Source organism: Peromyscus eremicus, chromosome 22 (genome assembly GCF_949786415.1).
Source record: "Peromyscus eremicus chromosome 22, PerEre_H2_v1, whole genome shotgun sequence".
In the NCBI taxonomy this organism is placed as follows: Eukaryota; Metazoa; Chordata; class Mammalia; order Rodentia; family Cricetidae; genus Peromyscus; species Peromyscus eremicus.
The window spans coordinates 23,899,210-23,965,221 of record NC_081437.1 but is presented as its reverse complement, the minus strand read 5'-3'; the positions used below and the strand labels follow the sequence as shown (position 1 = coordinate 23,965,221).

General features: G+C 43.4%; 1 protein-coding gene across 1 annotated transcript; it reads left to right on the top strand.

Moving 5' to 3' along the window:
* Positions 1-6,174: 6,174 nt before the first annotated feature.
* On the top strand, positions 6,175-64,493 carry Rab10 (RAB10, member RAS oncogene family). Its single transcript, XM_059248387.1, has 6 exons — positions 6,175-6,487; positions 46,032-46,092; positions 54,497-54,635; positions 57,775-57,864; positions 58,440-58,541; positions 62,056-64,493. The coding sequence occupies exons 1-6, from the start codon at positions 6,361-6,363 to the stop codon at positions 62,137-62,139; spliced, it is 603 nt and encodes a 200-aa protein (XP_059104370.1). The 5' UTR covers positions 6,175-6,360; the 3' UTR covers positions 62,140-64,493.
* Positions 64,494-66,012: the final 1,519 nt, after the last annotated feature.

The window sequence follows — 66,012 nt, the reverse complement described above, 5'->3', positions numbered from 1 at the left end:
CATGTTTGAAGTATCTTGGTGCTTTGTCTTGTCTCAGCGACAGAGATAGAGCAGTGACTACTTAGTAAAAAAATCTTTTGAATTCTATTTATTCATGTGTACGCGTGTGTGTATGGTCAAAGTGGACAGCTTTCGGGGGATCGAACTTAGGTCATCAGACGCGATGGCAAGTGCCTGATGCGCCATCTCGCCAGCTCAATATTTATTTTAATAATTCGCTGGCTAGGCATGATGGGGTAGGCTTGTCATCTCTGTACTCAGGAGGTGAGTGTAGGAGGGTCTGAAGGCCTAGGCTAGCCTCAGCTACATAATGAGTTGAGATCACTCTTAGATGCATGAATGAGATTGTGTCTCAAAAACAGTGATGGTGATGATCACAGCAAAAAAAACCCCAAATAGCAGTGCCCTTCTAGATTACATTTTTTTTAAGTCAACAATGCTAAAATAGAACTTTTTTTTTGAGGGCTGGGATGTAGCTCAGTGGTAGACCTCTTGCCTAACGTTATTGTGGCCTGGGGTTGAATCCTCCGCATGAAACAAAGAAAACAAACCCCAAACAAGAACAGTAACAACATAAAAACATTTCTGAGCTAAACACTGCCTCTCATTTAATCCTCACACAATCCTGTGATTGTTTCACTCACAGATGGAGAAAAAGGATTAGAGGTTGGGAACTTACTCAAGGTCTCCTTTCAACAGAATAATCTAAAAATAGAACCCTAGGTCTAGAAAACTCAGGGTCATGTTGTGTGTGTGTGTCTGTGTTTGTGTGTGTGTGTGTGTGTTCGTATGTGCGCTAGAGCCTGCCGGTGTATATGTGTGACCACGACACACATGGAAGTCAGAAGACAACTTTGTGGACTAAGTTTACACGGGTTCTGAGGACTCAGGTCATCAGGTTTGTGTATCAAACTCTGTTACCCACTGAGCCGCCCGAAGCAAGGAGCGCTGCTGAGGTCTGTAGTGTGGGTACTTCTCCTGGGGGTTCGGAAGTTGCTGCCCTCAGCCGCTGACTTTCTTTCCTCTGGTCTCATCGATACTCTCACTATTAGAAAATCTTTGCAAATCAAGTCAGTTAAGTTTCTCTCTTCCCCCTCTCCTCCTAACCTTTCATTTCTTCCTCTTCTGACCATTTCAAAACCCTGTCTCAAAAAACCAAAACCAAAACCAACCAAACAAAGAAAACCAAAACAAAACCAAATTTTTTTTTTTATTATTTATGTGTGTGTGCCTGGAAAAGCTATGTCCACCATGGGCATGCAGGGGCCCATAGAGGTCAGAGAGCATCAGATTGTCCGTAACTGGAGTTACAGGCAGTTGTGAAGTACCTGATACAGGTGCTAAGAACCAAACCTTGGTCTTCTGCAAGAGCAGAGATACTCTTAACTGCTGAGTCTTCTCTCCTCTCCCCTCCCCCAGCCCACATTTCTATTTTTAGTTCAAGTTCCTGTGACTATTTTTCCTCCTAGATGGCTTGTTGCTCTGATAATTTTTTTCTTTTCTTTTCTTTCCTTTCCTCTTTCTTTCCTTCCTTCTCTCTCCTCTCTCTCTCTCTCTCTCTCTCTCTCTCTCTCTCTCTCTCTCTCTCCCTCCTTCACTCCCTACCTTCCTTCCTCCCTCCCTCCCTCCCTCCCTCCCTCCCTCCCTCCCTTCCTTCCTTCCTTTCTTCCAAGACAGGGTTTCTCTGTGTAGCCCTGGCTGTTCTGGAACTCACTCTGTAGACCAGGCTGACCTCGAACTCACAGAAATATGACTGCCTCTGCCTCTGGAGTGCTGGGATTAAAAGCGTGAGCCAACTCTGCCAGCCCCATTGGTCAATAATTTATGTTTTCTAACAGTGTAATGTTTTTGCTCCTTTTTATAACTCATTGCTTCTTAATGTGACAGAAAGAACTTACCTTTGTGTGCTTTTCTGCCCATACTAAGCATATTAACAGGCAGTATCTTATTTAATTTTGAAACAATCTTGTGAGTAAAATGCCCTTTGGTACATGAGTAGAATAGGTTGAACGAGGTTAAAGGAGTCCTCCCTTATTACAGAGTCAGTCGCTGCAAGCTAGTTCTGGAAGATATATTGTCTGGCTGCAAGTTCAGTGCATTCTGCCGAATCACAGTTGCCTGATTAGCCTTAACATTGATCTTGTTTACAGGATAAATAAACCTTTCAGTGGAGTTGAGTTCTTCATGGAGGTCCTAAAATTAATATTTTAAAGCATGAAAAAAATTATTCAAAATGTGTTATTTTTTCCACTTTTAAGTCCTTTTTTTTAAACAAGCTTTATTATAAAAAAAAATCGGAAAATACTCTGGGCTGTGATGGTGCATGTTTTTTAATCCCAGCATTCAGGAGGTAGAGGTAGGCAGATCTCTGTGAGTTTAAGGCCAGCCTGGTCTACAAAGCGAGTTCCAGGACAGCCAAGGCTACACAGAGAAACCCTGTCTTGAAAAACCAAAAAACTTTTTGTGACTTTTTTTTTGGTGGAGGGCAGGGTCTCATTATGTAGCCCTGGCTGACCTAGAACTGGCAGAGATCGGCCATCTTTAACCTCTTGAGTGAGCGTTACAGGCATGAGCCACCATGGCATTTCTAAACTAAATATTTATGAATTGTGAAATTAATACATTAAAAAAATATAATTTATTTCTTGTTCTTTGAAATAGAGTATCCCTATGCAGCCCTGGCTGGTCTCCATCTTGAACTTGAACTTACCCTGACCCTCCTGCCTGTGCCTCTGAAGCGCTGGTATTAGAAAGGCTATACCACCGCACCCCACAATACAACTGATTTTGAGAAGCACTAAAGGAGTTCAGAGGGGCCACAAACTACTTACAGCAGGAGTTGCTATGGTGAGAACAGTTAAGCTCAAGGCTGAAGGGCTAGCAAGTGATTTGAGGTACCTTTTACAAGGAGAAAACTACATCACACTAGCCTTGAAATCCGGAAGATAAAATAATAACTGGGGAGAGAGAACTCTTCCTGCTTTCTAGAGGGATGGAGGGGCGAGGGTAGTTAGTTCACTGGACCTGCAGTCTCTTCAATGCCAGCTGCCAACGGGGAGGCAGGTAACAATAAAAGTGGTGACCTCCTGGCAATCAGGTCAGTCTAATGAAAACCTTCCTCAGGGAAGTCCCTGCAGAAGATTGTGGGTGTGAACACAGGAAATGGGCAGTAGTAAATAGGCAAAGTCCTAAAGACTGGAAGAAGCAGGTTTTACAGTCAGGTGATAACGCAGCCAGGCTGACCCACCTTTCAAGCAAAGATGCCACTCTTATGAAGAACAAAGTGACTAGAGATTAGACAAAAAAAAAAAAAAAGCAAGAAATCAGGTAGAGAGGTTGGTGAATCTCCTGCCTACTATGTAGAGAAGGGTTCAATTCCCAACAGGTAAAGAGTCAATTCCTTTTTTAGTTTTGTGAGGATGGGGTGGGATAGGGTGAGTGAGACAGGGTCTACAGCTCAGTAATTGCCAGAGTTTGGCTTTGAGCAGCTGACCCTTGTGCCTCCGCCTCCTACACATTAGGGTTACAGACATGTGTACCACATGCAAACAAAATTATGATCTCGAATCCATGATCTTGATTTAAGAATAAAAACAGAGCCGTGCGGTGGTGGCGCACGCCTTTAATCCCAGCACTCAGGAGGCAGAGCCAGGCAGATCTCTGTGAGTTCGAGGCCGGTCTGGGCTACCAAGTGAGTTCCAGGAAAGGCGCAAAGCTACACAGAGAAACCCTGTCTCGGAAAAAAAAAAAAAAAAAAAAAAGAATAAAAACAGAGCCGGGCGGTGGTAGCACATGCCTTTAATCCCAGCACTTGGGAGGCAGAGGCAAGTAGATCTCTGTGAGTTCGAGGCCAGCCTGGGCTACGGAGCTAGTTCCAGGAAAGGCACAAAGCTACACAGAGAAACCCTGTCTTGAAAAACAAAAAACAAAAAATAATTATTTTTAGCAGTGTATTACTTCCCAAATTTATGTGATGGCATTGCTTTCTAAATTCAGCTACCATAAAAACAAAGCCAGTAACATTCAAGCAGGTGTGGCAGCATACACGTGCAAACTCAGGATCTGGGAGGGGGAAAACAGGAGATTGTTGAACTTGGAGCTTCATTTATACTAAGCAGTCTCTCTACACAGTGAGTTATATCCCCAGCTCCTTGAGGGTTTTTCTGGGGTGCTCAGAATTATGACTGAATGACAAATCCCCAAGGCCAGTGCTTACCTGCAATTTACATAGAATTGTTGACTTAAGCTATCGTAAGACATTCCCAACTGGAGGAAGAATGATTCACAGGATATAGTTTAATGATAAAACTAAGACCAATCAGCGAATCAACTGGAGGGAGATGATTTAGAGAACGCAAACACGTTCAAAGCTTTAGGGGTGTTTAGAAGGAAAACAAATCTTTTTTGTTTTGTTTTGTTTTTCGAGACAGGGTTTCTCTGTGTAGTTTTGGTGCCTGACCTGGATCTCACGCTGTAGACCAGGCTGGCCTCAAACTCAGAGATCCACCTGGCTCTACTTCCCAAGTGCTGGAATTTAAAGGCGTGTGCCACCGCTGCTGCCCGGCGACAAATCTTTTAAGAACATGATCACAACTGAGATGGTCACAAAAGAACATGATCAAAGGCTTATTTAGGTTACACATGAAATGCACATTTTGGTGATGGTGAGATGTGCGTTAACATGTAGCTTTTACTTCTCTTTAAGAAAATCTCTTTATTGGTTTGTAGATGTCCCAGGTTGAACCAGCTCACCAGGTTTGACCATTCTACCATCACATCCTGCATGTACTGGAGTGATGGAACATACTGAGAAAGATAGGTTAGAACCATGGCTATTTCGACTACAGAAAGGAAGACTAGAAAAGGGAAGTGTAAATAAGACAGACAAGGAGAGAGGGAAGAAGGGGGTAAGGCAGATGAAAAAACACAGCACGGGTTTAGTGGTGCAAGCCCACCAGAGAAGTACTCTGGAGGCTGAGACTGGAGAATCATGAATTGGAGGTCAGCATGGGGTTTACAGCCAGACTTTGCAACAAAAGAACCAATCCTACAAACAAGTGAAAAGTAAGAAACCGATGGTTGGGATGGGGCAGGCTTTTGGATTTTCGACTTAGTGGTACAACTTTAGCAACCGGGCCCCCGCCTTCTCTTGTCTAGAGCGCTCCGGTTCCTGGGGATTCCAAGGGCTGTTTAGGCCTGGAGCAGCGAAGCTTCCATTCGCAGGGAGGTTCTCCCCGCACCGGGGGTTCCTCAGGCCGATGACATCATTCCGATCCCAGGAGCGCGGCGATTTTTCAATTTGGAATTCCGGCTCCTTCGAACTCTAGCTCCTTAAGGAGGTCGCGATGTCACGACGGGCCCTTCTGGAGACGTCTGGTTTTAGTAAGGAGGTTCTTGAATGGCCCAGGACACTCCTTTCTCTCATCTACGAACTACACACACACAGGGACGCGTGGCCACCCACGCCCGTCGCTGAGCCAACATCCTTAGCTCCACAAGAGGAGGATGAAGGGGAGCAGAGGATCCCAGCGACCAGCAGGGCGCCCCGGAAAAGGCAAGGTGTGGGGCGGAGAGGAGGGGCAGGGGCTACACGGCCCGTAGTGCGCCTGCGCAGTTCCCAGGCCGCGCCCCCCCCCCGCGGGGCGTGTCCGTCTGCTGCCGACCCAATCAGAAGGCGGCAGGGAGCGCGCCCGCGGCCTCGCCCTCTCTGGTCCCACCTCCGCGCGCCCTCCATGCCCTCCCGCGCGCGTGCGCAGAAGCGGGCCGCAGGGGCGAGGGCGCGAGGAGAGAAGGGCGGGTGTACGTCCTTGCGTGCGTCTCAGGCAGCGCGCACGCCGGCGTGAGAGGGCACGGGGAAAAAGGTGGCTCTGGCCGGGGCGGCTCGGCTTCCTGGGGTTATGTAGCAGGGCTCGTCGGCTCGCGAGACCTCCTTCGCTGCCCTCGCCCGGGTCCTAGCGCGGAGTCGGTGCTCCGGGCGGAGGCCGTGTTCAAGCCCGCCGCGCTCCCTCGACGTCGAGCTCGCTCGCTCGCCCGCCCGTGGGAGCGTCCCGGCCGAGCCGCGCTGAGGGGGGAGGGGAGGCCATTTTGTCCCGACCGACTCCCCGGAACCGGGCGGAGCGGCTGGGAGAGGCTGCGGAGCCGCGGGCGCCGCCCCTCGGAGGCACGGGCGCCGCCACCGTCGGGGCTTCCTCGACGAGGCCGTTCGGAAGGTCTCCCGCTCCGCCGCGAGAGCAGCTTTCTCCCGGGCATACGCTTCCCCGCTGCTGCGGCCCCAGAACGCCCCGGTGAGGAGTTGGCCGTAGTGAGCAGCGCCGATCCCTTGGGGCTACCGGCGGCGAGCGCCCGAGCCGCTCCTCCCAAATGGCGAAGAAGACGTACGACCTGCTTTTCAAGCTGCTCCTGATCGGGGACTCGGGAGTGGGCAAGACCTGCGTCCTTTTTCGTTTTTCGGATGATGCCTTCAATACCACCTTTATTTCCACCATAGGTAAGACCCGTGGGAGGGTGGTGTGGGGGCTCTGCAGCCGCGAGCCTTTTTCTTTTATTCGAGACATCTTGCTTCCCGGAATTTACGCCTTTGTTCCAGTGATTCCGATTCCAGGCGACAGACCTAAGTTACTGTTGGAATCGGAATAGCGCTTACTGGGGCGGGGTCTTCCCATGCTTTCCATCCGGTCTTGGCTTTTCAAGTCGTCTCCTTCTCTGTTCGCTGCCTGCTGGCACAAAATATGCAGCATTTAGCAGCGTTCCAGAATCCTGTTTCTTTAAGTAACTTGACTGGCCTTTCCATCATCGAGTGAAGTTAGTGGATGTGATATTTGTAATAGGCAAATTTTAGTGGTTGAGACCGAAGCATTAACTTGGCTGTGTGGTAAAGGCCCGGATTTATATGTGGGGTCGCGGAGAATATTCCATCTGGCTGTAACTTGGAGTAAACTTGAGAGTTGCAGAATCATTAAGGAAAATGAGAGGGGGGGGGGAAGTGAGTTGGCTCTCTTGACTAAACCATTGATGTGTCAAACAATTGGAGGCTCTTCGTGCTTGGGGTGGGAATCTGGCATGATTGGCTCACAGTGCTTTTTCAAGACCTCAACAGAAGCAGGAGTCTGAGGGAGATAGATGGTCGGTTTCTGTCTTCCATCCGATGGAATCAAGTCGAGTTCTTGTGTTTGACTTGACGCTAGAATTTACAGGAAAATGTTTCGCCGGTCATGGCCCTAAGGACTCCTGATGTACTTTTACCACATATTTAGGAATTACTTGGTGTGGAAGTAAAAGCTGAGAGGGGGAGGTTGACCTTTTAATGGGTTTCCTGTTTCGGAAATGAAAAGGGAAGGTTCCAAGAAAGTCGTTTTGACTCTGGCACCAATATTAATTTTCTCAAAATAACTGTACATGAAACACCCCCCCCACTGCCGCCCCCAGTTTTTTTGAAGTATCCTGTGTCTGTCATTTTTGGACCTCAGCTCCAGTATTAGGGCAGTGCAGGAAAACTTGTGATAAATGTAACTCATTTCATGATGAGATTATTTAGAGAAGCAGCTGTAGTGGTTTTTCAACTCTTAAGAATTGTGAAAATCAAACTGATTTGAACCAATTTATACTATTACTGAAGTCGGCTTGGATTTCCTTGTGACAGGTGTTTATCAGTAACGTAAACTTCTTCGTATAAATACCAACACTAAAGTGAACACGTTTTTATTTAAAATAGGTTGTTTTGCCTTACTGGTGGGAGGGACTGTCAAAATGTTAGGAAGCTTAAACTTGCCCTCTGCTTTGTGGGTTAGCACTTAGGGCCCTGAGTTTGCTTTGAGGTGTACCTGGGTGAGTCAGGTGGTTAGATCAGCAAATATTTATTGAACACCCAACGCTAGGCACTGTTAAAGGTATTGGGAATTTAAGTGGTGGATACAATAGACCCCTTGACTATTCTGATGAAGATAGTCACAGTAGTGTGCAAATGTGCAAAGCTCTCCAGTGAGGAGAGGAAGGAAAGGGACTAGTCTGAATTATGGGGAATCTGAGTAGCTTTGCATGGATAGTTTAAAACCAAGCCTGAAAGACAAGTATGAATTGGGTCAGAGGGGGGTCAGCCTTTCTAAGAGAGAGAATTTAATGTGTGGTCAGGTTTTGAAAACCTGCCATCGGGAAGGGTGAGGTAGAAAGTAGGAAGCCAAGTTTTTAGGTGAAAGGTGATCCTCAGCTCTCCAGCTCTCTGTCCCCAGGTACTGGAGATTGAAGAAGCCTCCTGCTTGGCAAGCTGCTGAGCTACATCTCCAGTCCTGATCCATCCGTCTTTGTTGTTTCAAATGTAACCTGTTGTGTCGGAATCCTGGCGCCACAGGTTACTAACTGCAACTTTGGTTACAATGTCTTAAAATAGTATTAAACTGTGTCAAAGTATCTACCATGGTGCGTGTGAGGATTTTATAGGTCGTGGGAAGCAAAGCACTTAGCAACGGGGCCAGGTATTTTGTAGGAGCACAGTACAGATTTGTGCAGAATTTATGGCCTTTGTGCTACTGGTGTGTGGCAGAATGTGTTGCTTTATGGATTGAATGTGTCCTGTACATAACGGCACTTAAATATTTGTTGGTGCTCTGCTAAATAACTTTACTGTAACCTCTGACTTTTACACATCTTGATATAAAAACATTTGATGTTTTGATATGAGATGTTGAATAAAGGTAGCCTGAGAAAATGAACACAATTCTGGCAATTCAAGAGTCCAGCTCAAACACATTCATGTGTGCAGAGATTTCTAATTCTTTTTTTTTTAATTTATTTATTATGTATACAATGCTCTGCCTGCAGGTATGTCTACAGGCCAGAAGAGAGCACCATAGATGGCTGTGAGCCACCATGTGGGTGCTGGGATTGAACTCAGGACCTCTGGAAGAGCAGTCACTGCTCTTAACCTCTGAGCCACCTCTCCAGTCCGAGATTTCTAATTCTTCTACTGTCTTAAAAGAGTGCTGTCTGAAAGAAATGTGAGCTACCCATGTAATTAAGCTTTGGTAGTCACAAGGGAAAAATTTAATAATATACTTTAACTCATCAAAGATGTACTTTTATGCAGCCTGTTTCAAACAGATATTTTACATTGTTTTTCTCTAGTGTGGGAGAATGGGCTGTATGGGCCACTCATCTCAATTTATATTAGCATATTTCAGTTGTTTGGTTGCTAGATGTGACTACTGGCCACTATAGTGACAGTGTATGTCTAAACAACAGAAAAGTAGCCAATTGATATACAGATAGCTAGAGATACTTTGAATATTTATCACTTTTAGGACATTTAAACTATTAAGTATTATCATGGGCCAGAGTCCTGTCTCCTCCTCTGGGTGGGCATTCACCACTGTGATATAAGCTGAGCCTCCACACCTGCAACTGTGAAGTAGTCACCTTACAAGCGTTCTGAAGGACCAGGCGACAAGTAAGGCAGCCCCTCATGTTCCAAGCAGGGTCATTAGCTTCTTTTTTTGTTTGTTTGTTTGTTTTTTTTCGAGACAGGGTTTCTCTGTGTAGCTTTGTGCCTTTCCTGGCACTCACTCTGTAGCCCAGGTTGGCCTCGAACTCACAGAGATCCGCCTGCCTCTGCCTCCGGAGTGCTGGGATTAAAGGTGTGCACCACCACCACTGCTCGGCTGGTCATTAGCTTCTTACTGGCTGACTCTGAAGGAAGTCATTTTATAGGTCAATGGTTGTTAGAGTGCTCACCAGGACTATTGTTCTTGCTTTTCTGTATACTTTCAATTCTTACATGTTCATATTAGAGATCATGTATGTTTTTATGATTAGATTTATTGAAACTTGAAAAAAAATTACTAGTATGTTTCACATTTAACCAACTGCAAAGTGAATCTCAAGTCACAGCTGGGTGTGATGTGGTGGCTCATGCCTCTAATTCAACTTGAGAGGCTGAGGCAGGAGGATCACAGGTTCAAATAGCAAGGCCATTCACAAACAACAGCAAAAAAGTGAATCTAAGATCATTTGAATAATAAGTTACATGGGGCAGGGGTCTGTGCTTTTTTGCCAGTAAGTGCTAAGCACCTAAAGGAGGTAGGTGATCAATAATGAACACAGGTAGGGGGTAGATACAATGAGCTCTCTTTATGTAGAACACACTTCTCATTTGCTTTCTGAGTATTACAAAGTAAATTGGGATCAGATTTTACTTAAAAATAAATATTAGCTGTTTGGATAATTGAGTAGTGTGTGTGTGTGTGTGTGTGTGTGTGTGTGTGTGTGTGTGTGTGTGTGTGTTGAAGGTGGAGGCCAGAGGATGAGGTCAGGTGTGACTCTGTTGCGCTTGCTTCACTTTTTGAAATGGGTTCTCTGATTGAACCCTGAGCTCGCCGATAGGTCAGAATGACTGGCCAGCAAGCCCCAAAGATCCTCCTGTCAGTTTTCCAGTGCTGGGGTTCCCCAGTGCCATGCTGGCTTTGTACTGGATGCTGGGAATCTGCACGCAGGTCCTTCTGCTTGTGCATCAAGCATTTTAGGCCAAAACTGGTCTTAGAAATTCAATGATTGTTTGGAAAGTAATTAAGAAAGTTACTGGTTCTGGAAGTGCAAATTTCAGAAGTTGATTTGACCATAATTTCTTGGCAGTATAAGCTCTGGAAAGCATTACTCTATGATAGTATAGTAGCATGAACTTGTTCTTAAAGCACACATTCCTTTGTTTTGTTTTGGTTTGGTTTTCAACACACGGTCTCTCTGTAGACAGGGTCTCTCTATGTAGCCCTGGTGTCCTGGAACTCACTCTGTAGACCAGGATGACTTTGAACTCAGAGATCTGCCTCTCTTTGCCTCCCAGTACTGGGATTAAAGGTGTGTGCCACCATTGCCTGGCAAAGCACACATTCTTAATGTGTTGTTTTCACTGCTTGTGCTATCACTTGGTCCTTAATCCTCCCTCCACCCCCCACCCCCCAAGGACAGTATCTTCACTGAATAATGTAGTCCCTGGCCCCCATGTAAGAATTTAAATTGATACAGACTTGCCTCTGAGAGAGGTGTAGTGTCTTTATTATCTGAGTGCATTAGCTAAGCTTTGGAAGAGTAAATTGATTCCACTAACCTGATTAAAGACTTGTTGATTGGGCCAGCAAGGGGGCTCAGCAGGTAGGGTACTTGAACCAAGCCTGGTGACCTGAGTTTGATCCCTGGGACCCACTTGGTAGAAGGAGAGTTCAGATCTCAGGTCTTCCTCTGACCTCTGCATGTGTGCTTTGACTCTTAAGTATGTGCCTGAACACACACACACACACACACACACACACACACACACACACACACAGAGTCAAGTCAATAAATAGAAATTATTAACCCCTAAGAATCAGTTGATTTAACTGATGTGGTGGCATATGCCTGTAATCCCAGTACATCCTCAGAAGGCAGAGGATGTAAGTAAGTTTGAGGTCATCCTGATCTACATGGATGATTCCAGGCTGTCCAGGGATAAATTGGACATGTTGGCACAATCCTGTATTGCTCAGGACAGAGGCAAGAGAATTACTGCTAATTGAAACCAGCTTGGTTTATGTGCATGTTCCAGGCTAGCCCGTACTACAAAATAAGACACCACCTTCCCAAACAAAAGGAAAACAACAAAAGAGTTAATGAAATTCAGCTGACCCCATTTTATATAGTGTCTGCTTTTTAGAGAAATGAGCCAAACCTTTGTCATAAAAACCATGTAAGAGCTGTGCAGTGATGATACTCAGACACATGCTGCAGGAATGCCAGAATGCCTAAGGAATTTTTCTCACTGAAGCATGTGCTTTTAGGATGGATTAAAACCATGTAAAAAATGCGCAACTGGCTTATAAGCACGTGAAAAGATGCTCAGCGTCATTAATAATTAAAGAGACACAAGTCAAAGCAACAGTGAGATGTTGTTTTACAGACATTGAATGGCTATTCTCTATTAGACCATGGTGGCACAGGCCTGTAATCCCAGCTACATGGGAGGCTGAGGCAGGAGGATTTCAGGTTCAAGGCCTGTCTAGTCTACAAAGCAAGACCATCCTGAGCAAGTTAGTGAGAACTTGTTCAAAATTTTAAAAAGGAGGGCCGGGTATGTAGGGTGCTTAGCATGTGTGAGGCTCAGGAACGTAATCCACACATGTGGGGGTATATGAGAGAATAAATGACTATTCTTACAGTACCCCACAGAAACAAAAGCAAGTATTGAAGATGTGGAGCATTTGGAACTCTGGCGTGTTGCTGGGACTTCAAATAGTATGGCCACTGTCGGAAATAGCATAGGAGTTTTTCTAAAATTGAATACGTGAGCCTGGTGTTATGGCTCATGACTGTAACCCCAGACTCATGAGGCTGCAGCAGGAGGATTGCTGTGTGTTCAGGGTCAGCCTGGGCTACATAGTGAGTTCAGTGCCAACCTGGGCTACAGTGATCCTCTGAAGAAATTACAGCAGCAAAGGGACTTGCACACCTGGCTCGGTTGGTGGAATGCTCCCCAGCTCATAGGCCCTTGGTTTAACCCTCAGCACCTCCTAAACTGAGGGTGGGGGTGAGGCACACCTCTACTCCCAGTGCTCAAAAGAAGGAAGAGGCAAAGGCATCAGAAGTTCAAGGTCATCCTTGGCTATATAGGGAGTTTGAAACTAGCCCAGATTATAGAACCTGTTTTTATTTTTTACTTTCGTTTTTTAAATTTATTTATTTTTATTTTGTGTGAATTGGTGTTTTGTCTACATGTGTGCTTGTGTGAGGGTGCTGGATCCCCTGAAATTGGAGCTACAGACAGTTGTGAGCTGCCATGTGGGTGCTGGGAATTGAACCTGGGGCCTCTGGAAGAGCAGCCAGTGCTCTTAATCTCTGAGCCATCTCTCCAGCCCCCTATTTTTATTTTTTAAAGGACAACAAGAAGAATATGATCTAGTAAATCTGCTTCTAAGTTATACACAATACAGTTCAAAGCAATTTTTAAAAATTGTGCTGGAACTCTGACCCCCAGGGCCTTGTGCGTGCTAAGCCAGTCCTATTCAAAGAGTTTAAAGTAGGGACTCACAGATGGTTGTATGCCAGTGTTTGTAGGAGCATTATCTACAGTAGCCGAAAAGCATAAGTAACTCAAAGCCCATTGATGGATGGATGATTAATAAATAAAATGTGTATGCATGCCATGGATTATTCATCCTTGAAAAATAATGAAATTCTGCTAAGTACTATACCATAGATGGGCCTCAAAAACATAAAAATAGCCAGTGTGGTGGTTCACACCTTTAATCCCAGCACTCCAGAGGCAGAGGCAGGTAGAACTCTGTGAGTGTATGGCCAGCCCGGCCTACATAGTGAGTTCCAGGACAGCCAGGGCCATGGAAGAGAGACCCTGCCTCAATAAAACAAAACAACATAAAGTAAGTCAGATGTAAGAGGACATCAGGTACTTAGAGCAGACAGACATATAGAGAAAATGGAATGGGGATTACCAGGATGTCAGTGGCAGACGTATGTAGAGTTAATGGTTAATGGCCATAGAATTTTTAGTTTGAAATGTTAAGTGTTGAAGGTGAAAGGGGCACTGTGATCCTCCAGTCTCTGCCTCCCTTTCGGCTGAGACTGCAGGATTGCAATACCAAGCCCAACCTAAGTTCAGTTTTTACAAGTGGTGAAAATGGTAAATTTTGTGACATGTGACACTCACTACCAAACAACCTACAAGACTGTTGAAACATTTGACCATGTGCTCTAAAAGAGCATTTGGTCATAGAAAGCCCCTTCTGTTCCAGATGACAGCTAATGCTAACAGTGGCTGGTGAGAAAAGAGGAACCTTCAGTAAATGCGTTTCACTATTTCAGGGCTCTGTTTGTGGCTGTGCTGCTCATTCTGAGAATTTCATTGTTACGGTGTACCCACCCCCAACTATTGGTGGGGTAGGGTACTTCCACTCATTAGTTTCAATTTGAAGAGTGAGGTTACTTAGGAGGGGCAGTGTTTCCACTTGGATTATTTGTCCTCTGTGTGATAGAGTAGTCCAGAGCTTGATAGAGCAGAGGTGATAACATTAAAGAGAGTTGTTCTTTTCAAGGATTATGGGATAGAATGCTGTGTGAAGTATTTGAATGAAACTACTGATACTTTCATGTGACTTGGAGGCGGGGGAAAGAAACGGAGGAGAAGTATTGGTGATCAACTTGAAACAGTACAAGGTTGCCCAGGCAGTGCTGTGGTAGAGGCTGCTCAGTCTTGATTTACAAAGGAAACTGTTTATTGAGCACAAAGTACAAATTGTGTTCTTAGCCATAGATGTACATGAGGGAACCACTCAGGAAGATGGTTAAGTCGTGAAGGAGGAGTTTGAAAGAGTGAGAAGGGACACTGAGGTCAGGACTGCTGTGGGATGGTCTGTATGTCACGTGTGTTGCTGATTGGTCAGTAAATAAATCACTGATTGGCCATTGGCTAGGCAGGAAGTATAGGCGGGACAAGGAAAAGAATTCTGGAAGTGGAAGGCTGAGAGGGAGACACTGCCAGCCGCCATCAGGACAAGGAAGATGTAAGGTACCAGTAAGCCATGAGCCATGTGGCAAAGTAAAGATTAATAGAAATGGGCTAAATATAAGAGTAAGAGCTAGACAATAACAGGCCTGAGCTAATGGCCAAGCAGTTTAAATAATGTAAGAGTCTGTGTGTTTATTTTATAAGTGGGCTCTGGGACTGGCGGGACTTGGTGGCGGGAGCTGGAGAGAAATTCTCCAGCCTGAGAGAGATTTGCCCTGACCGTGGGCCAGGCAGAAATTCTCCAGCTACAAATGGCGTCCAACGTGGTGGCAAGAGTTTCCACCTAAAAACTTAGAAAAAAGATTCTAAAACGGACCTAAAACAGCTTCCTAATTGTCTCTCTCAAATAAGCGGCAGCTGCCGGTTTGAGCTACTGGCGGGTTCCTAGCGTGCGCTCTCGACCTGCAGTATGGTGGGAATGAGGCCTCTGCAAGTAGCACATTAAACTGTGTGGTGAATTTAGCCTTTGCTAGTACAAAACAAAAAAAGAGGTTTCTGGGCTACACACTACTTTGGTAAAAGTGTAGACCCACTATTTCTGAGAGTTATGGCTCCCAGAGCTGGCGGAAAGCGGACCGCCGCCATGTTGGGAAGCTGAAGTGGGCGGAGCCAGCAGCCACTGCGCCGTTTCAGGCTTAGAAGGCTGAAGTTTAAAAGGAATAGGCTCAAGCTAATATAAAAAAATAAGCCACGTAAAGATGACTACCACACAGAGAATCTGGATTATGTTCTCTTTGATATTCGTAACTGCAGAAAAACATTTGATTGTAAAAGCTGTTGAGTTATGCCAAAATGTATATTTTAAAGGTACCTTGACTTCAAAATTTGGATATAAGGATATGTTGCTTTGGAAAAGAGTCTTTGCTCTTGTTTCCACAGAAAGCCAGAGACTATGGATTTGTTCCAGATTAAGATACATCAGGTTTGACCAGCCAAGACCCCCTGAAAGGTCTCCAGTGACACCATGGCCCAGATGATTCAACATCCAGAATGGTTTCAAGGCAACTGGCTCAGACGATACAGCCTCATGGACTACTCCATGATCCTAAAATTTTCTTCGTGTCCCCATAAGATACAGCGCCCCCCTCCAGCAGGAAGTAGTAAGAGAAGCTACGCCCAAATTCCCAAATATACCAAGCTGGCTTTAGAGATGGAATTGGCTCACTCCCCCTCTAAACCCAGACATATTGCTCAAAAAAAAAAAAAAAATGGTTAAGAGATTCTTATGTCCCAAATCAGAAGAGCCCTCTGGTGTGGGACAGACAAAAACCAATATTTTTATTTAAAGCAGGTTGATTATAAATACAATCTCTTTCTAAAGAAAAAAAGGGGATAGTTTAGATATGATAGGATGAAAGGGTAGATTAATGAACCTACTTTTAAAGAGTAACAACTTGTTTAAAATGTTTTACATTGCTATAGATTTTAGTTTATTGATACAAATTTAAACTTAATTTTGTTATACTGTATATATATTTCTATTCTTGTTTGAGGTATTATGTTTATGTAACTCATTTAAAATTGTAATGGATAATTAAAAAATAGATTAATAGTTAGTCATCTATGATAATATTTGTAGCCATGTTAGTTAAGTCTTCTAGGTATACATAGATATATTTCAGATAGATAGGTAGTCTTCAAACACTTCAAAGACCTACAGAATATGGCATTTAAAATGTTTTAAAAGTTTAGACTTTTTGGACAGTGAGACATGTCTGCTCCTGACAGCACCGATTTACTTCAGAGAGGAGGATGGGCATCGAAGACACTCCATATGGAGTTTATCTTCACCTTGACAAAAATAGCCATTTGGGCAAGAAACTGTTCTTGCCTGGACTGCTTGATCAACTGGACATGCAGGACCCATAGAAAGGTGACCACTGAACTTTGCTTGACAAAATGGTCCTTCAGGTTCCTGCTTTGCAGAGAAATCTGCCAGACATTCTACAAGACACAGAGAAAAGTAAATAAGAGACTCTAGGCCTGTGGGCTGAAGACAGATGCCCCAACTTTACAAGAAAACTTTGGATGACTGTCCAGGCTCAGCTGTCTCTGTCTACCCTACAAGACTCCTAAAAGTTGCTTATATCCTTCTCCATTTCTCAGGTAGTAGTATATCCTTCTGAGGTCTTTGATGTGGTTAAAGACTAGATACTTACAATTTTCCTTAGTTATAATAAAAGATAAGTTAGATATAAAACCTTAAACTTACAAATATAAGATAGATAGGATCTCTTCTTTAATATTGTAACTGTAATTCTTGCTTGATAATTGTTTTGTTATATGTAATTTTACTATGTTAAAGTTAAAACCTTCCTTTTTAAGAAAAGAAAAGGGGAAGTGCTGTGGGATGGTCTGTATGTCAAGTGTGTTGCTGATTGGTCAGTAAATAAATCACTGATTGGCCATTGGCTAGGCAGGAAGTATAGGCGGGACAAGGAAAAGAATTCTGGAAGTGGAAGGCTGAGAGGGAGACACTGCCAGCCGCCATCAGGACAAGGAAGATGTAAGGTACCAGTAAGCCATGAGCCATGTGGCAAAGTAAAGATTAATAGAAATGGGCTAAATATAAGAGTAAGAGCTAGACAATAACAGGCCTGAGCTAATGGCCAAGCAGTTTAAATAATGTAAGAGTCTGTGTGTTTATTTTATAAGTGGGCTCTGGGACTGGCGGGACTTGGTGGCGGGAGCTGGAGAGAAATTCTCCAGCCTGAGAGAGATTTGCCCTGACCGTGGGCCAGGCAGAAATTCTCCAGCTACACAGGACAGTATGTTTGAACCTGTACAACTGGTAAGAACAAGTCTTGTAAATATGGAGGAGGCTGTGCCTTTCTGTACGCCTGTAACCCCAGTACCAGGGAGGCAGAGGCAGGAGAAATGCTGGAAGTTTGAGGTCAGCTTGCTCTGTGTAATTAATAGGTTTGAGGCCAGCCAGGACTACAGGGCAAGACCTTGTTTCAAAAACCAAAGTAAGTTAAACAAAATTTCTTAAGTTGGAGTTGGTGAGGAAAGGCATTTGAAAGGAGAATAAAGGTAGAGGAGAAAAAAATGAAGTGGAGCTGGAAATGTCTGTGTTCCTTTGCTGGTTACTGTGCAGGGAACTCATAAGGGCATGGCGGTGCGTGTGTGCTCCAACACTTGGGAGGTGGAAGCAGGAGGGTCCACATGAGACCTGTTGAAAATGAAAGTAAAACCTAAAGGAAATTAAGAATGAGAAAAAAGTTTTCTTTGACGACATTGTCATATATTTTGGGTTACAAGCATGAATAACTGGTGTTTATCCTTTACAGTGATGAAAAATTACGTTTTTTAATGAAAAGAGCTATTGGTGATAGAGTGCTGTGTTTCCAGTATGATGCAGAACAGAACACCCAAGGTTACAAAACATTAGAAGATTAGAAGAGGTACAATGTATCAGACTCGGAACAGAAGATACTGTTGATTTGTTTCTTTCATATCAGTAGCAATGCTTACCCACAGTTTTCATTAAAAATTTTATTAAGACATTGTGGCTTCACATATAGTCCTTTTTTTTTTTTTTTTTTTTGGAGACAGGGTTTCTCTGTGTAACTTTGAAGCCTATCCTGGAACTCACTCTGTAGCCCAGGCTGGCCTGGAACTCCCAGAGATCCACCTGCCTCTGCCTCCCGAGTGCTGGGATTAAAGGCTACACCGGCTTAATTTTAATTAAAGAAAAAAGATTTATTTATTTCATGTGTATGTGTGAGTGCCTACATTTGTGGGTTTCACATGTGTGCCTGGTGCCTACATAAACCTGAAGAGGGTGTCAGATCCCTGAGAACTGGAGTTGTAGGTGGTTTGTGATCTACCATGTAGGTACTGGGAACTGAACCTGGGTCCTCTTCAAGGTGACAAGTGCTTTTAACTCTGAGCTAGCTGTGTTTCTAGCTCCTTTGATTGTAAGTTCTGTTATTATTGTTTTACAGGGTTTATTAATCATATAAGCATATGTATTTGAGTCACATCCATCCTCCATATTCCTCCCTTCAGTTCCTCCCCAGCCCCTTCCAGCTTTCCCCTCTCAACGTCACGTGTTACCTCTTTTTTTAATTCTCCTGAGTTCATTAAGTGCTGTCTGTACGCGCTGAGTGTAGGACCACTGGACCATCCATCCTTAAAGAAAACCGAGTTTCCTTCCCCCAGCAGCCATGACCTGCTTCTGCGTGCCCACCTCCCCCCACTCCCCTCCGTGCTGGGGGTTCTGTCTGCCTGGAGTTGGAGCAAGGTTTTGGTCTTGTACGTGTAGTCCCAGCGTGTGTGCAGCTGTCCTGTCCTGTCCATCGTGTCCGGCAGATCGTTCTCTGCAGAAGTGGGCTCCCTCGGGTTCCTACACTCTTCACAGCCTTCTTTGTCTTTCATTGTAAATTTTTTTTAAATTTATTATTTGGACACGCACAGTCTCTCTTTCTCTGTCTCTGTGTGTATGTGTGTTGTGGGTGTGTGGGGGTGTGTGTGGGTGTGTGTGTGTGGTGGCATGCATATGGAGGCCAGAGGACAGCTTTGTGGAGTCAGCTTTTTCCTCCGACTTTCAGGTGGCTTCCAGGGATTGAACTTAGGTTGTCAGGCTTGCTCAGCAAGCATGTTCATCCACTGAGCTGTCTTGTCCCTTTCTTCCTAGTTAAAAATTCTCTTTATTCGACTAATTACCTTTTCGCTGTTTCTAGGCTTCCTATATCCTCAGTAACCTCTGAGTTTCCTCACAGTCAAGCCAGCAGAGAGATAATCTTTTGATTCCTGGCTATCTCCAGTCTAGACCTCTTCTCGTCACAGGCTGTTATTAATTAGGCTGGCACCGTAGGCCTTCTCCTGTGTGACAGGCCGTCTTGTTTTTGCTGGGTGTTCTCCCGGAAGCCTGTCGTCCTCGAGCAGCTTCTTGCAGAAAGGCTGCATGTAAAGGGAAGTTCGGGAGACAGCCGTGCTAGACAGGGTTTTTAAGTGCTGCTGGCCTTGTATGATGTGCTGCACAGGGTTCTACCATGGAGACGTGCCTCTCGTTCCATGGCAGTGTTCTCACTCTTCCCTTTGGTTCACCTGAGTGTTGGGAGTCTAGGTTGAAACACTGTCTCTTTTCCGGCTTTGGATGGTGCTGTGGTTTGAGCACCTTTCTGATTCCTTCTTTGTTAGGGGTAGAGCTTGTTTTTGAAAGTCTTGGGATTTAAGAGTCCTTCAAGTTCCTAGTTAGCAGTTTCAGTTCTAGCTTGGTGGACACTGTTTCTTTTAAAATCTATTGTTCTAGGTACATGGGTGTCTTTTTGGGTTCTTCACTGGATTTCTTGTTGCATTTTTTTCTTCTCTTTATTTTCTGTTGTCTTTTTAACTGGATAGTGACTCCATGGATTGTCTTAGTTTTTATTTTCCAATATTGTTGATTTGTTCTACTGCCTGGGAAATTTCCTCAACCTTATCTTTTAGCCCTGTTTTTTTGTTTTGTTTTTTTTCTCCTCTTTCCTTAAACCTCAGCCTCCAGATTACAGACTTGTGCCATTATACTTGGCTGTCTTTAAACTTTTTTCTATTGAATAGATCTGGGTCTGGGTCTGTCATGTTGTCTCTTGCTCACTTGATTTCTCTCTCTTTCTTTCTGTAGCCCAGACTGGTCTTGAGCTGGCTATGAAGCCCAAGGATGACTTTGAACTCCCACATGGTAGTAGCATTATAGTCATGCCCTGTTATGTCCAGCTTCTGTTTTCAGCTTCAGTAACTCCTGGCCTGGTCTTTCCTTTTTGTTTCCTTCCTTCTCTCCCTCCCTTCTTCCTTCCCTTCTTTCCTTAACAGGGTCTTAGGAAGGCTAGAATGGCCTTGAACTTGCTTGGAAGCTCCCAGTGATGGGGTCACAAGTCAGTAGGTACTTGCTGCCAAGCCTGATTCCCAAGTTGATCTCTGGGACCCACATTGTGGAAGGAGAGACGTGATTCCCACAGGTGTGTGTGCATATGCACATAATAAGGTTCAAGAATTTAAAAAGAATGTATTGTTTAAAAGATAATTTGCAGCTGGTGGTGCAGGCCTGTAATCTCAGTTATTCAGGAAGTTTAAGGCCAACTCAGACAGCTTATTGGGACTCTGCCTCAAGATAAAAGTAAAAACGGTGGGCATGTCTTTGGATGATAGGAGAACTTGCTTAGCATGTTCGGCACCAGGTTCAGTTCCCAGTTAACTTCCTCCCTTCACCCCCAGCAAAAATATTTGCCGACGGGACATGGTATGGAACACCTTCTATTTCAGCGCTCAGGAGGCGGGTGAATTCAAGGCCATCCAGGGATATATAGTGAGAGGGTGTTTCAAAACAAAACGGTGGGGCAGGGAGATACTTGCAGTCCCTTTAGTCTTTAGTCTTCAGTCATGGACGCTGAGACGGTCACAGGATGAACAGTGAACGTATTCTAAAGTCTGGGAGTGCATCTAGAACTTAAATCTATAGGGCTTTCCTTTGTTTTGCTTGCTTGTTTTTTGAGACAGTCTCACCATGCAGTGCCTGTTTGTCTTGAATTGGTGTTGATCCTCCTGCCTCTTACTCCTAAGTGCTAAGATTACAGGCATGTACCTGTCACCATGCTCCAGCTTTGTGGGCCTGGTTGATGGAGCAATTGCATTTTTCCAGGGAATGACCCTCAAATCACCTGTCTGTGGCGTGGAGAGGAAGGTATAAATTGATGGAGCGTTTAAAGACAGTTGGGAAATGGGTGTAAGGTTAGCTTAAATTTCAGGATATTTAGTCTTTTTTTAAGTCAGCTGGAGAGATGGCTCAGTGGTTAAGCATGCTTATCCCACTTCTAGAGGACCCATGTTTGGTTCCCAGCACCCACGCAGGGCAGCTCACAATCTCCTGTAACTCCTGCTCAGAAGGGATCTGAAACCTCCCACTTTCTTGAGCACTCACACTCATGTGCACATACCTCTCCTCCCACACACACATAATTAAAAATAAGTAAATTTAGAGCAGAAAGAAAACTTCCCCATTTCAGTCTTATCTCCACATTGCACTGCACCTGTTGTCCTAATTGATAGTGTGTGTGTTTTTGCTGTCCTAGTGAACAGCCGCTGAGATTCCCGCTGAATCTTGAGCACTGATGGCATCTGGCTACGAGAGCGGAGGCTGCTACGATGTCTTTGTATAGACCTTTAATCAAGCCCCACTGTGCATCCGAGACCTGTTCTCCTGGTGTTAAACCTTTCTAGGGTTCTAAGGCATGAATTGGTATGTTCCTACTTGCTATCTTCAGCTGGACCTGATCCTTTTAGAGTTGCAGTATCTAGTTATTGAAATGAAGATGGAATTTATAATTCTTATTTTGTTTTAGTGTTTGGAGAGAAGGGAGTATGAAATCAGCTTTTCTGTCAATTGGAATTTGAGATAATTTTATATTAAATGATTCCTTTTATTTTTTTGAAGCAGGGTGTGTGTGTGTGTGTGTGTGTGTGTGTGTGTGTGTATACGTACCAGAGAGCAGTCTGGTGACATCCTCAGAAACACCATCTGTCTCCTTTTAGACTCCCTCATTGGCCTGGAGCTCACCAATTTGGCTAAATGGGTGGGCCCACAAGTTCAGGAATCTTGTTTCTGCACCCCAGTGCTGGGATTATAGTGCCACCATGCCTGGTAGTCTTAAGTGGTTCTAGGGACTAAACTCAGGTCCTCATGCTTTTGAGATAAACCCTTTCCAGACAGAGCCATTTCCTCAGCCCATGACTCTTCTTTTGGACTCACAGTATCTATTGTGTTAGATTTTATGTTATTTTTTTGAGACAGGTTATGTCACACGTTGGCCTTTTATTGATATCAATGAATTCCTCATATTCCTGCTTCCACTTCATATGTACCTCAATGCTCAGTTTATGCGTTATTGGAGATTGAACCCAGGGCTTCCTGCTTGTTAGGCAAGTAGTACTCTGCCTGGGCTGGAGAGATGGTGGTTAAAAGCACTGGCTGCTCTTCCAGAAGACCTGGATTCAAGTCCCAGCATCCACATGGCAGCTCACAACTGTCTGTAACTCCAGTTCCAGGAGATCTGATATCCTCACACACACACACACACACACACACACATATATATATAGGCAAAACACCAATGCACATAAGATAAAAATAAATAAATGATTTAAAAAAAGAAAAGAGGAATTATGCCACCTGAACTACACTCCCAGCCAGGGATAGTATTTCACTATTGATTTTGTTAACACCCAGTTTACTCTCAAGATAATAGTAATAATGTTTTTTAGGATAATCAGATGAATGTTGTAGGGAATCAGAAGTTTCCACTGCTGTCTATAACTGTGACATTTAAGGAAACATTCACTTAAATGCCTAGTTTTTTAACCTAGTTACTTGGTACTTGTAGGATATTTTTGCTTTTTGAACAGAGTGTGACTATAGTCTTAAATTTCAGTCTTAAGCTCTTGGTACATTTTAAAAAATTTATTTTATTTTATGTGCATTGGTGTGAAGGTGTCAGATCCCTGGGGACTAGAGTTACAGACAGCTGTGAACTGCCATTGAGTGCTGGGAATTGAACCCGGGTCCTCTGGAAGAGCAGCCAGTGCTCTTAGCCACTGAGCCATCTCTCCAGCCCCTTTAATACATTATTTTTATAAGATACCCAACAACAAATGGCTCAGTAACTTCATAATCTGTCAGGATTACAGTAGAACCTCTATATCATTTGGCTTTAAATGGTAAGACAACTAATTCTTGATTTTGGCTGATTTAAAACCTAGTAAATATTTGCTTATAAAAGGCAAGTGTTAAGTTAATTTACCTTTATGTAATCATATTATTAACAATTTTACCTCTCTTAAGTGAGACACTAGGTGTAATGTTGTTGTTTTTTGCTCTTCTTGGGGGGCTGCCACCCAGCTTTCAAGTAAATCACACATAGAGCCTTATTTTTATTTATTTAATTTTTTTTATTTTCCGAGACAGGGTTTCTCTGTAGTTTTGGTGCCTGTCCTGGATCTTGCTCTGTAGACCAGGCTGGCTTCGAACTCACAGAGATCCACCTGGCTCTGCCTCCAGAGTGCTGGGATTAAAGGCACGAGCCACCCCTGCCTGGCATGGAGTCTTATTCTTAGTTATGAATGCCTGTCCTTAGCTTGGCTTGTTTCTAGTCAACTTTCCTTAACTTATCCCATCTACCTTTTGCCTTTGGGCTTTTCCCATTCTCTTCTGTAAATCTTACTTTTACTCTGTGGCTTGCTGTGTAGCTGGGTGGCTGCCCCCTGGAGTCCTCCCAGATTTCTCCTTCTATATATTCTCTCTGCCTGCCAGCCCCGCCTATCCTTTCACCTATCTTGCTATTGCCATTCAGTTCTTTATTAGACCATCAGGTGTGTTAGACAGGCACAGTAACACAGCTTCACAGAGTTAAAGAAATGCAACACAAACAAAAGTAACACACCTTAAAATAATATTCTACAACAGTGTAGATTTTTGAAAATCCTGTATCTTCTTCCCATTTTTCCCTCCCTCCATCCCTCCTTCTTTCCCTTCCTCCTCCTCCTCCTCCTCCCTCCCTTCCCTTCCCTCCCTCCCTCCCTCCCTCCCTCCCTCCCTCCCTCCCTCCGTGTGTTGTATTTTGTTTTGAACAAGATCACATGTCTGGACTGGCCAGAATTCACTGAGTAGGTGAGTAGTTGAGGATGACCTTGAACTCTTGATCTTCCACCACTTACCAAAGTGCTAGAATTACAGACAGACCGCTCTGCTTGACTCAGTCTCACTCTGTAGCCCAAGTAGGTTTGGAGCTCACTTTGTGGCCCTTGAATTCACGTCCTAGTCTTCACAGCCCTGGAATCACAGACTTGAGCTGCCATGGCTGGCCTTGCTTTTTGACTTAAATATTTATTTATTAGGCATCTTTTTGTTTGTTTGTTTATTTGTGTATGGGCATGTATGTCACAGTGTGTGTGTTGGAGGTCAGAGGACAAACTTCCCGAGTGTGTTCTTTCTTTTTTTTTTTTTTTTGGTTTTTCGAGACAGGGTTTCTCTGTGTAGCTTTGTGCCTTTCCTGGAACTCACTTGGTAGTCCAGGCTGGCCTCGAACTCACAGAGATCCGCCTGGCTCTGCCTCCCGAGTGCTGGGATTAAAGGTGTGCGCCACCATCGCCCGGCCCGAGTGTGTTCTTTCTACCGTGTGGGTTTTAGGGATCCTACGCAGGTGGTTGGGCTTGATGGCAGGTACTCTTAGCCTGTTGAGTCATCTCATTGGCTCCAAAAGTTTCTTTTCAAGCACAGTGGCATTTCTGAATGTTTTGGTAGAGGTTTGATGTTACAGTGTGAGAGTGTGAAGGTCAGAGGACAATTTGGCAAGTTGGTTTTCTCCTTCCATCAAGTAGGTTCTGGCTATTGAATCCAGGTCATCAGTTTGGTGGTCAAGTACCTTTACCTGCTGAGCCATCTTGCTAGCCCTAGAACTTTTTCCTTCCTCCCTCCCTCAAGCCCAAGCAGGTTTTGAACTCATGGTTTCCTTGTGTCTACCTCAGTGCTGGCATTCTTTTGCTATCCGTCCGTCCGTCCGTCCGTCCGTCCGTCATGGGATTTTTTGAGACAGTTTCTCTGTAAAACAGCTCTGGCTGTTATGAAACTCATGTTGTAGACCAGACTCACCTCAAACTCACAGAGATTCACCTGCCTCTGTCTCCGGAATGCTGTGATTAAAAGCTATTTTTTAGTTTTGAGCAGAAAATTTAAAATTTGTCCTTGTGGGCTTTGTTGTACTGGCTTTGGATTTTTCCTAGGCTGTTTTTTTTTTTAATTTTTTATTTTATTTTATTTTTTTGAATTAGGCTGTGTTTTCTTTTAGCAGATACTGTTGTAGGTCATTGATGATGAGGAAATGCATGCAAATATATGAATGCCCTTACCTCTTGCCCTCCATTGCAATCTATTACTATTACTGTTTAATTACTATTTCCAATTCCATTTGTGATTTATTTAAACATAGGTTGCCCTTTTAACACTTAATTTGGTTCTAGGTATCACATCCACTCTCAGGTTAAATTTGTATTTCTCTATAAAAAGTTTTCTGTTTAGTGGGCTGTTCAGATAAAGTTTTTTTATCCTTATCTTCTATTGAATGTTAATCAGTTTAAAATTGTAAAGTTGGGGCTTGAGTGGTTGTTGCTCTTGCAGACTATAGAAGTTAAGTTTCTAGCACCCATTTGGAGGCTCACAAACATCTGTTAACTCTAGTTCCAGGGGATCCGATACTCTGACCTTTCAGCATGCATGTGGTTGTGGTTCACATATATACATGCAGGCAGAATATTCATGCACATAAGTAAAGTTAAAACTTAAATTTTTTTAAATTGCTAAGTTGAACCCTATTGTGTTTTGGCACACAACTGGATGGAATCCTAGCATTTCAGAGGTTGAAACAGGAAGATTGCTGTAAGCCCTAGGCCAGCCTGGGCTGTAGGGTAAAAAATCTGTCTCAAGAAAAGGGAAAAATAAATTGCTGAGTTGAGCAGGAATATTTAAGGGAACTATAATCTAAGTGCAGCTTGCTTTATCATTTGCTGTTAGGTGAATTTATTTGTAGATTGCTGAGAATCAGTGAGCAGAAAAGAATAATTGGTAAAAAAAAATTACTGGTTTAGGAAGTCTTAAACATTAAAATTCTATTCCTTTTAAAAAAGATATTTATAAGGATTTATTGTGACATTTTTATTTATGGATACTTTGTTAAGTAATTTAATAGTGTACTAGCATCTGTTCCCTGAGCAGCTGTGTAGAACATATACAAGATCTGCAGCAATTCTGCTATACATAATACATTATTTCTGCTGCCACTATGCAGTACAGTGGATTACTAAAATTTATACATCCAGGCTATACAAAACTTAATGCTCTTTCAACAGTATCTTTTTTTAAATCCATTTCTTCCTTCCACTCATTAATACTAACCACTTTTCTGCTCTTGAAATTCTGTGAGATTGACCTTTAAAATTATTCTTTTCAAGATATGATTTCTCTGTATATACCTGGCTCTCTTGGAACTTGCTCTGTACACTAGACTGGCCTTGAACTCACAGAGATCCTCCTGCCTCTGCCTCCTAGTGCTGAGATAAAGGCTTGTGCCCCCACTGCCTGGCTCATAGTATTCCTTTTTCTGTGCCTGACTGGTGGAGCCTACTGTCTTCTCTTCCAGTTCTGTCCATGTTGCCATACGTGGTGATAGAATAATCTTTTTTAAATGGTGTATGGCAGTGGTTCTAAACCTTCCCAAATGCTGAAACTCTTTAATATCCATTATGTTATGGTGACCCCCAACCATAAAATTATTTTCATTAGTACTTCATTACTGTAATTTTGCCACTGTTATGAATTGTCATGTAAATATCTGTGTTTTCCCGTAGTCTTAGGCAACCCCTGTGAAGGGGTTGTTTGACCCCCAAGGGTCATAACCCATAGATTGAGAACCACTGATGTATGGTGTTCTGTTGTGTATACATCACATTTTCTCTTATTCATCTATTGGAGGATACTTAGGTTGCTTATGTATCTTGACTATTACCAGTAATGCTTCAGGGGACTTGGGGAGGCCAAGCTGTCTTTGGCGAATGGGCCAGTTCTTTGGATATACGTGAAGTGGAATTGTTGGAACTTAAACATTAATTATTTTTCTTTTAATGGTGCATACAGTTGGAGTTTATTAAGAAAATGTATTTTTGGGGCTGGAGAGATGGCTCAGCGGTTAAGAGCACTGACTGTTCTTCCAGAGGTCCTGAGTTCAATTCCCAGCAACCATATGGTGGCTCACAACCATCTGTAATGAGATCTGGTGCCCTCTTCTGGCCTGCAGGGATATGTGCAGACAGAACACTGTATACATAATAAATCAATAAATCTTTAAAAAAAAAAAAAAAAAAAAAAAAGAAAATGTATTTTTTTCCCAACACTTGGGAGCCAGTGGCAGGCAGATCTGTGTGAGTTCAAGACCAGGGTGGTCTACATGGCAACTTCCAGGACAGCCAGGGCTACATAGAGAACCCTGTCTCAAACAACAACAACAAAAGGTATTGCATCTTTTTGTTGTTTTTGAGAGTTTCATATGATCCAGCTGGTCTTGAACTGGATTTACAACCTAGGATGACCTTGAACTCCAGATCCTCCTGCCTTCATCTAGCCACCAAGCTGAGTTGAGTTCTGTTTATTAAGACAGTGCCTTGCTGTGTAGCCCAGGTTGGCCATGAACTCAGTCTAACTCTTTTTTTTTTAAAGATTTATTTATTAATTATGTATAGTGTTCTGTCTGCATGTATATCTGCAGATCAGAAGAGAGTGCCAGATCTCATTACAGATGGTTGTGAACCACCATGTGGTTGCTGGGAATTGAGCTCAGGACCTCTGGAAGAGCAGCCAGTGCTCCTAACCTCTGAGCCATCTCTCCAGCCCCAATCTAACTCTTGACAGCCCTTGAACTCACAGTGATCCTCTGTCTCATCCTACTTGGTGCTGGGATTACAGGTTTACAGGAGCCATACACTCAATATGAGAAAGTTTTATCGTTGATGTAAACATAGGCATTAGGGGAGAGGGACAGTAGGAAATCTGAATTGTTAAGCTTTGAGAGACTGACCTTCAACACTGGCTTTGAAAAAAGCATTAAAGCTAACTATAGGAGTGAACAATTAAAACAATGTTAATGTGTTCTAATTTGTGTGTGTGTGTGTGTGTGTGTGTGTGTGTGTGTGAGAGAGAGAGAGAGAGAGAGAGAGAGAGAGAGAGAGAGAGAGAGAGAGAGAGGGAGGCATGGATGCTGGAGCCTTGACTCTTTAGAAAACGTTTTCCTGAAAGCAGTGGTGTGGTGTGCCTGATTGGTGGTGTTTTGTAGAATTTGAAATCCTCCCAGAAATAGTATTACAGGTTGGCTCATATCCTTGAATTTTGTCAGCTAATTTTTATTGCACAGCTTGCTGTAATCTGGGTTAGTTGATGATTTGCTTTTAGGCAACATTTGTCCTTCTCAATCCATTTAGTCTTGGTTGGTTGATTTCATTCATTCATTTAATTTTTTTTTTTTTTTCCTTGAAGCATTCTTGTGTAGCTTGGTTGGCCTGGAATTCTTGATAGTCCTGCCCCTACTTCCCCAAACCTGGGATTATAGCATGCAACACCGCCTATTTTTACACCCCTTCTTTCCATGTTCCCCTGCCATCAAACCCAGGACCACCCTGTACATGAGAGACAAGCACTCTTCCATGGAGATAAATCTCTAGTCCCAATCTTGTTTATTAAGTGTGAGAAAGAATACATTTTTTTTTTTTTAAATTCGGAGTGAATTGATGCAATGGATCTTAAAAGCAAAAACAAAACAAGATGGGGCCTTTACCAACACAGCAGCATTTTGTAGATGTGTGGGAAATGCAAATTATCCTCAGATCCTCTTGAGCCATCTAGCCCAGCTAATTTTAAACAGCCCCCTCTCTTCTCTGTCCCTCTTCCCCTTTTCCAGTAGCTCCAGCTGTCCTCAAAGCCATGATGATGTGCCTGCCTGAGCATTTCCAGTGCTGGGCGAGCCAGCATGCCTCACTATCTGTTAGACACGTTTCTCTGTTCAACCCAGGTTGGCCTTAAAATCTTCTTTTTTGGTACTCAGCCTCCTGAGTGTTGGAATTACAAGCATGAGCCACCATCCTTGGCCTCTTTCTTTCTTTCTTTCTTTCTTTCTTTCTTTCTTTCTTTCTTTCTTTCTTTCTTTCTTTCTTAATGGACACAGGAAAAACTTTATTTAAGATCCTGGAAACCTGTTATATGTTACTGACATACAGGTTAATAACATCTTGCCTGCTGGACACATGACTAGGTGCTAGCATAGAACCTGTCCTAGCATGCAGAGAGAGGACTATAAGCTCCTGTTGTATTTCTTATACTGGAACTTTTTCTGACCACCTGTGATACCAATATATTCTAATGATCTAACATGAATGTTCTGTAAGTTCCCCCCTTTTTTTGCACCTTAAAAGTCCTTAACATGTTGATAGAATTTGGACCTTCAATGCAACCAATTACTACAAGGCTGTTCAGGAATACTCTCGTGTGGTCCCCATTCATCTGTAAAATGGGAGACCAGCACCTATCCCAGCAACACAGTGAGTGACAGCGAATCTGCCACACTTGGATGACAAGCACCTTTACCCTCAGTCATCTTCCTGGCCTAGTTAAACTTTTTAGTTACTCAATGTGTGTGTGTTGCGGGGGGAGTAAGGGGACAGCTCTCTGGAGTTAGTTCTCTTCACTCAGTTGTCAGCCTTATTGACAGGTGTCTGCCTGCTGAGCCATCTTGATTTTCCTCATTTCCTCATAAATTTGTTTTGTTTTTATAACTTAGTCTAAGTAATCTTTTTGTTTGTTTGTTTTTGGTTTTTTGAGACAGGGTTTCCCTTCGTAGCTTTGGAGCCTGTCCTGGAACTTGCTCTATAAACCAGGCTGGCCTCGAACTCTGTCTTCCAAGTGCTGGGATTAAAGGTGTGAACCACCGCTGCCCGGCTAACAAATGATATCTTCAGTCTTTCTTTTTTAAGTAATTAAGAGAAAACACAGAGGAGAGGGGACATTCTAGACAGAGGAAATAGTGAAATAATTATGTGAAGGTCCGAGTAAAGACCCTTGTCCGCTGCAGGCCTGACTGGGATGGAGTAAGGGGAGTCAGTAGATGTTGAGGAAGCTGATGTGGGCTAGCTCTTGTAGAGCCTGCTAATTCTGTCAAGGATTTGAACAGGGATGTGAAATGGTTAGGTTCAATTTACAGAAGAAATGACTGTGAGATCAGGTGCAGAATAGGTTAGCATTGGAATTTCCTGGTTAGACTTAGCCAAAGATGTCTTTAAATATCTAGAGATACACTGAATAGCTTAACCTTTAAGGTACACAGATTACTATGTATGTGAAAATGACTATCAGTAATATCAGTGACTGTGGCAATTGTGTGTGTGTGTGTGTTTTTTTAATGACCTTTAAGTGCTAAATACATTTAGCAAAATATTGAACCTGAGGTCAGATTCTGTTTGTAGTTAATTTGCTCTTAAACTTGATCAAGTCTTTTAAGTTCTGAGCTTCTTTATCTGTAAATTTAAGAAACATGTGTTTAACTTAATTGTGTTAATCCCTTAACTCTAGTTCCCATATGGGCTGAGTCTTGCTGAGTCATTTTCTCAGACTGTGTGGGCGAGGCTTAATTAAAACCAGCTAAGAAAACTTAATGATACCCCATACCTCTTCTGTACAAGTGTTATTTCATGTATGTTTCAGTTATTGTGTCTCTGCCCCCACCTCCAGTTTTTTAAGAAGGAATCTCGATATGTAGTCTGCCTAGCCTGGAACATGAGGTATACGTGCCTCAGCCTGCTGGGTGCTAGGATTACAAATGTTACCGTTTCTGCAGTTGAACCATCTGAGGGTAGTGGTCTCTTCGACAGTAGCAGGCCCTAGCTAGTTGCATCTATAAAATTGCATCTTTGACTTTGCAGTTATTTGTTTTCAAATCTTTCTTTTCCACTGTTTTTTAATTACTATTTTGTGTATGAATTCTTTGCCTGCATGTGTGTTTGTGTCCCACGTGTATGCCTGATGCTCACAGAGGCCGGAAGAGGGTATTGGAATCTCTGGAACTAGAGTTGCAGATGGTTGTCAGCTGCATATATAGATCTGGAGAGAGATATACACACACACACACACACACACACACACACACACATACATATATACATATATATGTGTATATGTATGTCATGTGTACATGTACACATACATATACACATGACATATATATATGTCATGACATATATATTATGACCTGGAACTCCCTATAGTAGACCATATTGGCCTCAAACGCAGAGAAATCCACCTGCCTCTGCCTTCCAAGTGCTGGAATCAAAGGCATGTACCACCATGCCAGGCTGATTTTTTTTTTTTTTTTAATTCAAGCTTTCTAAAAAATATACAAGATTGCCGGGCGGTGGTGGTGCACGCCTTTAATCCCAGCACTCGGGAGGCAGAGCCAGACGGATCTCTGTGAGTTCAAGGCCAGCCTGGGCTACCAAGTGAGTTCCAGGAAAGGCACAAAGCTACACGGAGAAACCCTGTCTCGAAAAACAAAAAAACAAAAACAAAAACAAAAAAATATACAAGATTTATTAGTTTTAATTATGTGTATGTGGGGAGGTGTGCCTGAGAGCCCCTGGAGCTGGATTTGCAAGCAGTTCTGAGGCACCTGACCTGATGACCTGAGTCCAGGGAACTGAACTGAGCAGTTAGTTCTCTGCAGGAACAGTACATGTAGGCTGGGCGGTGGTGGTGCCTGCCTTTAATCCCAGCACTTGGGAGGCAGAGCCAGGCGGATCTCTGTGAGTTCAAGGCCAGCCTGGTCTACAGAGCGAGATCCAGGACAGGCACCAAAACTACACAGAGAAGAAACCCTGTCTCGAAAAACCAAACAACAACAAAAAGTACCATGTGCCAAATGGTTGAGCCATGTCTCTAGTCCTCATTGTATTTGTAATTGTATGTGTGTGTGCCAGAGGTGCGTGTGTGCCCGGGTATGAATATGTGGAGGCCAGAGGCATTGGATCCTTTGGGCCTAGAATTAGAGGAGAAGGTTATGAACTGCCCAGTGTAACTGCCTGATGTGGGTGCTGGGAACTGAACTCAAGTTCACTTGTCTGTAAGAACAGTATGCATGGACTTTAACCCCTGAGCCATCTCCCCAGCCCTACAGAATTAAAAAGTAAAAATTCAGACTTTTGAGCAGAGCTAGAGACTAATAGCAAGGCATTCAAAAAATCTTAACTATCCAGTCATGGTTGTAGATACCTTTAATCCCAGCTACTTGGAGAGTTGAGACTGGATGGTCTCAAGTCCAAGTTCTGTCTGGGCTATATGTCAGTTCAATGCCTGTCTGAGCAACTCAGGGAGATCTGTCTCAAAAGGAAAGTAATAAAACAGGCTGGAGATAGGGCTGATAGAGCACCAGTCTAGCTTGTGTACAGCTCTGGGGCCACTTTCCAGTCTGCCAACAACAGTAATTTCTGTTTTCAGGTTTTGAGACGGTTTTATGTAGCCCAGGCTGGCCTCAATAAAGCTGTGTAGCTAGCTCATCCTTCTACTTCCGTCTCTCAAGTGCTGGGATCACAGGCTTGTACCACCGTGCCTGACTTTATTTTGGGGTTTCCAGACAAGATCTCTTTAGCCTGGAACTCCTATGTGGCTTAGGTCTTAGCTTCCTGAGTGAGTGCTGGGATTACAAATTACAGGCATGAGCCACAACACTTAGCATGGTCAGATATTTTTGATAATAGTCTTGGTTTGGGAAAGCTGTATGTCAGTCTTAGATTTATCTTTTCATTGTCTATTACATTGAGCTATACTGGACAGTTATATATTTTTATTTTGGAACTCTTTGGACTTGAAATGATGCATCCTTGGCTTTATCATAGGATCCAGCCTTCATGGTCTCCTGGGTTTTTTACAGTGCATGGAAGATGCACCTTTGCTTTCCTGCAATGAGAACTTGCTGCAGGATGCTAGGTTTTCCCGTGCAGTAGAGAGTGGTGGGGCAAGGATCAGGTACGAGATGAAGAAGAAATTTCATTTCATTTAATTTAGCCTCTTCTTAAACAGGCATGTAAACTTTTATAATCATGTAATAAAGTTTGTATTATGTTGAGCCTCAAGGATTATTTCTTCTTGAATTTGGTTTTGTTTGTTTAGGAATACTTAGAACTTTCTGGATTGCTTTTTCTTCCCTTCTTGTGGTCCTTTCGAATAGTAGTGAAGAGAGCAAGAGGTACCATTGCCATTGTACAGGTGTGGGAGGTGGCTTGGTGGCAGGCACTGACAATGTGACTGGTGTATCATGGCCAGACCTTGAATGTGGGACTAGAAACATACACGTTTAGTTTGGCTCTGTACTGCTCTGCACCCCAAATAATGTCCATATGATGGACTTGGTGGCACATGCCTGTAATTCCAGCACTTTGGAGTCTGAGGCAGGGAGATACTGGGCCAACCACCAACCAACCTGTCTTACATAGCAAGTACTAGGTGAGCCATTGCTAAGAAGCAAAATGTGCTGTCCCTCAAAACAAACCCCAGAAACAATGAGTCTGTGGTGAGCCCTGACCTTTGTGTGCCTGTTTTTGTGTGAATACATGGGGAGTCACTGTGAAACAGCTGCCTCATTGTGAGACAGAACTTCTTCCAAGGAAAAGCACCTTTGAGATAGTTGGAATTAACCTTTTTTTTTTTTTTTTCTTTTTTGTAATAACAATGGTTGTTCAGACTTGAGGACTTGGCCAATACTTTCTCTAATGAACCAAGTATTTGCTGCTGCTAATAAAATGCATGCTTTACAGTTTTGGAAACGTTGTGTGATCCTCTGTGGCACATTTTCCCAATAATTGAATTTTCTCCTTCCATGCATGGTGGCTCATGCCTGTAATCTAGCACTTGGTGAAGTGGGAGCAGGAGGAATTCTGTAAGTTAAAGGCCAGCTTAGACTACAGAGTGAGACACTGTCTAACACAAAAGACAACAACAATTAAAAATCTGATTGGTTCCACAGTGATAATAAACATGGCCTTTCCCCTGTACTGTAATGAAATGTGTCAGCATTTTAAGGAACTTGTAAGTCAATAAACTTGAAATTCCAAATGGCCAAAACATGATGTTAAAAATCATCCATGGCTTCGATGTTGGTGGTGCACACCTTTAATCCCAGCACTTGGGAGGCAGAGCCAGGAGGATCTCTGTGAGTTCGAGGCCAGCCTGGTCTACAGAGTGAGTTCCAGGACAACCAGGACTGTTTCACAGAGAAACCCTGTCTCGAAAAACGAAGGGAAAAAAAAAGGAAAAAAATCATACATGAAGAAGATCCATTGAAAGTATGAAGTGACTAATGGGTTTTAGTGTAGTAATATATGAAAAAGTTCAGCAATAGGGCTTCAGATTCCAGATTGCAACTATCTTTAAGAAATGATTGCTGAGCCGGGTGGTGGTGGCATACACCTTTAATCCCAGCACTTTGGAGGCAGAGGCAGGTGGATCTCTGAGTTCTAAGCCAGGTCTACAAAGCGAGTTCCTGGACAGCCAGGGTTGTTATACAGAGAAACCCTGTTTTGAAAAAGAAACAAACAAAATATAAAGAAAAGAAAGAAATGACCACTGGGCGTGGTGGTGCAGTACTCAGAAGAATTAGAAGCTTAGAAGCCAAACTGGTCTGTTTTGTAGTGCTAAGAAAATCTAAATGCAGAGCTCCCCCCTTTCCAGGTACATATCTGTATGCAACTAGATTTTTCTCTGTGATTTTATATTCTTTACATGCTTCAGCCAAGCATACTGTAGCAAACTGAATGCAGAAGCACCTAAAACTCACTGCTGTCTGTCAGGGTAAACACCAGTTACAAAACCTTAACATTATGCCACTTTTCTCACTAGGTTTATTTTATTTTGGATAATGTTATTTTTTAATAAAAATGTTATTTATGTTAACACGCAGTATGTTTATTATTTTCAAACATGCTAGTCATCTGCTTAAATTTTTCTTAGTTTTAGTTTCCAGTGTGATAAATACAAATTGGCATAAACCATATGGCAAAAGCTTAATTGGGTCCTCAGTAATTTGGGGACGTAAAGGACAGAACAAAAATTATGAGAAACAGTTGACGTGTCTCTTTTCTTCTGTGTGCATGTTGAGGTCATGAAACGTGCCTGAGAGACGGGTTTGTGCTGTGTGTGTCCCATCAGAAAACAGATACCACTCTGGGTTGAATTTAGAGTAGAGTTATTTGTTTTAAAGGGAAAGAAGGTTGGGCGTGACAGCACAGGCCTGCTATCCCAGAACTCTGGGGGTAGAAGTAGGGTGACGGCTGCGAGTTTGCTATACAGCAGGTTCCAGACTAGCCAGACTGCAGTGGGACCCTGACTCAAAAAACTAAAAGGAAAAGAGGAATTAATAGTGGAATTGTTTCAAAAGTGGTGGAAGAACAAATGGGAGAAGGGATTATTATACAAAGAAGGAGCTGCCACCTTCTGTGGGCTGCAGCTCTTAAGCATGTACTTAACTTCTTGCTGAATGTTGGAGGTAGCCTTTCTGCTCAGCGAGGCGTGGAGGTCCATACCTGTAGACTGAAGTGGGAGGATCACTTGAGCTTGTGGGTTCAAGACCAACCTAGACAAGACTCATCTTAAAACAGACATTGTTTTTGTTTTCATTGCTGTGACTGATGTACTGTTGAACTAATGCCCTGTGCTGGACTGCCCACTACTGTTGCCTGTGAGTAGAGGCAGAGCCTCTGGGTCTGTTGGAGCTACTACCAGAATCAGATGGCTTACTGTTTCTTCTTTCATTTCATTTCCTGCTAGGATGTTTAATTAGCAGATTCTATCCAGAGCCAGGCTTTCAGAGCTGGTACTGTAGATGAGAATCAGAACAGGATACTAAAAGCTTCATATAGTTGACAGGTAAATGGGTTTTCAGGTTGTTTGTTTTTAATTTATTTGTGTGTGCATGTGTATGTGTGCATGCAGGCACATGTGTATTCAGGCACACATGCCCATGTGCATACACATGGAGGCCTAAGGAAGAGGTCAGATCTCTCTCTCTCTCTCTCTCTCTCTCTCTCTCTCTCTCTCTCTCTCTCTCTCTCCCCCCCCCCCTCTCTCTGCTTTATTCCCTTGAGCCAGAGTCTCTCACTGCACCTGGAGCTTGCCATTTTTCAACTAAACAGGCTGCCCAGTAAGTTCGGGGCTTCCCCTGTCCCTCCGCCCTCAGTGAGGCGTTTACAGGTACATGCAGCTACAGCCGAGCCGGCTTTTATGTGGGTGTTAGGATCCAGACTCAGGTCCCCATGCTTGTACAGCAAGTGCTCTTATCCAGTTCCCCGTCTCCCCAGCTCTGCAGTTTCTTAAGCAGTTGATGAAGGGGCTGAAGTGATGGGTTAGTGGTTAAGAGCACTTGTTGCCCTTCCAGAGGACCTGACCGAGTTCTGTTCCCAGAACCCATGTGGGACAGTTCACAACTATCTGTAACTCTAACTCCAGGGGGTCTGAGGCCTCCAGTTTCCTCCTGCGCCTGTACCCACACATGCGCATATCCACATGTAGATATACATACCTATACCTAATTTAAAAACAACACAAAGAAATGTTTTTACAAGAATCAGCTAATGAAATCAGTTTAGTATAATAGCTGTCTAGGCTTCTTCAGTGATGGCTTCAAGCTCTTCTCCTGACTCAGTACAGATGGAAGTAATCTTAACAGTCTTAGACTGTTGAAGTCAACCAGTCACTTGAGGATGCTAGAACCTTTACCACAGGGTGTTTTTGCTGTAGTGATTCTCAAAGGGTATGGGAACTGGTCCTTTTACTTTCTAGTCTTTCCCTTCACCCCTCTGACCAAGTGAGCACACACCTGCAGAAACTTCCTGTTGCGAGTAAACAGTGGTGAGTGAGGAGGAGCTGGAGCCAATGAAACACAGCTCCATTACAGCCTGGTTGCTGTATTTCACTGAGGCAAAGGGCAGAAGGAACAGACTAGAGCTCTAGAGTCTTATGAAGGAAGCTAAAATGGTAGTAGATCATGGTCAGAACCCCAAGGTTTTGATTTAATAGAGTTGGAGAGAGCTTTTCAAGCGGTGGGTCAATATGAATGAAATGAGATTAGAGTAGAGGAATTGATTATAAGAGAAGGTAATATTGCACTTTAAAAATTCAGTTTATTATTATTTATGTGTGGATGGTATGTGGAGCACTTGTATGACAGCGTGCATATGTAAGGCAGAGGACAATTGTTGCCTGGGTTCAAGGGATCATGAGACCCAGGCTTCCAGGCCTGAGTGTCAAGCACCAGTTTCTGTGAGCCGGTACACTGAATTTTAAGAGAGAGCTATAAACAGTGGCAGTGGAATTTGGACTTTACCTGGTAGAAGTTTAAGAGCAAGAATGACATAATGAAAGGAACAGTATACAGCGTTGGAAGACAGAATGGTGGGAGCATGAAACAGAAGAGGCTATCAGGACTGCTTTGGAGGCTGGTGGTCTGAGCATGGGATGATGGGAAGGCAGGAAAGAAAAGACTGTTCTAAAGAGTTTTGAGACTTTGGATTGTGAGTGGTGGGCTGAAAGCAAACCAGAAGTGACTCAGAAGATTTAAAACTACTCATTCTAGTGAACTTGTGTGGTTGGGATTGGAAACATGATTGTAAACTTCAGAGTCTAGGAAAGATGGGAATGTGCTTTCAGAAGGATTGGATGAGACGGAGAATTAATGACAAGGATTAGGGTGGTTTTATTCATGGTGAATTCTATGTGCTTTTAGGAGAAAGTGGACAGCCGAGATGGCCCCTTCATTCAAAGCTCAGTTCACCCTGCAGGAGCGACTGACACACAGGGGAAGGTCATGTGAGAAGTAAGGACGTCGGAAAAGCCAGCAAAAGGGATCTAGTCAAGACAGTTAGCTGTCCGAGCAAGTGTGTCGGTACACACCTTTAATCCCACCAGGGAGGCCTGGTCTCAAAGACCAAACAGACCCTGAAACAAACTCAGGTCCTCATGCTTGCCTGCCAAGGACTTTACCAACCATGCCATCTCCCCAGCCCAAATAAGGCTGAGTGTGGTGGCACAGGCCTTTAATTTGAGGGCAGCCTGGTCTACATAGCAACTTCCAGGACAGCCAGGGCTACATAGGGAGACCTTGTTTCGAAAACAGTAACAACAAAACAAAATAAAAAAATTATATGAAGAAAGAAAGCTAAATAGGAAAAAATTTCGGATATAAAATCCAGATTACTCTAGTGTTATTTCTTTGGTTAGAGTATGAAAATGTTGAGCCGGGCGGTGGTGGTGCATGTCTTTAATCCCAGCACTGTAGCCTTGGCTGTTCTAGAACTAATTGAAGACCAGGCTGGCTTTGAACTCAGAGATCCTCCTGCCCCTGCCTCCTAAGTGCTGGTACTAAAAGTGTATGCGCCTGTAGTCTGTTCTTAATGATAAGATGTTTTCTTTCATCAAAAGGAAAACATTCCTTGGCTTAAGTACTTTTATCTCAGCCTGAACAAATTTTAATAAATAAAATTTATCTCTAAAACCTTGAAAGAATGATAGATGCTGGAGTATTAGGGTGCAAGGGATCTGGAGTGGAGATCCTGAATCTAGGAGATTTTTAGGTAAAGGGTGTGGGCAAAGGATACATGGCATTCATTGGTTTCAATGAGAAAGTGTTCCTCAAAATGGGACTGCTTAGCTTTATTTATTTATTTTTTCCATTTATTTTATGTGCATGAGTGTTTTGCCTGCATGTATATGTCTGTGCACCAGGTGCATGCACTGCCTGGGAAGGCCAAAAGAGGGAGTGTTGAATCTCCTGGGACTGGAGTTATAGATAGTTGTGAGCTTCCAGGTGGGTGCAGGGAGTCGAACCCAGGTCCTCCTTAATCACTGAGCCGTCTCACCCCCCTCCCCCAACCACTTAACTTTTAAAAGCAAAAAGGTTTGAGCACTTCCAGATCTGATCACTACAAAGTAACTGGTACACAACCAGCGTTCTAGCCTGAGTAGCTAGGAAACAGGACAAAGCATATGAAACAACTGCTCCCTGTGAAAAGGAAAAAAATAGAGCCCTGTAATCTGCTCAGGTTTCTGTCTGCAACTGGATTCCAGTGCACAGTTCAAGCAGAGAAAGGCAGTCTTCTCAGGCCCAGGGAATAAAAGTACAGGCTGGATGGAAGGCAGGAATTTGTAGATTAAAGAGTGAGATATAGAAATCTTCAGGAGAGCCCCCTTTTGTCTTTGGCTGACTTTGGGTGAGGCTCACAGGCTGGGCAGGCAACAACTATGAAGAACTTGGTAGATGTTATTGGCACTCACAGGTTGGGAGACAGTCTAGTTTGTAATGTGCGGAGCAGATCCTATCATTAAGGATAAAGTAACCCGAGAAAAGACCGTTTTAGCCCCTCCCTAAAGGGGAAGTGGGAAGGGTAGAGAGAAAAAGAGGGGGTTGATAAGCCTTCAGCCAAGTAAGCCAGGGTTGAGGTGTAGTTTAGTGGTAAAGAGCTTGCATACCATGCAGGAGGCACTGGCTTCTGTTCCCAGTGCCACAAAGTGAGCAAAAGAGATTAAGCCAGCTCTCAATTATCTGCCACAAGGGCAAAAACCCAACATTGAAAACAGTCCGTATACCATTATAACCAGGTGTGGTGATTTGCACTCCAGCATTTGGGAGGTGCAGAAAGATCAAGAATTCAAAGCCATCCGTGGCTTTGTTAGAGAGTTCAAGGTCAGCTTTGGCTGCATGAGAAACTGAGACAGAAGAATCTTGAGGCTTAAAACTAACCTGGGCTTCTCTACATAGTAAGTTCAAGGCCAGCCTGCACTGTGAGGTCCTTTCTAAAATTAAAGGACTACATATTCATCAACAAGTATATAAAATAATTTTCCAATCCCATATTAACAGATAGATAAATAAATGGGAAAATATAACCTTTACCTAGAGAAGAGTTAGTTGGTAGATCCAGAAATGAAAAGATGGTAGGTTTAGAAGACAGTTGCCATGAAACACTTAAAGGAAAGCATGATCAGGACATTGTTGAAAGGTAAGAAAAAAAGACCCAGTGAAGCTCCTAGAACTGAAGGATTCAGGATCTGAAATGAAAAGTTCAGTCAGGAATCTCTACAAGTTACACATTCTAGAAGAAAAAGAAAGAAAAGTTAATAGAAACCATTTACAGTGAAGCACAGGCCAGCAAACAGACACCAGGCAGTGATACCTGGGACAGTGTCACCTGGTCTAACACATACATGTCATTGGAGTCTGGGAAAAGGTGGTTTGCAGGAAAAGTATTTGATGACTAATGGCTGAAGAACTTTCAAATACAGTAAAAGCTATGAGCCTATAGGCTCTAATGAACCTTGGTAGGATGACTACAAAGGAAACAGCACCAAGACCCATCCCACTCAAGTTACTGAAACTGGAGTTAAAAGGAACGGTATAGAGCTGGAGAGACTGTTCTGTGTTTTAGAGCACTTGTACTTGCAGAGGACCCTGCTTCTATTTCTAGCATCCACAGCCATCTTAATCCCAGTTCCAGGGGATCATTTACTCTCTTCTAACCTTGATAGGTATCAGGCATGAGCATGGTGTTCATACCTACATGCAGGCAAAACACTGATACATTTAAAAATAAGTAGGAATAATATAAGCCACATGTGATGGTAGATACCTATAGTCCCGGCACTCAGGATGCTGAGGTAGCAGGTTTCAAGTTCAAGACCAGACTGGGCTAGGTAACAAGACCCAGCCTCAAAAACAAAACTTATTGGAATGGGGTGGGATGGAGTCGGGTGAGGTAGGGTGGGGTCAGAATGATGTGTTGAGGGATTAAGATAAGAACATCTATTGATTTCTTTTAATCAAAAATAATATAAACTCAGGAAATCATCCTAATTGTAGTACAAATGAATAACAAAACAATTGTAGGATTTAGAACAGCACCAATAGAATGTGTATGTAATTATAAAATGGGTTATTGAATTAGTTTATATTAGAGGCTGCATAATATCATAGTTGCTGTCTGGAGATCTTGGGAAGCCAGTAGCTACTTGGTTCAGAAAGCTGGGCATGTCAAAGCCAACAGGATCAATGATGCCATCCTAGTTTGAGGCTTGAAGACTTGTTAAGTTCCAAGTCACTGGTGTGATTACCCATAAAGATAGAAGAAGCTGGGAGTCTGGGCAAGGATAGCAGTAAGAAGAATCAAGCTTGAGCAGCATGCATAAGCGTCCCCCTTCCACTTTTTGTTTGTTTGTAGACAGGGTTTCTCTGTGCAGCCCTGGTTGTCCTAAAACTAGCTCTGTAGACCAGGCTGGCCTTGAACTCACAGAGCTCCACTTGCCTCTGTCTCCCAAGTGCTGGATTAAAGGCATGTGCCTCTGCTCCCTGACATTCCCCCCCTCTTTAATTGAAACAAGGTTTGTACATGCACATGTACTCTACAACTGAATTATGCCCCCCAACTCTGACCTCATTTATTGTGTGGGAATAATAATGTGGAGTAGGGTTGTTGAGAACATTTAGTGGTAATCCAGGCAAAGAGCATCTTGGAGCAAAGCTAAGCATGCTGTGCAATGTTGATTAAGCTATTATTACTGTATGAAAGGACCTTTATCCTTTGATATACTCTCACGACACTCGTTTGCATGCACATAGAGGGTAAAAAAAAGAAAATGGCCGTTTTGAGATACTGTTAGTGTGCTGTTCATAAAAGAACTGAGGTTGGAACCTGGTTTCTTAAATTCTAGACCAGGAGACATTCAAAGGTGACTGGATTTGATTTTTAATCCCTTTCGGAGACACTTAGTTTACTGGAGGGTGCGCTTTGTCTTCTTGCCACTGGATGGCGCTTGTGTAACACTGAAGTCGATAGGTTGGCTGGCCTTGAATGTGCCCTGCTCCTCATGCCTCTGACTCCCCAGCAATGCTCTCATGGGCATGTACCACCATATGCAGCTCAGGTGTGTTTTCTGATGTGGTTTCTCTCTTGAGCAGCTGAATATTGATACACATGTTTACTGTAGTAAATGAAGTACTCTTTTAAGCTGAATCTCAGGAGTCAACAGAAAGTAAAAATTCTGTGAGTGTGTTTTACATAAGCATAACCTGTTTGGGGACATTGCTCATTGGATCAAATCCTATATTTGTTTCAGCAGATGACAGGATTGCAGCAGAATCTGATTATTTCCCTTGGCAGCATCTTAGAGGGTTATTGTTATGTTCTCCTGTCTTCTCAGGCAGCTGAGCTAGTTAGTTATTTTTGCTCTGGTCCCTAAATTTAAAAAAGATGATTTATTAATTTATATGCATGGGTGTTTTCCTGAATGCTTGTATGTCATCACATGTGTGCCTAGTGTCCACAGAGGTCAGAAGAGGGCATTAGGTCCTCTGGAACTGGAGTTACAGACTGTCCTGAGCTGCCATGTCAGTTGCTGGGAATTGAACTCATCTTCTATAAGAGCAAGTGCTCTTAACTGCTGAGCCAATTCTGTAGTCTTGATCCCTAACTTTTATCCTAAGCCTTTCTGGTTAATTTTCCACATTTAGCTATATACTGGGCATATGTGGGAGTATAAAAACTACATGCTGGTATAGCAAAAGTATTTACTTAGGACAAAGTTAAGAGCTATAAAGTTGTCTTTGTAAGCTGTGTGTGGTGGTACACGCCCATAATCCTAGCCACTTGCAAGAGGATAGAGAGTTTGAGACCATTGTGAGCTTTACATAGCCAGACCCTATCTCAAAACAAATAGATTGTGACTGCAGGAGGAAAATTGGAGTGGCCATGCTAAGAAACATGAGTATCTTTGTTTTTACACAGTGATGATCCAGTTGACATTTTCTATGTGGTGGAGAGGGTGTACTTGCAAATATGGCTCCTTGATTGACCTAATTTTTATTTCTGTTGATGTGTTAGGTACAACAAATCCTTGCCCTGTGCCCACCTTGTTTTGCCTTTCTCAGACAGTTTTGGATTTCTGTTAGTAGGCTGTATTTCTATAACCTAAAAAAAAAAGTTTAGGTTCCCATTCTTACTGTTGTGGAACATAGGAATTCAGTGCCACAGGATGTTCCTGGTACCCCATTGTTCTCTTCTCAAATAATAACAGACGTTTGGTCACTGCTTAACCAAGTAGTGCACTGTAGTTGCGTTTTTCTTCTTTAGTTTATAGTCCCTTCTTTTCACAGTCACCCAGATTTTCAGGTACTCTACTTCAACTCAAACAGAATCAGTAGACCTTTTTTTTGTAGATTGTATTGCTATTTCCTCTTTCATAATCTACCCCTGGGCCCAGTAGACACCCCTCCTCCTCTTTCTCCTCTTTTTTTTTTTTTTTTTTTTTTTTTTAAAGGACCAGGTCTCATGTAGCTTAGACTGAACTTGAACTTGCTGTGTAGCTGAGGCTCAACTGCCTCCTGAGTGCAGGGTTGATAATGTGAAGCGCCCCTCTTGAAAATAATTTACTTCTATTGCTCTCCAGGCCATTTTGACCTGTCTTTTTCATCACTGATAGTGATTCCCTATGTCCCTCTCTCTTGGTTTGGTAAAACTATCCCCTTGTGGCTGTCTACAGGATGCATGTGTAGAGAAATTCACACTGTGCCTCAGAATGCTTTCACTTGGTAGAAGGAAACCCAAAGAGAAATAGGAGAAAGGGTGTAAAGATTAATGTGCACTTGTATGCCAGAACCACACAAAGCATGAAATTCAAAGAAGAGTCAGATGGTTGAAGCTTAACTGTCCTTTTGAGAAAGGGAGAGGAAGATAGGCATCGGGAATTTAGGGTTAGAAAATGACTTTTAGGATAAATGGCTGCTCTTGAGTAGACTTAGTCGGTTTCCAGAAGGTTCCTGCCTGGTGGTGCCAACGGGTCAGGGAAAGTGAAGAGTCAGCTGTCTTCTGTGCAGGTAAACTCTTGGGTGTGAATCATCTGCCGTGTGCCAGGAGAGTGGAGCTTGATATTTTCTTGATGCTTCTCCCCATCTGCACTTGAGCAGCTCTCCTGATTATTTGCTGTCATGGTGTGGAAAAAGGTTAGGAGCTCTCAATTCTCAGACTTTGTGCAGCTCACCCTGTTATGGTGCCATTCTCTGAGGCACCTCTGTGCTAACAAGTGGGAGCTGAATTATTTGTTATCTTTCAGGTCTGAGAATAGCTTTCATTTAGTGTTGGCTAGACACACACTGAAAACACTTGGCGTGTCCGTGTCCGTATGTGTGCATGTGGTGTCCAGAGGTCTCATTTTTTGAGACAGCACCTTTTACTAACCTTGGGATCCTGCTATCTTCACCTGTGTCCCTAACCCCCTAGTGCTGGGGCTGCAAACATGTGCTGCCACACTTGGCTTTTTGAGTGCTGGAGTCTGAACTCAGGACCTCATGCTTGTACAATGTGAGGGTTAGCTTTAATTGTCAACCTGACACAACCTAGAATCAACTGGGAAGAGAGTTTTAATGAGGGATTGTCCACATCGGACTGCCCTGTTAGCATGTCATTAAGTTTATTGACATGGGCAGACCACCCCGGTGGGAAGCACCATTCTCTAGGCAGAGGATTCTGGACTGTGTCAAACTGGAGCAGTGGAGCTGAGCACAAGCGAGCAAGTGGCATGTGTCCATCCTTGTCTCTCTGCTTGGGATGTGATGTGATGTGACAGCTGCTTTAAGCTCCTACCACTGGGACTGCTCTTCTGGTGACGTAGCCCGGAACTGTGGCTAAAGGAAGCCTTTCTCTGTTGGTCAGCAGCTATTTGTCACCACGGCAGGAGGGAAAAGTAGCACAGCAAGCCGCACGTGCACCAAGCTGCCTGCTTCTGGGGTGCTTTGGATGTAATGTGATGTGTTCTGTTTCTCTGCAAGCCCTTGTAAGCTTTCCCCCGGTGTTTTCTGTGACGTGTCTTGGTGTAAGTCATCCTTTATTCATGCAGTACTTGATGAGTCTTTCAATTCAAAAGTAGATCTCTTTGGTTTTAAGTGTTAGAGAGCTAGTGGTGGACGTTGACTGAATGTGGTCCTGAAAGAAATTCAAGGCATTTAGGATGATGTTTCTTTTTAATTTTTTTAAAATTTATTTTTATTTTGTGTGTATGGCTTTTTTGCCTACCTTTTGTAACCCGCCCCCCCCATATCTGTGCAATACCTGCAGGGGCCAGAAGAGGGCACCAGATCCCCTGTAACTGGAGTTAGAGGCAGTTGTGAGCCGCCATATGGGTGCTGGGAATTGAACTGGGTCTTCTGAAGTAACAGCCATACTCGTAACTGCTGTGCCTTCTCTTCAGCCCCTCGGGTGATGTTTTTATCTTGACCAATTTGACTCATGAATTTCTGAATGTTTTATAAATTTCCCAGATGGCCTTTTTGTTAGTGATTTCCAGTTTAATTTTTGGGATCAGAATGCATACATTGTATGATTTCAAGTACATGTAAACGTATTTTATTGTGATAGATGTTCATTGTGTGCTGTAAGTAAGAGTGTGGAATCCCAGCACTTGGAAGGCAAAGGCAGACAGAGCTCTATGATTTGGAAGCTAGCCTGATCTACATAGTGAGTTCCAGGCCAGTGAAGGCTACATAGTCAGACTCTGTCTCAAAAAAAAGTGTGTGGGGGTGCAGGTGAGTAGGGATTTTTCTCTATATATATTAAAAATAATTTTTAAATATTAAATTTTCCAACTAAAATATTAAGTATTTAAAGTTTTTCTATTTCCTCACTTGTAGAAGCTCTTTCTATATAGTTACTGTTCCTATCAGGCTTGGTCTTGTGTTACTCAATTCGGGTTGTGGACACGTATGTTCATGTGTGGTATTTACTGTTAGTGTATATGTATAAACAAGCAGGTTTCAATGGCATAAGCATTTGATTTCAGAAAATTTTATTATTGCCAAGAATAAAGCAACAATTGTAATTTACCTTCTCTGTGTTACAGGAATAGACTTTAAGATCAAAACAGTTGAACTACAAGGAAAGAAGATCAAGCTACAGATATGGTAAGTGACAGGTTTACTTACTTCATGTGTTGGTGCCCGCTGCTTAAGGTTTGTGGTGAGACTCCCCTTTGCCATTTGTCTAGCATCTTTTTTTTTTTTTTTTTTTCTTTTTTTTTTTTTCAAGACAGGGTTTCTCTGTGTAGCTTTGCGCCTTTCCTGGAACTCGCTTTGGAGACCAGGCTGGCCTCGAACTCACAGAGATCCGCCTGCCTCTGCCTCCCGAGTGCTGGGATTAAAGGCGTGCGCCACCACCGCCTGGCTTTGTCTAGCATCTTATAGACTGCCCTCCTGAAGCAAGCATCCAGCAGCTTCCAGGAAGGAAAACACTGCCGTTGACTTGAGAGCCCATGTACTGTCTGTGCCTAGACTGTATGACTCCATAGTGCCCTATGTCTAGACTGTATAACTCCATAGTGCCCTGTGTCTAGACTGTATAACTCCATAGTGCTCTGTGTCTAGACTGTATAACTCCATAGTGCCCTGTGCTAGACTGTATAACTCCATAGTGCCCTGTGCCTGGATTGTATGACTCCATAGTGTCCTGTGCCTGGACTGTATGACTCCATAGTGCCCTGTGTCTGGACTGTATAACTCCATAGTGCCCTGTGTAGACTGTATAACTCCATAGTGCTCTGTGTCTAGACTGTATAACTCCATAGTGCCCTGTGCCTGGACTGTATAACTCCATAGTGCCCTGTATCTAGACTGTATAACTCCATAGTGCCCTGTGCCTGGACTGTATAACTCCATAGTGCCCTGTATCTAGACTATAACTCCATAGTGCCCTGTGTCTGGACTGTATAACTCCATAGTGCCCTGTGCCTGGACTGTATAACTCCATAGTGCCCTGTGTCTGGACTGTATAACTCCATAGTGCCCTGTGCCTGGACTGTATAACTCCATAGTGCCCTGTATCTAGACTATAACTCCATAGTGCCCTGTGCCTGGACTGTATAACTCCATAGGTGCCCCAAGCACACAGCTCCGCCAACCCCGCATGAGGGGCCGAGAGGGAAGGAGCTGCCTTGATTCTCAGGACTGTAGTGCTCCTTTTACGGGTGTCACTTGGAATAATAGTGTTTGCAACATTCTCTCCACTGTGCATTTTTTATTTTATGCGGGAAAGTTCTGCTACTGGCTCATAATTTTAGAAACCCGACCATACTAACTAGACTGGTAAAGACAACAATTTCAGATTTTAACATCAGTTTTGCTTACTGGGTTTAAGTGTGTTGGATGGAGCCGTGGTTCTGCTGACAGCTGCCACTCTGCAGCTCCTTCCCTCTCGGCCCCTCATGCGGGGTTGGCGGAGCTGTGTGCTTGGGGCACCTATGGAGTTATACAGTCCAGGCACAGGGCACTATGGAGTTATAGTCTAGACACAGGATCTTTGGGAAGTGCTGTCTTACACCATTTCTGGAACAAAGATATGTTTATTATCCTAGAGCGCTGGATTAGACTTGGACTTGTGTGAGAAGTTCTAAAAATAACTTCACCAGCAAATAGGCAGCTCTACCCCTGAGCAAAGGGGTTGTTAGTTGCCAGTTAGTCCAGAGGTAGTGAGGCAAGAAGCCTTTTCTCTTGGTTTGAAGTGAGTTGTTTGAGAGATGGGTCAGTGGTTAAAACGTGAACTTCTGCAGAGGACCGAAGTTCAATTCCCAGCACCTACATCAGGCAGCTCACAACTATCTGTAACTCCAGCTCTGGGGAATTTTGATCCCTTTGGCCTCTACAGGTACCTGCGCGCGCGCGCGCGCTTGTACACACACACACTAATGAAAATAAAATAAAAAAATACACCGCTCGTTGCCAGTCTGCAGAGACTGGGTATTGTAATGAGAATCCATGTGTGGAACTCAGGAAAGGATAGGTGGAGGATACCAGATTGAGCCCAGCATGGTGTCTGTAATCCCAGTTTGGGAGAAGTGGAGACAGGATGATCAGGAACTCAAGGCTACATACTAGGTTTCAGGAGAGCCCTGGCTACATGCTACCATATTTAAAAAACAAACAAGGTCATTTGGCTAAGGTACAGTCATTGAAAAGTGTAAATGTATGAAGTATGCAAATTAATGGGACACAGAAAACTTTAAAAGATTAATAACTTGGGTTATTCTAACAGAAATGGGAGGCAATAATTAAATGTTGTTTTTCTGAAAAATGAAGACAAGTTTTTAAAAAACAGGCACAGCGGGCCCTGGAGAGACGGCTCAGTGCTTAAGAGCATTGACTACTCTTCCAGAGGACCCAGGTTCAATTCCCAGCACCCATATGACAGCTCACAACTGTCTGTAACTCCAGTTCCAGAGGACCCGACACCCTAACCCAGACATACATGCAGATGAAACACCAATGTACATAAAATAAAAATAAAATAAATTAAAAAAAAAAATCAAACAGGCTCAGTGAGATGGCTCAATAGGGAAAGGTGGCGCCACCAAACCTAAAAACCCACATTTGACCCTCAGAACCCACATGGTGGAAGGCAATACCTGCCCCCCCAAAAGTTGTCCTCTCATCTCCACATGTATATCTTGGCATAGATTTGCCTTTCCTCAAAAAATAGGAAAATAAATGTTAAATAAATCAGCCAAGCATGGTGGCATATGCCCTTAATCCCAGCACTCACTCGGGAGGCAGAAGCAGCCAGATCTCTGTAAGTTCGAGGTCTACAGATCAAGCTCCAGGACAGCCAGGGCTGCACAGAGAAACCCTGTCTCAAAAAACAAACAAACAAGCCGGGCGGTGGTGGCGCACGCCTTTAATCCCAGCACTCGGGAGGCAGAGCCAGGCGGACCTCTGTGAGTTTGAGGCCAGTCTGGACTACCAAGTGAGTTCCAGGAAAGGCGCAAAGCTACACAGAGAAAACCTGTCTCGAAAAACCAAAACCAAAACAAACAAACAAACAAACAAACAAAGACAACTGTTAGCCACAGAGTCATTTTCCTGGCCAACAACTCTATCATCCTGAGGATCCTAAAGTCTTCTGTATAGTCTGTACTGGTGACTTTATCCTTTACCCAGAGACAGTGGCCTCATTTCAGCACCACTTCTTTTTTCCTACTGTGTTAGTTAGACGTGACTAGAAGGACTTTATAACTAAATACAGGAAATTAACAGGCTGAGATGAGGCTGTGCCAGAGCAGAGTTGCAGTGACCAAATACCTTGCAAAGGACTCTAGAGTCCTCAGGATAATGGAAATGTTGATCAGGACAATGTTTGTATGGTTGGCAGTGGCTGATGGAGCATTCAACACCCTGAACAACATAATTGTTGCAGTCCCTCGTGGAAAAAAGGCCTTGAACCTGGTCTGCTTGCCATCACGAGTCTGTTCCTGCACTGGCAAACCTAGGCGCTGAGGAGCTGACTCAATGGTTGAGACTTTACTGTACAAATAGGAGGACCAGAGTTCAGATCCCCAGAACCCACTTAGCTACTGAGTGGGTGGCAGCATTGGCCTGCCATTCCAGTCTGGAAAGGTAGAGAAGAGGTCTTTAGCAAGCTGGCTCTGGAGACTAGCCATATTGGCAAGCTCTGGGTTTGCTTGAGTGACCCTGTCTTGATGAATCATATGGAAGAACAATCAAAGCTAATACCTGATATCAACCCTGGGCCTCCACACACATATGTGCACACCACAGACACACGGAAATGGGAAAAGAAGAAAAAAAAAACAACAACCAAGAACCCCTCACTCTTGAAGACATCCCCATCCCCTCAGGAAAAACTGAAGGGGCTTCTTGAGGTATAAGGAGAAGGGATCTATCTCTTCCAGGACTTTGATAGCCTTGGTCTTGGTCTTATCTCCGTAAGTTCTGTAGCCAGTCACTGCTGCTGACTCCTCCCTTGGAAGAGCCCCAGTCTCCCTGGCCCTTCTTTTTTTTCCTCCAGTCATTCTCTAGCATTCCTAATGGTTTAAATTTTAGATTATGTGTAAGTATGTCTGTGTGTGGGTATGTGCTGTGCTGGCAGAGGTAAGAAGCATCAGTCCCCTGGACCTGGAGTTACAGGTAGTTTCAAGTCACACAACAGGAACTGACTTTAGGTTTGTGACTGTGTGTGCACGCTCTTAACACTGAGCCATTTCTGTAGCTCCCACAGTGCCCTGTTTCAAAGGTTTTCAATATCGGTTTTTTTTTTTAAAGATTTATTTATTTATTTATGTATACAGCATGTATGCCTGCAGGCCAGAAGAGGGTACCAGATCTCATTACAGATGGTTGTGAGCCACCATGTGGTTGCTGGGAATTGAACTCAGGACCTCTGGAAGAACAGCCAGTGCTCTTAACTTCTGAGCCATCTCTCCAGCCCCTCAATATCGGTTTTTTAAACCTGCGCTTTTGGTTTGTTTCGTAGTAGGTTTATTAAGACATAATTCACATGCCATTTTACCAGTTAAAGTGCCCAATTCAGTGGTTTTTAGTTTAGTCACAAGATTGTATAGTCATCATTACAAATTTAGAATACTTACTCTCAAAAGAAACTCTGCACTTTCATACCCTGTTCTCCCAAACCTTATTAGTTTGCAGTCTGTCTCTTAGCTTTTCCTGTCTAGACATTTCTTATATACAGTATTATATAATACCTGATAGTTTGACTAGCTGCTGTTTCTCTTAGCACGTTAATCAAGATTCATCTGGTTTATACATGTGTACAGGCACCACTGCCTTTCCATGTCTGGGCTAGTACGAAGTGTGTGAGGGTATGTGTGTATATGTGTCTATCAGTCTGTGTGTGTCTGTGTTGTCCAAGGAGGGAGAAAAAGGCATCAGATCCTCTGGAGGTGAAGTTATAGACAACCACTTGTGAGTCACCTGATGTAGGTGCTGGGAACTGAACTTGAGTCCTTTGAAAGAGCAGCAAAAACTCTTAACTGCCGAAGCAGTTCTCCAGTCCCATGTTTAATGTTTGGAGCAAAGGCCAGACTTAGCTAAAATATCTGAATAATTCTATGTTGCTACCAGTAACAAGTGAGGGTTCCAATTTCTATAGGTCCTTGCCAACATGCCTTTTTTATTATAATCATCCTAGAGAAGTTGAAGTGGTATCATTGTGGTTTTGATTTACTTTTCATATCTGCTTAGTGATGATGTTGGACCTCTTTAAGTATTTATTGACCATGTAAGCATATATTTGTGTAAAAATGCATTTATATATTTTGCTTATTTTTTAAATTTATTTATGTATTTTATGTATATGGTGCTTTGTCTGCATGCATGTCACACCAGCAAACATACTCCTGCCCCTCCCATGAAGTAACTGACAAAGGTATATGGAAAAACAGCAACTACAGATAGTCTTTATAGATGTTTGCTGAGGAGAGGAGTGGGTGGGATGTATCTCAATGGTAGATCTCTTGTTAGACATACTTAGGCCATGAGTTCAGTTTTTAACACTGCAAAAAAAAAAAAATTTTTTTTGCCAGGAGGTTTTGTTTTGTTTTAAACATAGACAGGTATCTTCTAAAATTATGTAGACTAGTATAGCTAAACAGTTTTAATAAAGTGCACTAAGAAGAATCAGTCATATGATTTTTAAAGCCCCCCCCCCCCCCCCCCCCCGCCCCCAACACACACACACACAGGGTTTCTCTGTGTAGCAGCTCTGGCTGTCCTGGAACTCACTCTGTAGACCAGGCTAGGCTGCCCCTGCCTCCCGAGTGCTAGGATTAAAAGCATGGGCCACCACACCTGGCTTGCCCAATGATTTTAAAGTATTTTATTTAGCAGCAGTAGAGCAGGACAGTGTGGTAAAGAGGAAGACATAGACACATAGAATATTAAAACAGAATAAAGGGAGCCAGGAAGCTGGTTCAGTGAATAAAGGTACTTGCCATCAATTACAACTGAGTTTGATTCCATGACCCACAAGGTAGAAAGAGAGTATCCTTCCCTGAAGTTGTCCTGTGACCTCCACACGTATACCATGGTGTACACATGCCCTTCTACACACACACACACACACACATACACACACACACACACACACATACACCCAATAAGTAAATATAATATATTTTTTTTTTGCCTTCATGTATATATGTATACCATGTGCATGCCTGGTGCCTGTAGAGGTTAGAAGAAGGTATCAGATCTCCTAGAACTGGAGTTACACGTGGTTGTGAGCCATCTGATATGGGCTGGGAACAGAACCTGGGTCCTCTGCTGTGCAGAGAAGTATTTATACATATACAAGTAAGTGAAAGGCAAGAATGAAATCTGAATTCTGTCTTAGATAATACTAATGTCAAGTTATAGTTTTGCTACTACACTACAGATACCTTTGGGTTACTTTATGGGCAAGGCATGGTGGTGCACACCTTTAATCCCAGTAATTGGAAGGCAGAGGCAGGAGGATCTCTGGAGTTTGAGGCCAACCTAGTCTATGTAGCAAGGTCGAGGCCAGCCAGGGCTAAGTAGTGAAGCCTTGTTTTAGAGAGGGATGAGGTAAGCGCAGGCAGACAGCTCTGCTGTTGAAGAGCACTGGCTGCTCTTCCAGAGGACGACCCAGGTTCAGTTCTTAGCACCCACATGGCAGCTCACAACTGTCCTCAATTCCAGTTCCAGGGGATCTGGTTCCCTCTTCCGGCTTCTGCAGGCGCCAGACATGCACACGTTGCGTATACATGCAGGCCAACAAAACATTCAAACACGTAAGATAAAAATAATTTTTAAAATTACTTTTACAAAAAAACTTGCCGGGCGGCGGCGGCGCACACCTTTAATCTCAGCACTCGGGAGGCAGAGGCAGGTGGATCTCTGTGAGTTCGAGGCCAGCCTGGGCTACAGAGTGAGTTCCAGGAAAGGCGCAAAGCCACACAGAGAAACCCTGTCTCGAAAAACCAAAAAAAAAAAAAAAAAAAAGGTAGTCTTTGGATCTGATGCCCTCTTCTGGTCTCTGAAAGGCACCAGGCAAGCATGTAATGCGCATGCACTTACACAAGCAAAACCCTTACACATTTACATAAGATAAAATAAAGATGCACAGTTAAAGAGAGGGGGCTGGAGAGATGGCTCAGTGATGGAGAACCTGGGTCCTCCATAGAGGACCAGCATCCTCATGGCCGCTCATAACTAACTGTAACTCAAGGCCAAGGAGATTCTGGCTTCCATGGGCACAAGGTGCATATGTGGTACACAGACATACGTGCAGACAAAACACTCACACACAGAAATAAAAATAACTTTAAAAAATTCAATGCAATGAGGTGGAAAAGTGTGGAGGTGGGGATGTAGTACAGTGGTGGACTACCTGACTAGCATGTGCAAGACCCTGGCCAGGCTGAAGTGAGTGAGTGAGTAAACTAACAAACAGTGGTCTTTAATGATCTAAGAATTCCACATGCTTTCGTGTTTATTATGGGAGTAAGATACTGAGTGAAATGGATCCAGGAGTTTTTATATGGCTTGTGGGTATTTAAATAAGTTCAAAACATTTTTTTTTTTTTTTTTTTTTTTTTTTTTTTTTTTGGTTTTTCGAGACAGGGTTTCTCTGTGTAGCTTTGCGCCTTTCCTGGAACTCACTTGGTAGCCCAGGCTGGCCTCGAACTCACAGAGATCCGCCCGGCTCTGCCTCCCGAGTGCTGGGATTAAAGGCGTGCGCCACCACCGCCCGGCACACCAAAACATTTTTTTTTTTGTCACTTGCTACTGTTCTCTTCCTTTCAGCTCAGTATGAGTAGGTCATTAATTACTGTAGCATGAATCTTAAAAGTCCTTATTAATAAAATCAAACCTCAGGCCAGTTATTGGAGTGAATGCTGGAAGATCAGAGAAGCAGAACAAGCCACAGCTTCCTCACCTTGCCAATTCCTTAGCTGATCCTGTTTCCTCAGACTGGGTGCCTCTCAGCTGAACTGTGCTGCTCCAAAGCCTAAAAGCTTAACCAGCCAGTGCTTCTAGTTTCTGGTCCTCACGCCTTATATACTTTTCTGCTTTCTGCCATCACTCCCTGGGATTAAAGGCTCACTTTCTGGGATTAAAGGCATGAGTCACAATGCTTGGCTGTATCCTTGAACACACAGAGATCCAGGTAGATCTCTGCCTCTGGAATGCTAGGATTAAAGGCGTGTGCTACCACTGCCTATCCTCTATGTTTAATATTGTGGCTGTTCTGTCCTCTGACCCCAGATAAGTTTATTAGCATGCACAATATTTTGGGGAACACAATACCACCACAAATTACCTCCAACTATGAAGTGTGGAGCTGGGCATTCCCGGGCTGCCAGCACTTTGGAGGCTGAGGCCGGTCTGTCTCAAAGAGTTCAATGAGTGCTTGTTCTGTTTCCTCTTTGTGGTCAATAGGGAATTTCAATCTGTACTTTTGCTACTATTCAGTTTTGTCCTTTATTTGAAGTGTAGTGATATTAAGATGCTTCAATCAATTCTTGACTGTTTGTTTCAGGGACACAGCAGGCCAAGAGCGATTTCACACCATCACAACCTCCTACTACAGAGGAGCAATGGGCATCATGCTAGTGTATGACATCACCAATGGCAAAAGTTTTGAGAACATCAGCAAGTGGCTTAGAAACATAGATGAGGTAAGACCTCGGAAGTGCCTAAACCCTCCCTCCCTCGCCAGCTGAGTAGTTGATCTTCAAACTTGGTTCAGTAGTTCTGTAGATAATAAGAACTACCAGTGTTAATTGTTTTTCACTGAATTGAATTGAATGATTTAAAAAATTTTAATTATTAAGTTATGGAAAGGTTATATTGGTTCTTGACATTTTGACGTGTTTAGATATAAAGACAGTAAATCTAACCAAAAGGAAATAGTACTAAAGTTAACAGTTTTTTGTAAGCTGAACTTACATATCAAAGCGTATCTATTTCATTGCTATAGCTTTGAGACTTCCTGTTGGAATTGTTATTCATGCCATATTGCTGTCCTCTAACATTTACATTTCACTAGGACTTTGGAGGGATACATGAAGCAGGGTAACTACTTGGCTATAGAAATACTCAGGGAAGGGCTCTTTAGACCAAAGATGTTAGTTACCCTTAGCCCAGTTCTTGGGAGGCTTGATCTCATGTTAATTCTCTAAAACACGGAGATATTTGTGTGAGGTGTGTAGATGTGTGTTTGGTATAGATAGGGCTATGCTTGTCAGGGCACACATGTAGGGTCAGAAGACAACCTTCTTCACCTTTACACGGCTTTCAGGGACCCGGTTCATCGTAACAGGCTGACATGGCAAGCTTCACTTCTTTTCTTTTTCTTTTGTCTTTTTTTAGTTTTTCGAGGCTGGCTTTCTCTGTGTAACCCTGGCTGTCCTGGAACTCGCTCTGTAAACCAGGCTGGCCTGGAACTCAGAGATCCATCCACCTGCCTCTACTTCCCAAGTACTGGGATTAAAGGTGTGTGCCACCACTGCCCAGCTCACAGCAAGCATCTTGCTCCACTGAATCATCTCATTGGCTTGAAGCTCTGTGTGTGATTTACGAGTATTGTCTGTTTTGTGGATGGTCTTGTCAGTGTCTTTTGACTCATCTCAGACCGGTCTTGAACTTCTAATCCTCCTGCCTCTTGCAGCTTCCTGCATAGCAGGCAAGCAGTCTACCAACTGAGCTACCCAGTCCTTTTCACTCTTCTGCATACTTGTAAGGCAGGAAAGAAAAGTGAGGTCACCTAATGGGACATGGGTTGAGAAAGCTGCCCCATATCCCAGTCTGGTTGAAGTTCTGTGCCAAGTGACTGCCAACATGGTTTACTGTGTGGGAGAGAGACTCTTCTGTATAAAGACATCCCAGTAAGGGTTTTAAAATGGCAGTGACCTGTGCTTAAAGTCTTGGCATATGTGAGATGTCAAATATGGCCTTCCTCCTTTCCTAGATAGTAGCTTGTAATTTTCTGGAAATTTTATGACTTAAACTTCCTTTACAATGAAAATGTGTCTTAGCTCCCTGTTAGTGCTTGTGATCTGTGGTTTTACCTTACCAGTCTGTAATCCTATCCAGTGTGTCTCAGAAATCACCCTGTGATGCCATTTACAGAAAAAGAGGGGGTGGAAACAGGTGGAAGGTCCCTTAGAACAAAGTAATTTAAAAACCATCAAAAAACCCCAGGCATGGCCATGCATGCCTTTAATCCCAGCACTTAGGAAGCAGAAGCAGGCAGATCTCTATGAGTTCAAGGCTCCCAAAGTTACACAGTGAGACTTTTTTTTTTTAAAGCCACAAATCAAATGTCTAATGGTTGTTAACATCTTAAATGTGACTCTTGAAATCATGTCCACAGTTGGCTATGCACAGTTCCTTCCCCAAGTGCCTCATTTTCTACTAACTTCTGTGCCTAAGTGTATGTTCACAATCTCTTAGTCACTTCAGCTGTTTCACACTGACTTGTCCTGGGATTCTCTCTTTTTAAACAATGATTTTTACTTATAGGAATGTACCTGTATGAGTAAATACCATGTGTGGGTACCCACTGACTCCAGAAGAGATTATCAGATACCCTGAAGCTAGAGTTACAAGTGGATGTTGTCATTGACCTGGTGTGGGTGCTGGGAACTGAACTTGTGTTCTCAGGAAGAACATCGAGTGCTCTTAGCTACTGAACTACCTCTCCAGCCCAAAGATGAGAGAAGCTGTTTTGCCAGGTTATGCTGAAATTCTTTTCTGCAGTGAAATTAATGCTGCCACTTGGTTGCACAAAAGTTTTGGTTTAGGTTTTTGATTGTTTGGTTTTGGTTTGGGTCTTTAAGTCAGGGTCTCACATAGCCTAGGCTAGCCTCAACTCTGTGACCTTAAATCCTTAATTCTTTGATCTCTGCCTCCCAAGTGCTAGGATTACAGGCATACTCCACCATTCCTTTTTTTCTTAGACTTAGGTGTATGAATGTTTTGCCTACACATTTGTATGTGTGCCGTTTGAATGCCTGGTGCCGTGGAAGTCAACAGAGGCTCTAGAGTTACAGGTGTGTGTGAGCTACCACGTGGATGCTGGGAATCAACCTGGCTCCTCTGCAAGAGCAGCAGTGCTCTTGACTGCTGAGCCAGCTCTCCTACCTACCCTGGCTTAGATTTAATTTAATGAATGAAGAATTTTAAAAAATGTATTAAGTATGCAGTGTCCTGCGTGCATGCCAGAAGAGGGCACCAGATCTCATTATAGGTGGTTGTGAACCACCATGTGGATGCTGAGAATTGAACTCAGGACCTCTGGAAGAGCAGTCAGTGCTCTTAACCTCTGAGCCAACTCTACAGCCTGAATGAAGAATTTTTAATACCATTTTGACTTCTAAAAATGGGGAGTGTTGCTGAGAAGTGAGTGTCAGCAATTTTTTAGATACTTTTCTTCTTAGCTTTGCTATAGATAATTCTTCTTCCGAGAGGGATGGTGGTTAGGAAGAAAGGAGGCCTGAGCTGAAGTCATAACTGCAAAGGTTTCCCACACCAATAGGAATATGTTTACTAACTAAGCAGTGTGTCCCTGCTAGGTGTTGCCACTGTTGGTCATTTCTGTAGCACTTTAAAGCATACAAGCGCACAGCAGGGAGCCGGTCCAGGCACAGGCTCTTTCTTTCCCATGCATGGATCTGTGTCCCTGCACTTACATGCATGCCACACGCACAGACACTCGGAAAAGGACATGAGTTTAAGGAACATACAGTCATGTTCAGAGAATATTAAGTCATAATTCATGTCAGTGTGCAAAAATACAATTTTATCCTGTTTCAGCATGCCAACGAAGATGTGGAAAGAATGTTACTAGGAAACAAGTGTGACATGGACGATAAGAGAGTTGTACCTAAAGGCAAAGGAGAGCAGGTAAGAGTGAACTGTGGAGGTGATAGAGCTCCACTGCAGGGCTGTGGTGCTGCTGCGGTGCACTGGGCGGCTGTTCCGGGTTTTCAGGAAAGGGCTCTTTGGAAGCAGTGGCTCACTTACCTGTGAGCATCCTCTCCACTGCATAGGTAACATGGGGGCAGAACCACATTCGTGCCTCGTGTGTCAGCCTCCGTAAGCTGTACAGAAGAGCGTGTCAGTGATTGGTTTTGTTGTTTGCATCTTAGAACTTAATGAAACGTGTCAGTTATTAAGATTCTGAAGTTTGATAACTAAAAGACTCTGGCAGGCGGAAATTAGGTATATCACACCGAGCTCTTAATGTAAGGACATCGTACCTGATCAGAATATCTGGAATGAACTCTTGAGGTGGAGAGGGTTGTTTCATTATCTCCCTCTCTTGTTAAGGTCTTGACCCATTAAAATGATCTGGGTTATGTATTCTAGTTGATACCACTACCTTCAGAGTAAAATGATTATTTCCTCTAACATGTTAGTGCCACCAGTTGGTGACCCATATTTGGCAGTTGCATAACATTATTTTGCTTCTATTTTAGATCGCAAGGGAGCATGGTATTAGGTTTTTTGAGACTAGTGCAAAAGCAAATATAAACATCGAAAAGGCGTTCCTCACATTAGCTGAAGACATCCTCCGAAAGGTAAGTTCCTTTATGCAGCGACACTTTTGAATTATTTTGTCTTGGTGGTGGTGATAGGGGTCGTTTTTTGTTTTTGTTTGTGCCAGAGTCTTACATGACCTCAGGCTGTCCTGCGGCTCTTGTTTCTCCTGTCTTAGCCTTCTGGATGCTGGGGTCATCCCACAACCTTCTATTCTTTGTCTCCTACATACTGTGTTCACATAGAAGGTTTGGGTTTGGGTGCTGTAATTCCTAAAAGATCACCCATTATCAATATCTCATCCTCCAGAATGAAGGAGCTTGGAGCTAGGTGTCTAGAAAACCTGTGGAACCTGAAGGAGGTAGTCAGTGGTAGCTGTTGGTATCCACTGTCTGCTCTCTAGTTCACACTGCTCCCCTGCAACTCCTTGTGTCTGTGTGTGTGATGTTGGTGATGAGCCCTGCAAAAAGAAGGGAAATTGGGGCTGAGGGTGTAGATCAGTGGTTCTCAACCTGTGGGTCATGACCCCTTTGGCAACGCTCTGTCCAAAAATATTTACATTACAATTCATAATAGTAGCAAAATTGCAATTGTGAAGTAGCAATGAAAAGAATTTTATGGTTGGGGTCCCCATAGCACGAGGAACTGTTTTAAAGGGTTGCAGCATTAGGAAGGTTGAGAACCATGAGTGTAGATCATTTGTAGAATGATTGATTGTCTGGTATGTGGGAGGCCCTAAGTTCAGTCTCTGGTATTCAGAGAGAGAGAGAAGTTTAGTGTAGGTAAGTATATGAAGGCTATTCATGGTGTATTGAGTGGTGGGGAGCAGGTTAGAGCCAAGCGTGATGGTACCTGTCTAATCCCAGGAAGATGAAGCAGGTTGATCACATGTTGAGGCCAGCCAGCCTGGGTTACAAAGACAGATCCTGTCTCAAATTTTAAAAAAAGATCAAGTGAAAGATAATGGTTTCATTTTTAAAGATTATATGATATACACTACTGCTAGGAGAATATGCAGTACAGTGTATTCTATGCAGCATGTTGTGTAATGCTTGATAAAAATGAGATAATGAGGCTTAAAAAAAAGATTATATGATACCAAACAGATAGATGTATTTCATATAGCAAAGGTTACATATATCAAAGGAAGATCTGAAAAGGTAGGTTTTTAAGAAAATTCTTTAAATTATGCAAACGTTTTAAAGCGCTGATTTTGTTTTGTTTCTTAAGCATTGATTGTGTGGGCTGGAAAGCAGCTCGGTGTCAGAGCACTTCTTTGGCATGCTCGAGGCTCTGGGTCCTGTGCTGTCCTAGTTTGCACAGTCCCGGGCCAGCCAGAGATAGGCAGTAAGATACCCTATCTCAGAAGAGAAAGAAAATTACAGCTCTTTCATACATGGAAATGCCATGGAAACTACTTTGTAAGCTAATCTGTTTAAAAGATGGAAGAGAATGTTTGAAAGCCAAGTGCATTGGCATACACTTTGAATCCCAGCATTTGTGTGACCAAGGCAGATTTTCATAGTGAGTTCAAGGCTAGCCTGTGTACCACAGTGAGATCCTTTCCTAAAAAACAAAACAAAAAACTGCTGAGCATAGTGGTGCACGCTTTTAATCCCAGCACTTGGGAAGTAGAGGCAGGTGGATCTCTGTGAAAGGCCAACCTCGTCTACAGAGCGAGATCCAGGGCAAGCCAGGGCTACACACATAGTGAGACCCTGTCTCAAAATCATCATCATCATCTCCCCAAATTTAAAGAATACCTTGTTAACTCTTCTCTTGGTTAGTGCCCTATTTCTGGCTGAGAGCCAGATTAAGGTCTGCTTCATAAACTGAATTCATATTGTGCCTCTCCAGTGTTTTACCAAGAGACGCTCCTTTGTCGAGATCTACACAGATCTCATTAAGTTAGAGAAAGCCAGACTGTGAGCTGTAGTGAGTAAACCTCAGTCCCACTTACCCTGGGAGCCACAAGTCCCCAGAGAAAGGGAACTCCTGCGCAGTTGTGTTTCCTTGGTGTGGGCCTGTTTGAGCTGCCTCTTTACTTTCTGTGTATTTCCCTTAAAAGCTGTCCAAGTAGCAAAGGCAGACATCAGGAAGCTCACGGGGTTTGGGGACCAGTCTTGTTAGTCTACAACTTGATGAGTCCGTCTTGAGGCGGTTGAGACTAAGTCAAACAGGAATCTCACTTCAGGGTTACTAGGCTCTCCAAGGGCTGCTGGGTATTTAGAACATTTTAATATTTTCCCTTGTTCTGCCAAAGACCTTGATTTTTAAGTTGTTCCATGAAGCTAAGTTCTCAGACACACCTTAGCCTTTAAAGTTCTGTTGTGATACTCTAAGAAACATGTGCAGGATGTTGGAGAAATGCAGAATAATAGAAAGGAGAAAGCCCACCCCTAAGAGTTAGACCATTAACATTTTGGTGTGTCCTTGGAGCTTCTTCTAAGTCTTGCCCACCCAAACTATGTAACTGCATTTCATCCCCTCCCATCCCCAAACTCATGATTGAGATTGCCTTTTTGTTTGGTTGATTTTTGAGACAGATTTCCCTGTGTAGCCCTGGCTTTCCTGGAACTTGCTCTGTAGACCGGTCCAGCCTTGAACTCACAGAGATCCGCCTGCCTCTGCCTCCTGAGTGCTGGGATTAAAGGCGTGCACCACCACCAGCCCACAAAGGTTACCTTTTTTAAAGCACCAGTTAATGCAGACCTGTCTGAAAAGGCAAATAACTGAACAGAGAAAGGTTCTTGGTGTCTCTCATGTTAGACATGACCTAACAATGCTTTTTGTGAGTTGTAAATATTTTTTATTTGGAGGGGGCAGGATTTGCATGAGTTCTACAGCGCATTGTGAAGCTCAGAGGCAACATGTAGGAGTCAGCTCTGTCCTATTGTATGGTCCCAAAGACTAAACTCAGTCATCATTCTTAGCAACACCTGCCTTTCAAGACAAAACAAAACACAGGCCAGGCGGTAGTGGCGCACACCTTTAATCCCAGCACTCAGGCGAGCCAGGCGGAGTTCGAGGCCTGGGAACTGTCTGTGAGTTCGAGGCCAGCCTGGTCTACAGAGCAAGATCCAGGAAAGCTACACAGAGAAACCCTGTCTAAAAAACAAACAAACAAACAAAAAAAAAAAACCAACAACAACAAAAACACAGGTCTTGTTGTGTAGTCCAGGCTGACCTAGAATTCTTCATTTTCTGTCTTCTGGATTCTGGGATTACAAGCATGTGCTACCACGTCTGGCTTAATGATGCTAAGTACTAAGTACTCCAGTGACAAACCTGCTCAGGAGAGTTAGGCAGGGAGGGTTTGAGATGCTTTAGTAAGTGTTGCCAGGAGATGTCTGTCACACTCCACGAGGAGGAGGCCACCTAAAGGACAACCAGAAACAGTTTCCAAGTCGAGACTTAGTGTGGGTGGGGGAGGGTGGCGAGCTCCTCCCGTGACCGTGACTGCCTTTTGTTGTATAGCTGATATTGATGTGTCTCCCCGTGGAGTCTGTCGTCACGCCAGTGGTTCCTCACAGTTGCCTCCTTGTGTTGTTGCAGACCCCTGTAAAAGAGCCCAACAGTGAAAACGTAGACATCAGCAGTGGAGGAGGCGTGACGGGCTGGAAGAGCAAATGCTGCTGAGCTCTCTCCTGTCCATCTGTCGCCATCCACCATCCGTTTCTCCTCTTGCTGCAAAATAAAACACTCTGTCCATTTTTAACTCTAAACAGATCTTTTTGTTCCTCATCTTAACGATTCAGTCCACCTATTTTATTTGTTCTTTCATCTGTGACTGCTTGCGGACTATTATAATTTTCTTCAAACAAAAAAATGTATAGAAAATCATGTCTGTGACTTCATTTTCAGATGTATTGCTCAGCTCACCACTGCACTTCAGTTGTATTATAGTCCAGTTCTTATCAACATTAAACTATAGCAATCATTTCAACTCTATTCTGCAAAATTGTATAAGAATAAAAGTTAGAATTAACAATTTTATTTTGTACAACAGTGGGATTTTCTGTCATGAATAATGTGCTTGAGTCCCTATAATCTATAGACGTGATAGCAAAGAAACAAAAGCCAGGAAGCACTCATTTTTGCCTTGAATCTGTCCGTGGGGTTAATTTTGTCCTGTGCCTTATGTGGAAAGGAACTTCTTCGGTTCTTCTTGTTTTGTTTGGAAGCATGTGCAGGAGACATTTCATCCGACATCAGCCCGTTCAGATGCTCGCGGTTTGCTCGGCTGTAACTTTCACAGTAGTTAACTGAGGACAAAGGGTGAGGCAGAAGTGATACTTGATTTGCAGTCTCGTTTCCAGTGGCCTTGATATTGAAACCAGTTCCTGCCACCAGGTCCCTCGGCCACTCTGTCCCTGCGTCTCATCTTTCTGCATGCTGCTTTGTTTGCCCACTGCTCCTGGTCTGAGTTATTTAAAGATGAAAGGTTTGTCGAATTGAACATACAGCACTGATTTACCTTGCTAAGTAAACGGAAAGATAAATTCTAACTGCCTACTATCAGATGTCAGTTAATCGGTGTCGGCCCTCATTTACTCTCCTAAAACCTGTCCCGCTGTCTGCCTTCTGTTCCTCCCCTCCCCCTTGCCCTCCCTGTCTGTCCATTGAGTTTATGAAATGGAAGAGTTAATTGCATGCACTAGTGTTTGGAGGGTGTTGTGGTTTGTCTTTCTAATTAGGTATATATCCTATTCACTTTCCTAGAATAAACTTCTTAACCTGAATTTGAGTAGTCTCCACTCTGGCAACTCCTCTGGCAGTTCGGTAGCCCAGGAAAGACTGGTTCTGAAATAAACGTGAAGAGCACGAAGGAGGAGTGGATCTTAGTGATGTTTGCCAAATGTATTGAGATTTGGCCTCTGAAGAACACTTCAGTGTTAAGTTGTCTTTACTGTAAGATTTAGAAATACATTATAATATTATTAATGTCCCATCTTTACATCCTCTTGGAAAACTTGTATTACCATGGATTTTTAAAGAATACAAAGGACAGCGAAAGGCTTCTCATGTAAAGCTGAGATCTCTGGCTTTCTGACCCTCGCCTCTCTTCCTCTTTCTAGTCTGGCTTCATTGCTTCTCATTAGGACAGGGTAGGCTAAGTTCCCTATGCTGCTGGCATCCTAAGATGATACCTTTGTGGAAATAATTGTGAATAGCATGATTCATTTCGAGCAGAGGCTGAGTTTAGGACAGCAGCTTCCATTGAAAAGATTTCTGTGACACGCATTTTAATGACCTCTTGGCTCACACAAACAATATAGGGACATATCTGCTAAGAGAACCCATGCATTTTTCAGATAGTGCCCTAAAGACAATTTTATATGCCTCACTGGTGGCTCTTAGTTTTTTTTCCTCCCTCACTTGACTTTATCATTGTTTACTAGTAAAAAGCAACATTGCCAAATAATCCCGGATTTTCCACTCTGAAGAATGCAATGTCTAAGCTTTTGAAGTTGTAGGTTAAACCTGCTGCTGTCTCTGGGTCCTCGCTGTTTGTGTTCTTCCCTCTCTCTGGAATGTGGCAGTTGCCGCTTCACTTTAAACCTCTTTAATCCTTGATTCAGTGACTTAAGGTTTGGAGCTACACACTGGGACTTTGGCTGACAGGCTGACAGTTTTGTCGTTTGCATAATTATAATCGGCATTGTACAGAGAAAGGGTTACGGCTACCTTTTGTTAAATCTGCACTTTCTGAATATCAAAACAAAAAAAAAAGGGAAATGGAGTATAAATCACCTTTTGTATAATCTGTTTGAAACCTGAGTTTTATTTGCTTACTCTTAGGGCTTTGTCCCCTTTCTGTAAGTCTCTTGGGATCTTGTGTAGAAGCTGTTCTCATCAAACACCAACAGTTGAGTCCATTCTCTGGTACTAGCTACAAATTCGGTTTCATACTCTACTTAACAATTTAAATAAACTGAAATATTTCTAGATGGTCTACTTCTGTTCATATAAAAACAAAACTTGATTTCCAACTGTGTGGTTTGGTTTTCATTTATTTTTGGATTGGAGGGTTGCTTCTGAAAACAGTACACGAGGGCATCCTGTTAAACATGGTAAAGATAGAAGGGAAGTCATTTTGTCAGCGTGTGGAAAATAGAAGGCGCTTAGAAGAACTGTGTAGCAAACTGTATTTTAAACCCACAAGGAGCTCTGATAACAGGATGACTGCCCTGGTCCTCCAGCTCACGCTATTCACTGTGCCAAGGGCCAAGTGAACCCGAGGATGACCAAGGGCACCCAGGTAGGCTCTCAGTCCTGAAGGATGGTGCAGCCGTGTTTAGACGGTGACTGTCCTCTTACTTGAAAACGGTTTTTCCAGCGTCATGAACCAGGGCTTGGCTTGCCGAGTATTGGCAAAAGCGGTGCTCAACCCCATGTTAAGGCCTGGTCAGTAAAAGAGTGTGGCTGCTTGTCTCTGCTGAAGAATCATGCAGAGGTGTTTCATATGTAGTTTCTAAGAGTCATCTGAGGGTTTTCAATGCTGCCCTCTTCCTGACCCCAACATACTCCTATTGATGTTGAGGGTGAAGCCTATGGTTGTCCCTTTGAAATTGGTGTGGGGAAAAAAGGATATGGTCTCTGTCCATAAACTCACTGTCTGAGATAGCAAAAGTAATCTGATAGCTGCCACTTCTAAGGTGCAGGCAAAAGGATCAGGAGTTCAAGGCTAGCCTCATTTTTATAGCAAGTTTAGGGCAGCCTGGGCTATACAAGACTCAGGGTCAAAAAGTAATTGCTGCTGGGTGGTGGTGGTGCACGCCTTTGATGCCAGCGCTTGGGAAGCAGAGGGAGGCAGATTTCTTGAGTTTGAGGCCAGCCTGGTCTACAAAAGTGAGTGCCAGGACAGCCAGGACTCTTACTCAGAGAAGCCCTGTCTTGGGAGCGGAGAAACGACCTCTCCACCCCACCCCCAAAAGACCCCCACAACAACAAACCTATCCATGAGCTTTGGATAAGGAAAGTGGATTGCGCAGGTCAGAGAAAGTTGCATGAAACCTGCCTAGAACGGTAGCAGAGGGTGTTGGGTTAGTGAAGAGGGTCGTGGGAACCTCCAGTGCCTGTCACCCTGTTTTATTGGGGTTTGTTGTTTTGTCTAAGTCATCTTGTGGCAGATAGGAAAGCTATGGTTTTTCAAGAGTCTCTTTCGAGAAAGGGTTTCCCTGTAAAGTTCTGACTGTCCTGGAGCTCACTCTGTAGACCAGGCTGGCCTTGTACTCACAGAGATCCATCTGCCTCTGTCTCCTGAGTGCTGGGATTAAAGACGTGCACCACCATGCCCGGTCTTCAAGAGTCTTACTGGGTTCCTGAAGCCACCAACAGAAAGTTGATAGTGGCCAGGACACTAGTACTAGTAAAAAGGTGAAGGGATGTGGTTCATGCCAGCTTAGGTGGACTAAGGGCATTTGTAACTGACTAGTAGTCCAGTGTGACTTGTAGGGGAGGAAGAGATGCATGCAAGAGTGCTTTGCTGGGGGTGAGCGGTGAGGTTTC

Bases quoted from the DNA above. Each gene is read 5' to 3' on its own strand.
- Rab10 (XM_059248387.1), top strand. From the start codon at position 6,361: ATGGCGAAGAAGACGTACGACCTGCTTTTCAAGCTGCTCCTGATCGGG. The intron at 6,488-46,031 runs GTAAGACCCGTG...TCTGTGTTACAG, and splicing joins CACCTTTATTTCCACCATAG to GAATAGACTTTAAGATCAAA. The intron at 57,865-58,439 runs GTAAGAGTGAAC...CTTCTATTTTAG, and splicing joins CTAAAGGCAAAGGAGAGCAG to ATCGCAAGGGAGCATGGTAT.